This window comes from Helianthus annuus, chromosome 9, assembly GCF_002127325.2.
Source record: "Helianthus annuus cultivar XRQ/B chromosome 9, HanXRQr2.0-SUNRISE, whole genome shotgun sequence".
NCBI classification, from domain to species: domain Eukaryota; kingdom Viridiplantae; phylum Streptophyta; class Magnoliopsida; order Asterales; family Asteraceae; genus Helianthus; species Helianthus annuus.
Window position 1 is genome coordinate 72,703,730 of NC_035441.2, and position 72,089 is coordinate 72,775,818.

Consider the following 72,089-nt stretch of genomic DNA (forward strand, 5'->3'; position numbering starts at 1 on the left):
GTATGCTAGGTTATGCACTCACAAGTAATTAATCACGTCCTATTGTATGCACGTATAACAAATCAGTTCATGTTCGCAATGATACGCATGCAATTTAATGTTCACATAACAGTCAGTTTGCATATCGGCACAACACGTATTGTTTCACATCAAACCATCAGCTAGTGTACACGAATACCAATGTTAACATTCATCACTAAGCATGGCATGCCAAATAAATCAAACATACATTCCAACATTCAAAATATGTTCATAATTATATATCTTTCGATCCACCTTTATCTTTCGGTACATTAGTGATCTTTCGACAAGCAGTTATCACAGTTATCCTTCGGACCGAATGTTATGTTTCGAACCAATGCCATCTTTCGACCAACTGTCATCTTTCGGTCAACCTAATTATGTTTCGGTCAATGCTATCCTTCGGTCAATGCTATTATGGTTCGACTAACAAGCATCTTTCGACAACAACTATGTTTCGAGTAGCAAGTATCTTTCGATACATATCAGTTACGTTTGATCACAATCAGTTACGGATATCACGCAGTCAATTACAGAAACAGAAACCCTAATCATCTACAGCCATCATCATCATTAACAAGCACATTTCATCAGTTACATTACACAGAAGGCACACGATCATCTACGACAGTTACTATCATTCCCAGAAATCATTTAATGGTAACAGAATCAATCATCAACCAATCCGAATCGTCATCTATGTGTCATGTAAACATAATCATCATTCGGTTCAACTATCTAACATACATATCCGGTTATCATAACCGATCCATAAAATATTATCATTGAACATCATCAAAACAGATCCGATAGTCATACATATCCGATTAACATACAACAATATATTGCAAGACAATAGATTAATCATGAAATCAAAGCATCGTGAAATCAAAGCATCGTAAACAACACCACACACTAACCGGAAATCTGGATTACGGAATGAAATCCTTCGAACAGAGGATGGGTCTGCTATGCCGTCACACACACACAATAGAACTAGGGTTTTTGAAACTAACTGATGACTTACATGCATTCACGTATTTAAACGTATCACAGAAATGGGCCAAGCCCATTAGAAAGGCTGGGCCGAAAGATGTCGAAGGATAGGGTCCTTGGTCGAAGGATATGTTTCGAGATCCTTCGGACCGAAAGTTGATCCTTCGAATCGAAGGATATGTTTCGAGATCCTTCGAACTGTAAGTCATGTTTCGTGATCTAGACTAAATGTTTTAAATAATAATTCTAATATTATTTTCTACCACAGCAAGTAATCACATTTAGGCAAAACTACAATACGTTTCATTAAAATACATCGCGTACAATTTCAAGTCCACAATCCAAACAACTAAACAGTCAAGGTCAACGCGCATTTAATGCGAAAGTGAAAGTCAGAAACTCGAGTTGTCACATTATCCCCAACTTAAAAGAAATTTCGTCCCGAAATTTGGTACGCACTCACTGAGGAAGCTAGGCAAGTTACATCGTTCACTGGTTTTCCTGGGGTGTCACATCATCCCCCCGTTGATTTGGAATTTCGTCCCGAAATTCAGTAGTAGTAGCTTCAGCCTCAGAAGTGGATGCATTGGTTTCGAATAGCTGGGGGTACTTTTCTTTCATCTGATCTTCGCGTTCCCAGGTATACTCTGGGCCACGCTGGGAGTTCCAACGAACTCGAACAAGAGGGATTCTCTTGTGTTTGAGGACCTTAACATCCCGGTCCGTGATTTCAACTGGTTCCTCGACGAACTGCAACCGCTCGTCGATAGTGAGTTCCTTAAAAGGAACTATAAGGGTCTCATCTGATAGGCATTTCTTCAGATTCGACACGTGAAATACATTGTGAACTGCACCGAGTTCAGCTGGTAGGTTTAATCTGTAGGCTACTTTGCCAATCTTCTCAATGATTTCGAATGGTCCGACGTACCGCGGATTCAGTTTGCCTCGTTTACCAAATCGAACCACACCCTTCCAGGGTGAAACTTTCAATAAAACCCGGTCCCCGACCTCAAATTCCAATGGCTTTCTACGCTTGTCCGCGTAGGCTTTCTGACGGTCGCGTGCTGCCGCCATGCGTTGCCGTATCTGTGCTATCTTTTCTGTGGCGTCCACAACAATCTCTGGACCCGTAATTTGACTATCCCCCACCTCTGCCCAACAGAGAGGTGACCGGCATTTACGTCCGTACAATGCCTCAAATGGAGCGGCTTGAATGCTGGTGTGGTAACTGTTATTGTATGAAAACTCCACTAAAGGGAGGTGTTTTTCCCAGCCGTTGCCGAAATCGATGACACACGCTCGAAGCATGTCTTCTAGAGTTTGAATCGTGCGCTCAGACTGCCCATCCGTCTGAGGGTGATATGCTGTGCTCATGTCTAATCGTGAGCCGAAGGATTTGTGCATCGCTTGCCAAAGCTCTGACGTGAATCGTGCATCGCGATCCGAGATAATGGAAGTGGGCACTCCGTGCCTCGAAACAACCTCTTTAAGGTAGACGTCTGCTAGGGTAGAAAACTTATCCGTTTCTTTGATAGCCAAGAAGTGAGCAGACTTTGTGAGTCGATCAACGATTACCCAAATAGTGTCATTCCCACGCTGGGATCTTGGTAAGCCCGTAACGAAATCCATGGAAATTTCTTCCCATTTCCACTGCGGTATCTTGGGCTGCTGAAGTAGACCAGCTGGTTTCTGATATTCAACCTTGACTCTCGCACAGGTTAAGCATTTGCCAACATAGGTGGCGATGTGGGCCTTCATACTAGGCCACCAATAAGTAGTACTGATGTCGTGGTACATTTTATCCGACCCTGGATGTACCGAATAGCGAGACTTGTGAGCTTCATCCATTACAAGTTCGCGTAAACCGCCATAAAGTGGGACCCAAATACGCCCCGTTACATAGTAGGCGCCGTCTTCCTTTTGTTTCATGCGTTGCCTTGAGCCGCGTAAGGCTTCAGCTTTGACGTTTTCGGGTTTCAGAGCTTCCATCTGAGCAGCTCGTATCTGAGAGGGAAGACTAGACTGAATAGTAAGCTGTAGCGCTCGCACGCGCTTAGGTAGAGTGTCTTTCCGACTGAGGGCATCAGCCACAACATTGGCCTTGCCTGGATGATACTTGATGGCGCATTCATAGTCGTTTAGAAGTTCAACCCATCTCCGTTGACGCATATTCAAATCCTTTTGCTTAAGAATATGCTCGAGACTCCTGTGATCGGTGTAAATCGTGCACTTGGTACCGTACAGGTAGTGTCGCCATATCTTAAGCGCAAAAACAACAGCTCCCAGCTCTAAATCGTGCGTCGTATAATTCCGTTCATGAACCTTGAGTTGCCGAGAGGCGTATGCAATAACTTTATCCCGCTGCATCAATACGCAACCAAGCCCCTGTATCGATGCGTCACAATAAACCACGAAGTCATCCGTGCCCTCGGGCAGTGAGAGAATAGGTGCGCTGCAAAGCCTATCTTTTAAGTACTGAAAAGCGGTCTCTTGCGTATTACCCCATCTGTAAACGACACCTTTCTGTGTTAGCATAGTAAGTGGTTGCGCGATCTTTGAGAAGTCTTTAATAAATCGCCTGTAGTAACCCGCCAAACCCAAGAATTGGCGTATTTCAGTCGGTGTACGTGGTGCTGGCCAGTTTCTGATCGAATCAACCTTGGATGGATCAACATGAATCCCATCCTTGTTCACCACATGGCCTAAGAAGTGGACTTCACGAAGCCAGAAGTCGCATTTTGAAAACTTTGCGTACAGTTGCTCTTTTCGAAGAAGTTCCAAGATAAGGCGTAAGTGCTGCTCGTGCTCCTCCTGACTCTTGGAGTAAATCAAAATGTCGTCGATGAAGACGATAACAAACTTATCAAGATACGGTTTGCACACCCTATTCATAAGATCCATGAAGACTGCAGGCGCGTTCGTAAGCCCGAATGGCATGACAAGAAACTCGTAATGTCCGTAGCGAGTTCTGAAAGCGGTTTTGGAGACGTCCTCATCCCGGACTCTCAGCTGATGATACCCTGACCTTAAATCAATCTTAGAATAGTAACACGACCCTTGCAACTGGTCGAATAGGTCATCTATGCGCGGAAGAGGATAACGGTTCTTCACCGTCACCTTATTGAGTTCACGGTAGTCGATGCACATCCTGAACGTACCGTCTTTCTTCTTCACAAATAACACTGGAGCTCCCCAAGGCGAAGAGCTTGGACGAATAAAGCCCTTTTCCAAGAGCTCTTGTAGCTGCTTCGACAGTTCTTCCAGTTCGGTTGGAGCTAAACGATACGGTGCGCGGGCTATTGGTGCTGCTCCAGGAGCTAACTCGATCTGAAACTCGACTTGACGATAAGGAGGTAAACCAGGTAAATCTTCAGGAAACACTTGAGGAAAATCACGCACAACTGGTATATCCTCCAGCTTCCTTTCCTTTGCTGATGCGTCAGTGACAAGTGCCAGAATGGCAGTATGTCCTTTTCGTAAACATTTCTGCGCCTTTAAGTAAGAGATGATGCCAACCACAGCACCACTCTTGTCACCTTGTACTTTGAGAGGTTCCTGACTGGAGCGAGGAATACGAATAACTTTTTCTTTGCATAAGATCTCCGCATGATGTTGGGATAACCAATCCATACCGATGACGACGTCGAAACTACCCAAAACTATAGGTATGAGATCAATCGAGAAGGTCTGACCCGCTAGAACAATACTACAACCCTTGACTACCTGTGTGGCTTCTACACTTTTACCATTTGCTAGTTCTACGACGTGTTTGGTGTCTAGGGGTGTTGGTGTACGTTTTAATAATTTACTCATTTTCAATGACATATAGCTTGTATCAGCACCCGAATCAAATAAGACAGTAACATAAATATCGTCGAGAAGAAACTTACCCATAACCACATTGGGATCATTCACTACATCTCCTCGACCCAACACAAAAGCACGACCACGAGCTTCATTGCCGTTGTTGTTGTTGTTTCCCCCGTTGTTGTTGTTACCATTACCCTGATTGTTGTTATTTCCGTTGCCCTGGTTGTTGTTGTTGTTGTTGCGATTCTGGTTCAACTGAGGGCAATCGCGTTTGTAATGACCTTCAGCCCCACACTGGAAACATCCCCGATTTCCACGCTGTGGCTGCTGCTGCTGATTCTGTGGAGCTGGCGGTGGGAGTTGCTGGTTCTGGTTTACTGGTCGCGCGCTTCTACAATCTTTGGCCTCATGGCCCATCTTGTGGCATCTTTGACAGCGATCTTTCCGACACCTTCCACTGTGGTGTTTGTTGCACTTGTTGCACCACGGATGATTTCCCTGATAACCTCGTTGTCCCTGACTTCCCGATGATTGCTGACTCGGACTCTGGTAATCGTTGGTGCGACGTTGCTGAGTTTGGGACTGAACAGACACCGATCCCCTGCTGGAATCCCCATCCCATTTTCTCTTGTTGTCGCTGGGTGTAGCAGAAGTAGCAGCTGTAGTGGCAGCAGTAGCACTGATACGCTTTGGCAGTTTGTTCTGATCCACTGCCTGATCGGTGATGCGATGAGCGAGACGCTGGATTTCCTGGATGTTGTTGAGATTAGCCGAGGTAACGTGGCTCTGTATTTCTGGTGCCAAACCTTTGAGGTACAACTCAATACGCTTGTATGGAGGGTCCACCATAGTTGGACATAACACAGCCAACTCATTTGATCTCTTGGTGTAAGCTTCGATTTCCGAACCAACCATTTTCAAGTTATACAACTCGTCCTCCAACTTGTGAATGTCTTCTCTAGTGCAGTATTCCCTCTTGATCAGTTCTTTGAAATCATTCCAGGGTGTGGCGTTAGCAGCTGCCAACCCTAAGATCTGCACTTGTGCGTTCCACCAAGTGAGCGCAATCCCTTCAAGTGTGCCAGTGGCGAACTTCACCCTGCGAGCCTCAGGGCATTCACACATTTCGAAAACCGACTCGAGCTTTTCAAACCAGTGGAGGAGTCCAACTGCTCCCTCCGTGCCACTGAACGAGCTAGGACGACATTCCATGAAATTTTTGAAGGTGCACCCAGGTTGTTGCTGAGCGGGTTGACCTATTGTGTACGAATAGGGCAAAGTTAAGTACGAAAATTAATGTAGGATCTAAAGATCCTAGTGTCTATACTGCAGGGTTTACTACCTGCTTGGGCGGCTGCAACTGCCGCAGCAACGAGAGCCTCTAGCTGGGCTTGAGTCATGGTAATTCGTGCGGCCATTGATCTTCACATCAAAGGCAACATAAGTGAGAAAGGTTCGCGAATAGTGCGATGACAGAAGAGTGTAAGCACATAAGTATTCTCATGCAATGACAAGTTGTGAGCAAAGTAATGTAAGCATACTACGAGCAAAGTTCTATGCAAATTCTAGCATGTAGGCAATAAACATAAACCTTATTACCTAGGAAGTTGAGTCTTGCACGTGGAGCGAAGCGTCGTTGTGGATCGTTGAGAGCACTGTTCTGGTTATAGTCTGGTTTTAATAAAAACGTTTTTCCATATTAAAACCAAGTTCTCTATAACCAATGGCTCTGATACCAATCTGTCACACCCCCAAAATCCACACGCGGAGTATCACCGCTTGGGAGCGTGACTGACCAGGATCAAGCCACCAATCATATTGAACATGCAATTAATATCAAGTAAAATAAAAGTAAACCATCCATTCAACACGAAAGGTGTTCAAACAAAACCATAGTTTCAAAATGTAGCGGAAGCATAGTAAATAATCCAGTAGTAGTTAACAATTTTAAGTGTCATAATAGTTCAAAAGAAAAGCCACGATCCTTGTCCACAACGACCCGCTTCTCCAGTGCAAGCTCCAAGTACCTAACGATCTGCAAGGCATGTAACAGAATGATCAACAAACTAGTTGAGCGAGTTCACAGTTAATAGTTTAGTTTGGGTAATAATGCGTTCGTTCAATTAAGTCTCATATCGTATCAGTTCCATCGCGGCCTCACAGGCATGTGTGCGAAGATTAGGTTCATTAGTTCGCGACCATAGTCTTTACCGACCAGGGTGTGTGCGAAGGCAATCGATCAGTTCGCGACCATAGTCTTTACCGACCAGGGTGTGTGCGAAGGCAGTTGAGTAGTTCGTTCGCGACCATAGTCTTTACCAACCAGGGTGTGTGCGAAGGCAGTTCGACAAGTATCATTTAAGCATGCACAAATAATCATCCAACCCATTCCCACCCTGGGAACCCATGCCTTGGCTGTGTGAACTCACCTTGGTTTGCTCGGTATGCTAGGTTATGCACTCACAAGTAATTAATCACGTCCTATTGTATGCACGTATAACAAATCAGTTCATGTTCGCAATGATACGCATGCAATTTAATGTTCACATAACAGTCAGTTTGCATATCGGCACAACACGTATTGTTTCACATCAAACCATCAGCTAGTGTACACGAATACCAATGTTAACATTCATCACTAAGCATGGCATGCCAAATAAATCAAACATACATTCCAACATTCAAAATATGTTCATAATTATATATCTTTCGATCCACCTTTATCTTTCGGTACATTAGTGATCTTTCGACAAGCAGTTATCACAGTTATCCTTCGGACCGAATGTTATGTTTCGAACCAATGCCATCTTTCGACCAACTGTCATCTTTCGGTCAACCTAATTATGTTTCGGTCAATGCTATCCTTCGGTCAATGCTATTATGGTTCGACTAACAAGCATCTTTCGACAACAACTATGTTTCGAGTAGCAAGTATCTTTCGATACATATCAGTTACGTTTGATCACAATCAGTTACGGATATCACGCAGTCAATTACAGAAACAGAAACCCTAATCATCTACAGCCATCATCATCATTAACAAGCACATTTCATCAGTTACATTACACAGAAGGCACACGATCATCTACGACAGTTACTATCATTCCCAGAAATCATTTAATGGTAACAGAATCAATCATCAACCAATCCGAATCGTCATCTATGTGTCATGTAAACATAATCATCATTCGGTTCAACTATCTAACATACATATCCGGTTATCATAACCGATCCATAAAATATTATCATTGAACATCATCAAAACAGATCCGATAGTCATACATATCCGATTAACATACAACAATATATTGCAAGACAATAGATTAATCATGAAATCAAAGCATCGTGAAATCAAAGCATCGTAAACAACACCACACACTAACCGGAAATCTGGATTACGGAATGAAATCCTTCGAACAGAGGATGGGTCTGCTATGCCGTCACACACACACAATAGAACTAGGGTTTTTGAAACTAACTGATGACTTACATGCATTCACGTATTTAAACGTATCACAGAAATGGGCCAAGCCCATTAGAAAGGCTGGGCCGAAAGATGTCGAAGGATAGGGTCCTTGGTCGAAGGATATGTTTCGAGATCCTTCGGACCGAAAGTTGATCCTTCGAATCGAAGGATATGTTTCGAGATCCTTCGAACTGTAAGTCATGTTTCGTGATCTAGACTAAATGTTTTAAATAATAATTCTAATATTATTTTCTACCACAGCAAGTAATCACATTTAGGCAAAACTACAATACGTTTCATTAAAATACATCGCGTACAATTTCAAGTCCACAATCCAAACAACTAAACAGTCAAGGTCAACGCGCATTTAATGCGAAAGTGAAAGTCAGAAACTCGAGTTGTCACAGGCATTTCTTTATCTGGTTCGTTTGCATATATTATGAATGCTCTGCACCCTCGCCTCATGAGTTTGTGAGCCTTTAGCATTGTGCACATAACGGGATTACCCCCTTTTTCACCATAAATGGTAACGTGTTTTCCACTTGGAGATGTCAGTTTTATCTCCTTGCGGAAACACATCACTTCCGCGTGATGTCGGGATAACCAATCCATCCCGACAACTACTTGAAATTCTCCCATCGACATCGGGATCAAATCTATGGAATATTTTTTGTCGTCAATATCTATTTTACAATCTTGGCATACATCACACACAAAGAAACTTTTGTTGTCACCTATTTCTACCTCTAATGGCATAGGTAATTTTGTTAGTACAAAAGAAGGATGTCAAATAAATCCATGCGAAATAAAGGATTTATTCGCACCCGTATCAAATAACACATGTGCGGGAATTGAGTTTATAGCAAATATACCTGAAACCACATCGCGTTCCCTTTTCGCCTCTGCTGCTGTTAATTGAAAAGATCTAGCTTTTGCTTTTGGGGCTTCGCCTTTTGTGTCTTGCCTGTCTTTCTTTTCAATTAGTTCTGGGCATTCTGACTTTTTGTGACCCAGTCGATAACAATTGTAGCAGACCGTCACTTTCTCCGGGCATGATGTAGCCATATGTCCCGTCTTCCGACATATGGGACAAGGTTTATCCTTGAAGCGACACTCGCCCTTATGACCTTTTCCATAAATCTTGCAGCTAGGTGACCCGCCTTTTACATCAGATTTCTTCCCAGATTCATTCGTTCGTTCCTTCTTGGCAGGGCTTGGATTAACAACAAATGCCCTTCTTTCACCACGCTCCAACTGCTTTTTCAATTCGATTTCCCGTTCCAGAGCAACGTTTATGATCTCGGTAAGGGTCTCGTATTTCGAAGGAGTCATAAACACCCTATACTCGGCACTCAACATGTTATAGTAGTAGTATATCTTCTGTTCTTCATTCGTCACCAATTCATTGCAAAACTTCATCTTATCCATAAACGTCGCCGTAATCTTGTCTATGGTTTCGCCCTTGTGCCTAAGTTGCATGAACTCTTCATTGATTCTATTAATGACTGCCTTAGGACTATGATGTTTAAGAAACGGTGTCTTAAACTCCTCCCATGTCATAACCTTAGCCGCGTTGCTGCCAATCTCTCTCTTCTTGTTATCCCACCAGTCTTTCGCTTGACCCCTTAATTGACCTGTACCATAGGCTACGTAGTCATCTTCATCACAATGGGTCCTCTAGAATAATCCTACGATATCGCTTAGCCATCTCTGGTATACGATTGGGTCAACCTCCCCATTATAGACTGGCAGTTTGCACGCCATGAACTCCTTGTATGTACAAGGCTTTTGTTCTCCAGACTTTTCCTTTGTTAAATTGGCATTATCCTCCAATTTCTTGATTCTTTCCTCAACCACTTATGTCACACCCCAATTTCCACGTGTTTCACCGGTGGGCCCGGTGGGGGGATTACCGTGACGTAGTTGGCAACAATATAGTCAAACCACACAATATTTAAATGCACAGCAGAAGCATAAAGATTTATATATTTCAACCATCGAATGTAATATCCAAGTATCACAAGTAGTCGAAATAAATCCACAGGGGATCAGAATAAAAATAGAAATGATGTTCAACAGATAATGGCATCCCAAGCTTGCGAGACTCTAACGATGCTAAGGAGTGGCCAGCCTATTTCGTGTAGAACCTGCATTTAATCTTTTTGGGGAAAATATGTCAGTTTACACTGGTAAATACATTCAACCGACACTTTTGTAAAAAGGTTTAATAAAATTGATTTGAATGCACAAGGCACAAACTCTTTATAACTTGGGATAATTTATCAATTTAAATCTTGTAAAAGAATTACATGTTCACTATGCGTTCAGTCGCCCGGGTCGTGCCGGGTTTAAGGTTAATAGACACGCCACAAAGCATAAAGTCGTGGCGGGAAAACCAACGGTTATACCTTTATAAATATAGACACATTGTCGGGTGTACTCCTACACCCGCGTGTCGAGGTCGTGGCCATTTCATAAAATGATGCCAAGGATATCCGGGACATGGTCATTAAGCTCCCAAAGGCGTAAAGCCAACAAAACCAATTTTTAAACGGGTCACATTGATAATACCCAACTACTAATGAGTTGGGGTCAATTGCCCGACCAAGCGGTATTTTAAATACCGTAACCCAAGCCCGTATAACGGAAAGTAAGTTAAAAGTATTTACCTGAGCAAGTAATAACCTCAATAAACAAATGCAAGTATCTTTTACTGGTCTCCTATTCTTAAACGAAGGTTTATAACAACCTATTAGAATCCTAACGGGTCTTTAAATTAGCCTTAGCTTAGACCGGTCAGTTTCAAAGGATAGTTACGGTTTAATCGCGTGAAAGGCGAAAACCGGGAATGGAATGTGGTTTGGACCCAACAAGTTTGAAGACTTGTTTTATGTGGGTAATATAACCACACTCTGGATTTTGAAGTAAAAACGGTAAGGTTTGACCCGTTTCGGTTAGTTCATGTAAACTAGTTACATAAACCGAACCGTGCGCGCAAATGGCGTAACGGGTAACCGTAAGAGTCCTACACAGGTTTCCTAAGTTATTATGCTCTAAAGAGGTTGTGGTATCAGTAGGATACCTTCCATTACGCCCATAATGAGTTTAATCCCAATATACGCCCTGTAGGGGTATTTCGGTCTATTTAAAGATTATAAAAGAGGTTTCTGAGTTCTACAGGAAATCTGAGTTTTCCGAATAGTTTATAAAGTTCAAAATACTTTATTTATTATTTAAAATCAGTAGCAACTGGAATCGGGTCAAAATACCATGTAGAACTCAAGTTATGTCCGAAAAGGGTATATTCGGTATTTACCGAATCGATGCCATAACCACAGGTTATGAGCAGGTTAAAAATAATTAAAAATCTTTAAAAATCTCAAAATATTATTTTACATCAGTGTGTAAAAGGTTTGGTGTCGAAATTTGGGTTTAGATAGGCTTTATGCTAAATGTGCCGTTTAATTACTAAAGTTTCCGTAATTGCGCTATTTAGCATAACTCCTATTCTAGACCTCGGATTGACGTGAAATTATAGGGACATGCTTAGAAATCAGTAACTAAGGTTATTGTCCTTTCACATATCCAAAATTCTCGTTTTAAAGTAAAAAGGGCGTTATAGTCAACTTTTGAGCTTTTAACGGAAATGTGTGAAAGATTCGGACAAACAACGAACCGGTCACAGAGGGTTATACCATCATGTAACCTGGTCCTAAGAGAGTCCTAAGGCATATCTAAATCATACCATAACGGGTCAGAACTGAAGTCAAAGCAAAAGTCAAAGTTTTGCGACTTTCGGTTCCGAACCGGGTCAAAATAGTAAATGGTCGGATCAAACAAGCTTAGACTAGTTAATATACTTATTATCATGCTATATGAGTGTTAAAACAGGTTACACGCCATCTACATTACTGATTATGCATAAAATCGCAAATTAGCATTCTGTTGACTTTTTCTAATCAAGTTTGACTCGACATTCGGACTAGTTAGAGTGGGAATCAGAGGCTGCCCTTTTAGGGGTTTGATGCCCACATGATTACCAACATATAACTACCTTTGATTCGACAAATCACTGGACCATTTGTGATTTATTGTTAAGTCAATCGTTAATTATGACAGATTGACTTTTAAGCTATAACTATGCAAAAACTAAACCACAAAGGGTGGAGCATACTTACAAGAGTCCTATGCATGACCAGGGATGAGAAATGAAGGCACTTGAGCTCCAGAAATGATCAGAAGAGTTGTTTGAAGGTGTGAAGAACAATGGTGCACTAAATGGCCTTTTATAGTAAACTTCACACCTTAGATCATTGACAACTAAGGCTACAAGTGTTCTTGGATGATCACCAAGTGTCCCTGAGTGCTAGGGGACGTTTAGGGGGCGCCCATGCTCTCATAATTGCTTCATAAGTCGGTTAAAACAGCAAACATTGCTCCTGTCCGACTTTTCTGCATCTGGGGGGGCTGACGCGGCCCGCGTTAAGGATCATGCAACCTTTACGCGGGTCGCCTGAATCCATACGTCAGAGCCCATATCTTTACTGACAATGCAGCCCGCGTAAGATCCTTTGATTCTTTAACGCGGCCCGCCTGAGACTTGTTTTTCAAGATTTTCAATCTTTTTTAATTATTGCACTTGGCCTTTGGGTTTCGAAGGGGTAACTTTGCGTTTTGGGCCTCGTTTATTTACGAATAAGGGCCTCGGAACTTTTACCCAACTTATTAACCCTTGGTTAATTTATTATTTCCCGAAAAGTCATAACTTTCAATGTTGGACGCTTTTAACCCTTTTTAACGAATTCGATCATAACTTTCTCGTTTTAAAACGGAACTTCGCGAAATTTATATCGTACATTCTAGTGAGCGTAATTTACTGTTACAAAGTCTCGGGTTCGTCAAAGGGTCACTCAGAGGTATAACTTAAACATGTTGACACATTTAACCCCTGTAGTTTGTAATCTCTCACTTTCTTCCATATTTCGTTCCGTACGATCCATGATTTATTCGTTTGAAGGTACGAGCATCATTTAGGGTTACTATACAGTATATTTATCCCTCGTTGACATTTTGAACCCTCGGATTCACATACTTTAAAAGTTTGTCAACATTAGTCCTTATTTAATATTTAATACCACGTGTAAACTTATGACACGTGTCAATACATTATTGGACGCAAAAATTCGAGGTATTACAACTGATAGTACCGTATTTTGGATCTTATCGATGAAACCAGACAAACTATTTTCGATTGCCTTTCCAACCTCCTCGGCAATCACTTCTCTTGTTTGCTCGTTGACTCTCGGCACCGTATCATCGTTACCTTCATCCGCCATCTTTAATACTGAAATGTTTACGTTAACCGTTAAACAATTCATTTATAATATATATGATTTACTTGTTTTGGTTTAATCAAGTTCACAACTTGATTCGACCGTTCTTGTTTCATGCACTTCCCGTGTTTGAGTGAATCTACACACTCTTTTCGTGCATAGCCATTCATGTTTCATTTTTATATTCTCTAAATCTATTTAAAACAATTAACACTTACCGGATGCTTGATCAAGCTTGAACCGAACACACTGAGCGAAACAGATTGTCCAGAAGTTTCCATAACAACTAACATTACCATTTATTTAAAGCATCACGTCCCATACCATGACATAAAAAGTAATATAATTATTACAGACAAAATCTAGTCAAATTGTTCTGTTGTTTATTTGTTTCTAGACCTTTCCTAGACTCGATTTCACAGCCGGCAAAGCATTCAAACATCTTAAGCAACTGCCACATACGTTAAAGTAAAAGTCAATACACATAGTGTAAAGGTGAGCATACAAATTTGATATAGCATAATAGAGTTCGAAATCGTTTATGCATAACCAGCACATACACAGTGTGAAATGAAGCACGTAAGTTATCGACATGATCCTATCAATACCAATGACTGCGGGTTGACAGCACAAGGAAGTTCGTAATGCATGATCACCACTATGACCCATGTATTTAATTGTCCTTAACAACCCCTGAGTGAACAGGTGCTGAGTCCAAACTATAGTACTATCGTTGCTAAGGCAGGTAGACAGCAATCCATGTGTAAACATAACAAACAAGCATTCATTGAGTCACGTATAACATGCAGTAACGGTTAGCGTTTAAATAGTGTTTGTGTTGTGTGATTGATGTGATTTGAATATAGGTAACATATGTAACACCCAAAAGTGCTAAAAGCAAAACGAGTTCGAGTATACTCACAGCGATGATGGATTGAAGGGAGCACTTAGAGTGAGATTAGCCTGATCAGAATGATAGCATAATGATAAGCGATACGTAAATGGTGAGAGGTGTCAATGGATCGGATGGCACTCCGATCGGATGGCAATCCGATCGGGCAGCCGGTCGATCGGGTGACAATCCGCTCGGATGGTCATCCGATCGGGTGACCTTTCGAGTGGATTGTTTCTTCGTTTGGGAATGATGTGTTTGTGTATGATGGCTTGACTTTTGAAGTTTTTGTTGTAGTATTTTTAAAACATAGAAGTATCTCTACCTTTCAGGTCGATCGATCAAACGACCGTTCGATCGGGCGACAATCCGATTGGTTGGACACTTTAGTGAGAACAAGTTCACAGTAGTTTGTCACTCGATCGGATTGTAGTCCGATCGGATTGCAATCCATTTGTATTGAACATGTTTGAAAATTGTTTAAGGGTTGAAGTCTGAACATCACATAGTCGAGGGGTAATCCGATAGGGTGACAATCCGATTGGACAACAGTTCGTTCAATGTTCAAACCTCAAGATATTAACATAAAAGTGAAGTGTGAGACCCAAGGTGCAATCCGATCGGGTGGCTGTCCGGTCGGGTGGCAATCCGATCGGACGGCAATCCGTCCCAGATGACCTGGTCGTCTTCTTCCTTGGTTGTTTTGATAGTTTGAAGTTTTCTCGAGACGTCGTGACTATGTGCTAAGCAACAGAACCTTGCCAAGACCCTTGTGAACCGATCGAAAAGGAATCACCCAAACCCGACCCGTTCACTGGTTCGTGACGGTGGTTCATGTTTAACCCGAAATCAGAAACCTCGTAGATAGAATCCCGATCTTGAACCGACAAACACTAAGAATGAGTAGGAGATCAGAACAAGCTCTGATTCTATCGGTTTTGAGGGCATTGAGTGTAAAAGAGTTGAAAGAAAGTTAGAAACCATCTTTCAATCCTTCTACACCATGAATATGTTCGGATCTGTGCAAGATCTTTGTTTATTCGTGTGGAAATCATTCAGATCTAAGTTGTTCTTGGTGGATTGAAGCCAAAACATGAAGTTCATAAGAACACCATGATGACATCATCCTATAACACCTCAAATCTAGTGATTTCATGGTTAAAAGTTAAGATTCAAAAGATAGAAAGGTGTAGGAGTGTGTGTAGATCAAGAAAGTACAAGATTTAGGTTGAATACTTACAAGAATCGCGAGAAATCTGAAGAAAAGTGGGCAAGAAGCGTTGGTCGGATGAGAGGTGCAGAAAAAGGTAAGGTTGTGTTGTTGACAGGGGTATTTATAGGGTTTCCATAAAAGTAAAGGGGAGGAGAGGGCTGGTCGATCGGGTGGCAGCCCGATCGGGTGGCACCTCAATCGAATGGCACCTCGATCGGGTGACCGTCCGATCGGGCGGCAGCTCGATTGGCTGACCACTCGATTGGAGTGTTTTGTGTGATAAGTTTTGCGGTTTCGATTCGCGTGTTGAGCGTTGCGATGCGATAGAGTTTCCTATTCAAATTACTTTTAATCCCAACTACTATATCTAACATATAATCATCCTAAATAACTTGCGTTTTGCGTTTGCGATTCGATTGCGATTGAGTTTCGACTGCGTTTTGATTAATCACCACATTATTAAAAATGCACAAGTTAACACATAAGAGGCACATACACGTAATACAATATCTAGAACACATAATTCGAGTTACGAGTGCGATTGCGATAAAACAAGCGATAACTATCGATAAATAGCGATGAAACCTCGATTCTTAATAAATACACCACATAATACAACTAACGTAAATCATAAAATAGACTAACTACGAGTCAAAGAAGTCAAAACAGGAATTGAGCAAGGAGTGACAGATCGCAATTAGCAATCTTTTCTTCCTTTGACTTCAATCTTGACTTTGACTTTGACTTTCGAAACACGGGGTGTTACACTTGACTGCCCCAAAACCGGAAGAAACGTTGAAGATGTACTTGTTCGCAGCTCATTACAGGGTCAACGCACTTCTTATGGTAGAGCGGGGAGGAGTGCAAACACCAATCTATTATGTCAACAGGGTACTGGCGAATCCAGAAACCCAATACCCAACGTTGGAAAAATTGGTCTTGGCGTTAGTCCACACCCCTTGGCGTCTCAGGAGGTATTTTCAGGGCCACAAAGTTCAGGTCTTGACTAGTTACCCGCTACATAAAATTCTGAATAAGCCGGAGATTTCGGGAAGGCTAGCAAAGTGGGCCATCGAACTAGGAGCATTAGACGTCGAGTATCGAAAGAGAACAACCATTAAGGCTCAAGTATTGGCCGATTTTTCTAGCTGAAATCCTGGAAGGGGAACACATCCAAGGAATAACCTTAGAGGCCCCTGAATCTAGTGCTTTCAGGGAAACCTAAAAGCTCTATACAGATGGGTCGTCCAGTGGTAAGGGGTAGGAGTGGGCCTCATGTTAATTAGTCCGGAAGGTGTCAAGTTAATGTATGCCCTAAAATTCGAGTCCGACTGCTCGAACAACGAATCGGAACATGAGGCGCTATTAGCAAGTCAGCATATGGCACACGTTATGGGCGCCCCAAGGGTGGACGCATACGTGGACACATTGTTGGTTAACAACCAAATAAATGAAACATATGAAGCTCGAGATGAATCCATGGCAAAATATCTAGCCAAAGCGAGAAGTCTAATCGCCCTGTTTGATAGCGTGAGCCTGATGCATGCTCATAGAGGAAAGAACCAGATAGCTGACACGCTCAGCAAACTAGCCACATCAGGAATGGAACATGAGGTACGAGTCGAAACATTGCACACGCCATATACAACACTAGGAGAAGTATCTTCCATGAGTGTCGTGGAAGAATGTTTCATGACACCCCTTGTTTAGTACCTAACGAATGGGGAATTACCGGCGTCCAAGGGGGAATCAAGGAAAATAAGAACAAAGGCTTTGCAGTATGAATTCTGTTAAGGTTGCAGCTAGCTCAATAGCCTCCCTGAGTGTAGCAGGTTTGCTACCATTGACAACATCTTGGATCAGATCGGGTAGACCCTCGATATATTTCTTGATGACTCGATCTGAAGGTGTAACCACATTTGGGTAAATGAGGCTCAATTCTTCATACCAGTTGGTATAAGCATGACTCTCGCCACTGTCTTGTTTGAGATTATGAAATTCATTTTCAAGAGTCCTTATTCATTTCATGGGCAGAACTCCTTCATCACAAGACTTCTATGCTCCTCCCAAGTTAAAGCCATATCTATATCTTGTGTAATACACGTGGTCTTATGATATAGAGTGGTTCTTTTTTATAAATGTAAGTTAGTCATGTGAACTGACATATACATAAAGTTTTTTTTTTATATTTATATAATCATGGTAGGAGTTGGAGACAAAGTCCAAAATTCCTAAAAAGTGTTCAAAGTCATAAATCACCATAACGTCAACCATAAAACACACACAAAACCCACAAATAACATAATAAAAATTACTAAAACACCATATATGTTGGTTTTGTTTTGTATTTTGGATGATAATACTTTGATTATCTAATTATTAAAAGGGTAAATTACTTTTTGAGTCTTTGTGTTTTATGGGTTTTAACTAGTTGAGTCCAAAAGCAAAAAGTTTAACGACCTGAGTCCCCATAAGCATTTTCTTTAACCATTTGAGTCCAAATTTCTAACCCAGTTAGAATTTTGTTGTTAAGTTTTGTTAAATGACCAAATTACCCCTATAAAACACATAAAACACAGACCCCCTTTTTTCTCTGCTCTTCTTCTCCTTCAAGGTTAGAAACCCTAATTCTCAAATCCTTCTCTCTGCAATCTTATCTCCTCTATACACACACCTGCTGCCATCACTCTCGTTCTCTCCCACCGGCGCCGGTTAACTAGCAAGCCGACACCCAAACCCTCACCTTCATATACCACCTACCCCCTCCCCCCCTTCGATCTTTGTTACTCCAATACACACCCACCACTCACCTTCTTCCTGTATCTATAACAACCACACCACCCCCAATGAGTTCCCGACGGCGGCGGCAGACGGAGAGAAAGATCGAGATGAGAGGGGAAAATAAGAGAAACGAGATGCGGAGCCAGCGAGCGCCGTTTTCCGTACAATATTGAAGTTCTGGGTGATGAAAAGGTTCTTCAAAACGAATAACATTCATGGCGTCACCAAATTTTTCTTTCTTATTTCATTTTCCATGGTTTTTAGGGAATTTCTTAAATTTTATGTTTTGCTGATTAATGGTTTAGGTCTAGTTTTGACCCTATCGTTTAGTTCAGTGAAATTACTTGGGATCATAGGAGTGTGTTAATGCTGAAGATTAGCATAGCTATTGGAAAAAATAGGTTGGACGATACCTTTGAGATTAGGATATTAATATCCACCTTGAATTTTACATATTTCTAGTTCTTATCAGAGGTATGGAGACCCTGTCCAAGTCATGCTGTAACAGCCGTTTCTCATTTCAACGTTGTGTCTTTGAGTCAGTTTATCCAATGGCTTATTCGCTTTGAAGATGTATAAATTTTGACGCCATGAATGTTATTCGTTTTGAAGATATAAATTGGAATATTAGTGGGGCATTTATATATAACAAAACGAAAGGGACCACACATTGGAATATTGCCGGAGTAGGTTAACTTTCGATCTGCAACAACAGAGATTGAAATTGTGGGTGATGAAAAGGGGATTTAATTAGGTTAAAGAGAGAGTGCATGTTTGGCTAGGCTTTTCAAACCAACTTATTGGCTTATTGACTTATCAAAAAGCCAATAAGGAGTTTATAGTGTTTGGCAAATGGAAAAGTGCTTTTTAAAATGACTTTTTGATATGAAGGAAAATGACTTTTTGAGAAGTTAAGAGATTGTGACTTCTTGATTAGCTTATAGCTTTTCAAACAACAAATTACCAATATACCCCTTATTTTAGTCATTTTATATCAATAAACTAAGCCAAACACTTTTAAAAAATAACTTATTGACTTATTGGCTTTTCCCACCCCATAAACTAATCCAAACACTTTTTTTTTAAAAACTCCTTTTCAAAAAGTCTTTTTTCTCAAAAGTCCTTTTTAACTTTAAGCTTAGCCAAACATGCCTAGAGATTGAAATGGGGATTGAAGATGAAGGAAGTGTGAAATGAGGATTGAAATGGGGATTTAATTAGGTTAAAAAGAGAGAGAGAAAAATATTTTTTTTATTTTTTAATTATAAGGGTATTTTGGTCATTTAACAATAGTTAACCAAAAAATTCTAACAGTGTTAGAAATTTGGACTCAAATGGTTAAAGAAAATGTTTATAGGGACTTAGGTCGTTAAACCTTTTGCTTTTGGACTCAAGTAGTTAAAACCGATAAAACACAGGGACTCAAAAAGTAATTTACCCTTATTAAAATTATGTGTTTTATGTTAATTATCATGTTATGTTGTGTTTTATATTTATAGTTCTATGATGGTGTGTTTGAAGTTTTTTATGGACTGTAAGGATTTGAATATAGCGTTTTAGTAATCTTCACTCTTTTTGTGGGTTTTGGATGTGTTTTAAAGCTAAAATTATGGTATTTTATAACTTTGTACACTTTTTAGGAGATTCAGACTTTGTAGTCGAATCCCACCCGTTATACCCTATATAATTATATTGTTTTCATTATACAACTCCGTGTAATACGCAACTAAATTAATTAAAATTAAGGTAACCATTACATATTTTCTAATTATTTGTCGGTAAACAAGAAAAAAGAATCTAATATATTATTCAATTCAATTCTAAAACAATAATAAATAAATCCATAAAACGAAAAACAAGAAAGCCGAGCCTACAAAGTTGAGCAGAACCACCAATTAGCCACACATGGGTCCACATGTTAAACACCATGCTTACATGGCACAATCACACAATAGAAACAGATCTCATACCGTTCCTCTCTCTCGTCCACCAATTCTCTCTCTCTCTTCTCCCTGCCACGTGTCATCCTTATTTTCCCCACTCAAAGTTCTTGTCTCTGCTCGCTCTCCGTCACTCGGACCTACGAGAATTCATCACTCCGGATCCAGAGTTAGGGTTTGTGGATATCTTTTTTGTCAAGACTTTGTTGAATTTTCAGTTTTTCCGGTGAGTTTTCTGTTATGTTTTCTGGTAGATCTGTTAAGAGTGGTGTTTGTTTGTAGTTACAGGAGATTCATTATTAGTGGTGGATTGAATTTTTGAAGGGATGGCGGATTTGCCGATTTATGAGGTACAAATCTTTATCTTCATTCAGGGTGCAGTTAGTTTTAGTAGCTAAACATATTTTTATTATTGCTTAATGGGTTGTGTTCATGGGTCGAACCCAAACATGAGATTCACATGTTGACACGGACACTAACAATTTAACCTGAATAAGTTAGTTTGTTATTTTTGCCTATTAAGACCCTGTGTAATGAGGGATGACATTTCTAGAATAACGCGCAATGAGGAGGAAAAAAATGGAAAGTAATGAATGAAAGGGCATTGAGGAGCATTAACCATTACACATGTTTTGAAGGGGGCGTTATGATGCTGATGTGGCGTAAAAGGTCCCTTATGGGAATTAACCATTATGGATGGTCTAATACTCTAAGCTTAGAAAATTACAACCAAAAATATATGTGTATAAGACAATTATGTTTAAACTATAAAATCTGGTATCTTTAAATATTTTCTTTTGCATATGAGTACTCAAGTTTATAAATTTACAACCAATGTGTATAAAACAGTGACATTTAAACTATAAAATATGATACTCATTTCTATTTTATCTTTAAAATTTTGGCGTGAAACACGTTTTCTAAAGTTATAAACATAAACATGTCACCTCGTGAACCTGCCAGGTTGACCCGAACACAACCAGTTTGGTTTTAAGTGTTTGTTGGCTCGAACGTAAAAGTGACCCAAACGCGTTTAGATTAAACCCAAACCCTCGAATTCCGTATTACGTTTGCGTCGTGTAAAAAATTCACACTACGGCTAAGTTATTTAGTAGTTCTAATTAGCGAAGATGACTTGGTGGTTAGCCAGTAAGATTTCTTCTACCTTAGGCACAAGTATACTTTTTAGAAAGTTTTTGGGTCTTGTATAAGCTCATTGGTCAAATGAATGCTTGATATGCATTTATTTTCAATTTCCAAATGAAAAATGTTCCAAGAAAGTACAATCAGAAGTACAAAGGACCCTTGAAATGCTTGGTTTGTTGATTAAGAAATTCTTTTGTACCATTTATTATGGTACAAATATTCTTCATTTTTCTTTAGTATGTCATAATGTATATTGTGCCTATTCTGTCCACCTTTAATCCTGGTTATGAAAGGCACACACGAGGCCCTCAGGAATACGCATCAGGTACTTGCGGCGGTGCCTCATGTAATTCTTGGTCACTTGTGGAGTACTATATGTAAAAAACCAAATGGATGGAGAAATTATGAAATGTTACTTGATAATAAAGTTGATATGTAAGACAGACGCAACTTAGTGTGTAGAGTAAGGCTTCATGTACGTGATGTGCGCTACTCTGCTTTTGGGACCTAAACGCGACTGGCTCTTTTTTGAACCAAGATTGTAATGTAATTATAGTTTTTATGTAACATCTAAATTTTTGTATCCGTTGTAACAGCTTGAAGATATTATCTGGGATGATTTTGAACGTGGCGATGATCGTATAACGCCCCACCCTACTGAAGATCATGGTAGCGAAGACAAATGTGAGGGAGACAGCTGTAAGAAGCCTCGGCTTGAAGTAACACCTCTCCAGAGCAACGAGGGCAGCCACAATGCTTCTAGTAGTGTTTGTAACCAAGACAAAAAATCTAAGACATTGAATAAAGAACCAGACACGATGGAAAAAGACTCATGGTCTCATATTCCTGATCGTGTATTCACTGCTTCTGGTGATGCTGACTCAGCAAAAGACGCGCTTAGTGTTGTACAATCTGGTGATACTACTAAAGTATCAAATTATAGCTTCAAAGGTAGCAACACCGGGTCGGGTAGTGAATTATGCACAGATGAAGGAATGCTTAGAGATACTTCTGGTGCGGTTGATAGAAACTCCTACAATGATCTTAACTTATTCTCCAATGATGGCGGTGATAAAGGATCAAATGATCTGTTATATTTCGGCTGGCCTGACATTGGAAACCTTGAGGATGTGGACAGATTCTTGAGGTAAATCTCACTTCAAAAAAGTTAGAGCAAGTTCACTTTTTACATGTGAAGAAATTAAGTTATCGGTTTTTTCATTATTATCACAAACTAAATATTTACGTCCGGCTGAGAACGAACACTTAAGGGTGGTTGTTTGTTTAATTTTACCCCAACAACGAGCGAATTATAATGTTAATGTCTGTTTCGTTAAGTGAACGTGTTTCTCAGGCCCGGCTTAGAGGGCTGGGCAGGCCGGGCGACCGCCCAAGGCCCACTCCGGAGGGCCTGAAATTAATAAAAAAAGACTTTATATATATATATATATATATACACACACACACATTAATTTTTATTATGTATTTTAAGCTTTTTTAATACATTTTAATTTTTTTAAACATATATTTTTTTATTATATATTTTAAGCTTTTTATATGTATTTTTAAAAAAATATATTTTTTACAGCCTGATTTTCACTACTCGCCTGGGGCCCAAAGATTTTTTAGGATTCTCGTGGACGGCCCTGGTGTTTGTGTTTCTGTATGCTCGTTCGTTAGTATTCTAATGAATGGACATTATGAAGAAAGTGAATGTGTTCTTGTTCGTTCATTAATCGATTACCCAAGGCTTGGTTCTAAAATTTGATTGGGCTGATTACTGAGTTCATAAACAAACGCAGGTAAATGAACAAACATAAATAAATGTTCACAAATGTAATTGTAAGAATGGGACATGTTTGTTCGTTTTATTAAATAATTAAAAAAATAACATTGTTCATGTTCGTTTGTTTATCAAATTAATGAACTTCCTGCCGAACGGTTCACCAAGCGTTCTGCTTGTTTAAAGGACTAATTATTTATGTTTATTATCTATATCTGCAGCACTTGTGATTCGTCATACGGACTAGGCATCACGGCCAATGATGATGAATTGGTCTGGCTTACATCAGAAGATCCCGGTGGAGGATATGAAGAAGCATTGAAGACGGATATTAAGTTTCCATGTTCAGAGCCAAGCGCTTTAACAAATGTATCACAAGTTCACGAACCTCGAGAATCCGATAACACGATAGAAGGAACAAAAGAGCAGTCAAGACAACCGAATCACACAGATGGAACGAAAGCAGGCCATTGGTTAGAAAGTTATGGTTTGAAAAGCAATGACATTCATACATCTTCGAGTGATATATCTGATAAACCGTTCACCCCTATACACAACTGGCAGCAAACTAAATACTCAACACATGGTTCTGTTGGTTACATGCAGAGTAGCGTGTATGTGCATCCAGGGTATGATCATGTTCCAATGCATTCTACAGGTGGCTCGAACCGTTCAATGGAGAGTTCTAGTCAGCCTTTGTTTATTGGAAACCATAACCCATCAGGTATGATGCTCCTGGCTTCAGGAAATGATGCGGTTCCATCCCAAAAACAATTTCAAATGTCGAAAAACAAGATCGAATGCCAAAGTGATATGGAAGGAGCTTCAGCAGCATTAGATGTTCCAGAAGGTTCTTCCATTAGTTCCGAGTTGGATGAAATCTCAACTACTTTTCTCCAGCTCCAACAGGTTATGCTTCCGGTAGGATGACTTTGCATTTATACCATCATGATATTCTTTATTAATTATGGCGCACAATTTGTATAAGTTCAACAGTTTAGGGATTATTATTTGCAAAAAAAATAGTTTATTTACTTTTTCGTGAAAGTTAAGAAAGTATATTGGTATTTTTATGATATTAACACTTTTATTTTTCAAGATAAATTTTGAGGTTTTTAAAACGTGCACTTTTCAGTTGGATGTGAGGACTAGGTTGTGCATAAGGGATAGTCTGTACCGTTTGGCCAGAAGTGCAGAACAACGGCATAATTATGCAGGCATAAGTGACAGCACTCGTGGAGGAACTTTCGGCCCCTTAATGACCGAGGGGACTAGCAAGTATGTTGTTTTTTGTCTAATCTCAATACTCAAAGGGATTGTTCAAAGGGGTAATTAAGTAACAACAATTCTCTTTTTCATGAATTCTTAATGTTGTGTTTCAGGTACACTGGCCTTATGGTTATGGAAACTGATACGAATCCAATTGATCGAACAATAGCACATTTGTTGTTTCATAGGCCTTCAGACTCATCTAACATGCCTACTCCTTCACCTCTCAAACAATTTACAAAGGTAGGAAGCATTAAATTAAATCCTCTTACATTGGTGTTAACATGGTAATTTCAACCCATTTACTTGTGAGGTATTATTTTTCTGTTATGCGGGTGGTGTTTTTGTGGAGGGGATGGGATCAAAACTTAGAATTTTAATTCTTTTATAAATTATATTAAATAATACGAAAAAATGAAAAATAAATGTAAAATGTGGTGATCGTTTTTAGTCTTTATTACGGGTTTTGAAAGATGGGTGTTTTCTGATGTTGCAGTTGACTGAGCATTTTCTTAGCACTCCCTATTGTGGATGCTCTGAATGAGTTCATATGGCTTATGTTTTATCTCTAACGGGTCAAATGGTTCACATCAAACATATTAGCTAAAAAATAAAATGGGTCAAAAGTGGCTTAATTTCTCTTTTGTAATGCATTTAATTTCCTAAGTCCCTGTCCAATTTCTGTTATGGTAACCAACTTGAAAGTAACAATTAAAGTTGGTTACTTATAACAGAAACTGACCCAAAATTGGTTACCTTTTTTATGCAATAAACGCTTTTCGTATTAATATATTATTTGTAACCATATTCAATGCATTAACTATTCATAAAAAAATGGTCAAATAAATGGAGAAAAAGTGTCTGTTGGCCAGTCCAACCCGTGTTAAATTTACATGTCACAACCTGAATCCATTTTGACCCGTTACCAAACCTCCCCACCCTACCCATTTTGCGTCCACTAGTCTGGTTAAGTTGAATTCTATAAACAGTAATCTAAATGTTGTCACATGTGTAATCTACCAGGTTGATGGATCTATGGCGGGCCCACCAATGGTGGCCGAGAAACCATCTTGTCAACAAACTACTAATGAATCAAGTACTAGAAAAAACTAATGTGTCGCTAGCCCGTTAGGTAGTCATGCTAGGTTTTAAAGTGACTTCATATCATGTGCAGATATACTCTGTAAAATTATCAAAGTGGGTGGGTCCAATATGGACTCAAAAGATCGTAAAAAAACTAATGTGCCTAATCTTCTTCATGTCAACGTCGAAGTCCTTGTAGTTGTTGTATCTAGCTCTCATGGTGGCCCAGTTTTGACCTGCAACTCATCCATATATGTTCATATGGTGTTGTGTTTCATGCTTGTATACTTTGGAATTGCTGTTTTTATTTGTTCGGGTTTTCCCGGTTAATGTAAACTATATTTCATAGGTGATCAACTAGTATATACCATATAAGAAAGGGAATATCTTATGTAATATGTAAATGAGAACTTGAACTGTCTATATTCACTGTCAGCTCATTTTAAAATAGCATTGATCTATTTATAATAAGGGTGTTCACCATTCGGTTTAAAGACGTAAAATTGCTCAAACGGTCATTGGTTTGGCTTCACGGACCGTTTTGTACTTTTTTTATTTACCTTGTTTCTAATGGAATCGAGGTTATCAATCCTGATTTTTTATTTACCTTGTTTCTCCAAGTGGCCTAGTGGTGGAGTGACTTGGGTTCTCCAATGGAGACCCAAGTTCAATTCCCATTAGTGCCACTTTGGTGGCCACCGACACCCGCTTTAAAGCCGGACTGAGGACACTCGAGGTCTCGGGTTCGAAACATGTTTCTTACCCCTCTTTGATGGCTATGGGTATTTGCCGCCAGGGATCCTTGTCGGGTGGTGAACTGGGAAGGGAGATCCCTTCCGCGGTCAGGGGTACCGTGCAACTACCTTTTTTTGTTTCTAATGAAATGCAAGATAACACAAGTATTGGACCCAGCAGATAAGAAAACAAGGGTGTCAACTAGGGATGTGCATTTGTTATTGGGTACCGATCTCGTACCGTACCGATCATTTTCAGTACCGGTACCTATTTTTCAGTTTTTTGGGACCGGTACCCGTTTCGTATGGTGCCGGGATTTTGATTGATTTACAAGTATTTTACAGGTACCGTACCGCACCGGTTATTTTCGATACCGGTACCCATGATTGCCGTTATTGGTACCGGTCCGGTACCATGTTTATCCCTAGAGTCAAACTTGAATTCACTTCTTAGTTGGTTTGAAACAAGGGGATGGAGTGTTTATTGGCTACTCATGCATCTCATTTGGGAATACCTCAATGAAAAAAGAAAGCCATGCAATGGAAGTGCTTGCATTTTTCGCTTAGCTATTTTAACCACACTACAACTCAAACCGGTAACTGCCTATATGGAAGTTTACAACCAAACCGACCCATTACTAAGGCAGCCCAACTTCTTAACCATGACCCGATCGTCAGAGTCGTCCCTAAAGATTTAAGTACCTTGGCCGAGCCGGAAAAAAAAGGCCCTTTGGCCTAATATACAAACATTTTTTATTAAACGACGATTAACGTTATAACAATAAACATAGTAAAATATAGTATTAGAATATTATAACTACATGCCGTAATAGCCAACCGATGATTTGTGAAGCTTTCCTAGCATTCTCGATAGCAAACTGTTTGATCACCACTTCACATTTATACCCTAAATTACTAGTTTTGTCCTTTGTCTATACTCTTTTATAGTCATCTTCCATTAAAATTTTGTGTGTGCACATGGAAGGATTGATGCCTTTGATATCTATGAGCCTCCATGCGATTGCGTTTTTATGCTTTTTCAAAATTTTTATTAATTTTTCTTCTTCAAAAAGTGTTAGTTTAGAAGAAATGATGACGGGGAGCTTACCATGTTCGTCCAAGAATGCGTATTCTATACCTTTTGGTAGTTCCTTGAGTTCGAGTGGCGGTGGGTCTTCAAGAGACCACATATTTTCTTCTTTATTAAGATCGATGGCCTAAAAGGTTTGTTCTATGGTGTCTTCCCCTTCGACGAATTGTTCTTCTATTTCTTCCGTATCGGGTGGCTCTGCTTCATCTTCAATTAGGGGGTCGTCATTGCAAATTGGCTATTTCATTGATTGGTCGAGATTGACGTACCTTTTGTCGGCTGATCGGAGTGTCGCGCTCCGGTCAAAGATAAAATTTATAGTCCCAAATTACCCTTAACAAATAGTTAGTGGTAGCAAGGGGTCGAACCACGAAGAGTATGTGGTTTGCGAGTGGATTTGATTGAATTGAAATATGTGTTACAACTTATGAAGCTAGCTATCTTATTTTTATGTATTTTTGTTTGATTGAAAAGATTGGAATAAAATTACTAAAGTGATTGAATGGCTTAACTACTAATGGTTAACAAATTGCAAGAAGTGAAATTGATTGTTTGAACAATAATAAGAAAACAAGGCTCACACCCGGTTTCAACAAATGCAAGACTTAGGGTTACTATGTGTTTTAATTCGCTTTACTTGAAATAATTCATTAACGGGTCACAATCACAAAGCTTAGGTGCCAATCGCTATCAACGTCATAGACAACGGACCACGATGCACTTTATTACTTTGGACTCGCAAATCCTACCAAAAGACAAGGCATAAATACGTGTATTCATTTCACAAAGTCAAATTTGACAATTTGCAAATTCAATACAAACGTAGGACAATTGTCTAAGATTCAAATGTAATTCAAGTTGTCACAAAACAATCATCAAGACATAATAAACCCTAATTCTTACAAAAGTCTACACCGGGATGAAACCTCCAAGAAATTAGCCGCTCATGGAAGGACGAACGCTATCACCGGAAATTAAGAACTCGAAGTTGAACATCTTGAAACCTTGAGGATGGTGGATGATGAGGTTTAGGGTTTAGGGTAGGTGATGATGATGAACGGATGAATGGATTGATGGAGCTAGGGTTTGGGATCAAAATGAGATGTTGATTCGGGTTGTAGGTGTGATGGTTATTGGATTGGTAGTCAATGGTATATGAGAATAGGCTCCAAGATGAGTTTCAAACCTCCAAAGAAAGTGTAACTCCGAAAATTGATGACCAAAAACGTTTTTGATTCGTTCCCATACCAATTAAACAACAAAATCGCGTCGCCAACATTGAGAGGCCGTCGCCGACGGCCTGAAGCCCCGTCGGCGACGGTTGATGGTTATTTAAATTTTGCCGACGGTTTATTTCGCTGCTTACGGACTTTCTGGGCGACGGAGGATTACATAAGCCGTCAGTGACGGCCCATATGGGCGTCGGCGACAGTGCCCCCAAGTCAGATTCTTCTTTTTTCGCGTTCCTTGCTCTCGGTTGACCCGTTTCGCGTCCCGGTGGTCCAGTTTTCACTCCGGTGACCCGTAAAGCTCCCGAAAAGCTCCTTAAACCCTGCTAGACCTGCAAAACAAGTATCTAATCAAAAGTAGGCTATTTGAAATTAAAACTTGTGTAAAAACATCAAATTAAACAATTACAAGCACCGAGTTTCGACCACGTATCACATCCCCACACTTGTCTTTTGCTTGCCCTCAAGCAACTCTGTTTTTCACTTTCACGTGGGTCGAACAACGAATACACTCCCCATTCCCGAGACGAAAGTTAAGGTCCAATGTCATGCTAAAGTTCAAACTCTTTACAATTTTCAACATATTTAATGGTGACGTGATTTCACATACAAAAATGGTTACCCAAGATTAACCCGCCCGTGAAACCAACAATTCATGCACATCCCTCACAATGTTCTCTCCACTCGGCTTGTAAATTGGCTAGTGTTTATAATGTATTAGCACTTCAAAGAATATTCACTCAAAACCGATTAGAACACATACCCGCATAAGCTTGCAACTCAATCATTCTCCACCATCGATCACAAATACTAAGCACAAGTCATAAGGTCTTTGTAAGGGTTGTAACAGGGCTAGGCTAAGGGTAGGAAATAGGATAATTTAAAGTGGCTAAGGCGATGAAAATTCGATTTTTTATTACAAACCACTAACTTAAACAAAACTAAATATAAACATCAACTATGGGGCAATAACCTTTCGCCCTTTTATTCAACAACTACTAACACATCTTTTTGTTCTTTTCTCAATGGTTTTCACTTCTTTTTCATAACATTTTCTGATTTCTCTTTTTTTTTTTTAATGCAAACAATCAAAAACAACTATACAAATACGACTCCTATAATCTAATTTCCATCACACGGATTTAAAAGAAAAAGGTTTAAGGTTATGGGCTATAGGGTGATCAAACGAAAGGATTAGGCTCAAGATTAGCTACTAGGGGATAATTTTTGGGTAAGGATATAAAAATGGTGTAAAATGGAAAAGGTTTACCTAATGCCTTAATCATTCTCGTGCTTGTATTCGGTCTATGGTCTCAAACGTATCAAAAGTTGCAAGTTCTACAATACATGACTAATGGTCCACTCAAACAAAGAAACATAGGTATGTAATCTATGATATAAAAGTGGCTCAAAACCTCACATATCTAAAAGGGTATGGTGTGTGACATGCATAAAATACTAGTTTCTTAGGCGGATTATTCCCAAATAACTACCCGCTAAATACCCGTCATGCTATTAATTTGAACTTGACCATGACAAAAGACCAAATGGGTTGTGACATCCCTCGTTGACTTAGTTACTTTTGCTTTTAAGATCGCTTTTGAAACAAGATATTTTTGATTTTTTTTTTTTGAAATTTTCCCCCATCCCCACACTTGAGGTAAACATTGTCCTCAATGTGTAGTGTTTAAATGAACGGGTCAAAAATCTAAAACTTTTACTACTCCCCCATCCCCACACTTGAGGTAAACATTGTCCTCAATGTGTAGGAACTAGAGTTTTTAAAGCACACAAGGGATGTGACACGACTAACTTCCCCAAAATTTCACCCCTGAAGAATAATATACAATTTACAATCCACTTATTTGCTAACTAAAAATCAAAAGTAAAAAGAAACGTATGCACCTGATTTTTGAGCTCATTCCTCGTGTGCTCTTCTTTTCTTCAAGAAAGCGGTTGCCCCACGAACACAATGTACCTACAAATCTTAACCCTTGTGTAGAAGCATGCTTCTCACAACCATCAAAATTTGTTAGTTACCTAGTTCTACCACTTTTATGAAAATATTACCAAGCCATAAGTTATTTCACTTTGATTTATGTGGAAAATAATTTACAACAATAACAAACCTAACTCACTTTCGTAGGAATCACGGTTGCATTTAGCTTATGTAACAAGCCCTTTTAAACCCCCTAATAGCTTAGGAGGACGAGTAGGTCTCGTGAGGGTTATATAGGGAACACACCCACAACGTTCATTTAACTAGGCAAAAATAAATAATAACGAAATAGAAATAAAGCAAATAAAATATACAACAACAACACAAAACATACCTTGCCTTTACCGCTGATATCGCTCGTTGGGGTTAACTGGCGGGTTTGGCTGGTATTGATAACTAGTGAGGTCCTCAAACATCTCCCTATAGTTATCGAGTGGACTCTGCTCTCCTTAAGGTGGTGGTTGGTAAGGAATCGGGATGAAGCTGGAGCCTACTGCCTCGGGCTAGTGAGGGGTTGGATCGGATGGGCCTCGTGGATGGGGGTGGTTGGGGTAATCGGTCCACCCCGAGTGTTCGGCATAAGGGAGACCGGCTTGATAGTCTCTTTGATGTCGCTCCTGATCGTGGAGCACCTTGGCATTATTAATAGCCATTTGCTTAGAGACACATAAAGCTCTCCATCGGCTTTGCTCCAATTCTCTTTGTTCATTTTGACGCCTCGCCTCTTCTTCCTCCCATGCCCGTCTTCAGGCCCTATCTTCCTCTTGCAACTGTAATAAACGTTCCATTTGTGACCTTTGTAACGCTTGTTGCAATTGATGTTCCTCCATTTGTTTCTCCATCCTCTCACGATGAGCTGCTTGGAGAGCCCACTGTTCTTGCATTTGGCCCCCAAGCATCTCTTCCCAAGCCTTCCTGCTCGCCTCGTATTCTCTCCCTTCGCCAATACATGCCGACACATTATCATAAACCGCTTGTTGCCCGCGGTTCCAATTCCGGTACGTCGGCCCCTGTCTTTGATTCACAAAGTCTGCTACATCGGCAGAAATCTCCCGATGTTTCCTCCTGTATCTCTGTCTTGGTCCTCGCGGACCGGGAGGCTCCGTCTCATCCTCCATATCAACCATCTCCTCATCTTCATCTTCCTCTTCATCACCCTCTCTCGGTTCAGTGTATCTGTAACTGTTTCCTTGTTCATTCTCGACTGTGTGAAGATGACCAAAAACCTTAACCGTTATCTTCCAATGTCACCTCATGGAGGTGAAGTTGAATTGATCGACGGGTTTAGACATCCACAGCGACTCCTGAGGCAATGCATTTTGCTGCAAAATCATTGCGCTAATCAATCTCACATAGGGGATCATCTTCCATTTGAATGATTCCCTTGTATCCCACGTATTGAGCGAGTTCATGTGTAGTGAGTAAGTAAAACCTTTGTATGTATAAAAACCCTGGTATGTAGCAGATAAGGAAATAAAGAGATCACCAATGGTTTGCAAGGCCATTGATATGTGTGATGTGCAGTAGGAAGACTCAAACCTAGTATATTTTGCGTTGGGCACAAAGTCACCCCGAGGCCCGTTCTGCTGGGCCTGGGGCTGGGCTCGCTACACCCAGATCGATCTACCGCTACTGTCCCTCGGTCCTACTCTGAGGATTAATGGCCTTCAGTTCACGCCTACCCACTCACATGATCTAAGTAGTAACCCTCCTTACGCTAATCATACCATGTGTAAAGTACTCGTAATCATAGTAACCTGTATTTCACCCCCGCAGTTTAAAAAACTGAAAACAGTTAAGAGAAAAGGGGGACATGAACTCACCGAAGTGCGTCTCTAAAAGGTACCTCCCAGAAAATCTGCTGTGCGACGACCTACACGCACTAACTTCTATTAGACGGACGGCTGTGCCTTAGCTTAAGGTTTAAGTTCTGGGGAAATAGTTAGACAACTATTTTGTGCTTACACTTCGTAATTATTTTATAAATATATTCCTTCCCAAGGATGGGGGTTTTAATACATGTGCGTTCGTATAACTTTGAAATATATTATTAAGTCTGACTTAATAAAATATATTTTATTCCATTTATCCAAAATACTTTACTTCCAAAATATAAATATTTTTCCCAAAAATATTATATTTTATTCCATATAATTTTCCCAAAATAATATCCTTGACAAAATACACACTTATGAGTATTTTCTGAAAATATGTAAGTTACGTTGTAAGGTTCGGGTGGTAATAATAATATCGGTGTAACTTAAATAATTATTGTAAAGGCGTTCGTATTATTTTGGAGCCGTTAATATTTAGTAATATTATTTTTGTCCTAAAAATAATATTTACGTAGTTCACAAAATAATCGTAAAAAACTCACAAGTGTTGTTATGTAAAATATATACTAAATATATATTTATCAAGTTTTATTTTGTGTAAATCCCACCTCCGACTTTTGGAAGTTTTGTAATAAAAATCGTGGCGAAAGTTATTTGGGAAAACAAGTTAAAAATATATCCATAATTGTAAGCAAGCACAGTAATTATGCAGTAATCAAATATTAATTAAATCGTACGGATACCTGGTTTGGTGAGGGTTGTCACATTCTCCCCCCGTTAGAAAAATTTCGTCCCGAAATTTTAAGTTCTGCTTCTAGTTGCAGGGTTCTTGGGAAATAAGTGGGGGTATTTTTCTTTCATTCGGTCCTCACGCTCCCAGGTGTATTCAGGACCATGTCTTGCATTCCATCGAACCTTGACGAGCTTGACACTGCTCTGGCGGGTTTTGTTGATCTTCCAATCTGTAACCTCAACCGGTTCCTCCACAAAATGGAGCGTGTCGTCAACATGAATCTCGTCTGCGGGAATGACAACAGTATCTTATGTTGGACTTTTCTTCAAGTTTGATATATGAAATGTATCGTGAACACCGTTCAGCTCGGCAGGTAAGTCCAATATGTAAGCTACTAACCCAATTCTTTCTAGAATCTTGAATGGACCAATATATCGCGGGTTCAACTTTCCACGCTTCCCGAAGCGTGCCACACCCTTCCAGGGTGATACTTTCAGCAAAACCATATCACCTACCTCAAATTCTAGAGGTTTCCTTCTTCGGTCCGCATAACATTTTTGTCAATCACGAGCCGCCTTGATGCAATCTCGGATCTGTGCGATTTTGTCTGTGGTTTCCTGTACCACATCAGGACCAACCAATTGTCTATCACCTGCATCAGACCAACAAAGCGGTGACCTGCACTTGCGGCCATATAGAGCTTCAAATGGCGCGGCACCAATACTGGTGTGGTAGCTGTTGTTGTATGAAAATTCGACCAAAGGTAAATGTTTATCCCAACTACCGCCCAAATCCATAACACATGCTCTCAGCATATCCTCCAATGTTTGTATCGTTCGTTCGCTTTGTCCGTCGGTCTGTGGGTGAAATGCGGTGCTCATATTCAATTTCAAGCCAAAAGCTTCTTGGAAGGATTGCCAAATCCTTGATACGAACCTTCCGTCTCTATCAGAGATGATTGAGAGAGGCACTCCATGGCGCGTAACAATTTCTCTCATGTAAATTTCAGCTAGTTTGCTCGTGTTATCCTTCTCTCTGATAGGTAAGAAGTGTGCTGATTTTGTTAGTCAGTCCACTATTACCCAAATAGTGTCATGACCTCTTAGTGTTCTTGGCAACTTCGTTATAAAATCCATTGAAATTTATTCCCATTTCCACTTGGGAATCTCAGGTTGTTGCAGAAGTCCCGAAGGCTTCTGGTATTCAGCTTTAACCTTAGCACACGTTAAACACTTGCTCACGTAAACAGCAACGTCGCCTTTCATCCTAGGCCACCAATAGTAATCTTTAAGGTCTTGGTACATCTTATCCGCTCCTGGATGGATAGAGTACCGTGATTTGTGTGCCTCATCAAAAATAACCTTTCTTAAACCACCAAACAGAGGAACCCAAATCCTTTTCATAAAACATAACGTTCCTTCCTCGTTTGGCACTAATTGCTTCTCCATCCCACGGAGATATTCTTCTTCAAGGTTTCTTTCCTTAAGAGCTTCTTTCTGCATGGCGCGAATGCGCAAGGAAAGATCCGTCTGAATAATCATCTCTAAAGCCCTAACCCTTATGGGCTTGATTCTTTCCTTTCGACTTAGGGCATCGGCGACCACATTCGCCTTCCTTGGATGGTACTTAATCTCGCAGTCTTAGTCGTTCAACAACTCGACCCAACGCCTTTGTCTCATATTCAGCTCTTTCTGGTCGAATATGTGTTGTAGGCTCTTATGATCTGTGAAGATTGTACATTTCGTACCATATAGGTAGTGTCTCCAGATCTTTAAAGCAAATACCACTGCGCCGAGTTCCAAATCATGTGTGGTATAATTCTTTTCATGCACTTTCAATTGGCGTGATGCGTAAGCAATAACTTTCTGGCGTTGCATCAACACACAACCCAATCCTTGGCGCGAGGCGTCACAGTATACCACAAAATTGTTAGTACCTTCCGGTAGTGCTAAGATTGGCGTATTACAAAGCTTATCTTTCAATAGCTGGAACGCTTCTTCCTGTTTGATTCCCCAATCAAACTTCTTATCTTTCTGTGTGAGGAGCGTCAATGGTTGAGCGATCTTCGAAAAATCCTCAATGAACCTTCGATAGTAGCCAGCCAAACCCAAGAATTGTCGAATCTCGGTTGGCGTCTTTGGGGTCTCCCAATTCTTGATCGCTTCGATCTTGGTGGGATCCACATGAATTCCATCTCCATTTACCACATGTCCAAGGAATTGAACTTCACGTAGCCAAAACTCGCACTTAGAGAATTTGGCATACAATTGTTCTTTCTTCAGCAACTCTAAAATAGCTCTTAAGTGTTGTTCGTGCTCAGCCTTTGTCTTTGAATAAATCAAAATGTCGTCGATGAACACAATCACGAACTTATCCAAGTACGGCTTACAAACTCTGTTCATTAGATCCATGAAAACTGCAGGCGCGTTTGTCAACCCAAACGGCATAACTAGGAACTCGTAGTGTCCATAACGAGTTCTGAAGGCTGTCTTCGGGATACTTTCCTCTTGTATCCTTAGCTGATGGTATCCAGATCGACAATCGATCTTAGAGTAAAAGCTTGAACCTTGGAGCTGATCGAATAAATCATCGATTCTTGGCAGAGGGTATCTATTCTTGATCGTCAGCTTATTCAACTCCCGGTAGTCGATGCACATACGGAAACTACCGTCTTTCTTCTTGACAAACAGGACCGGAGCTCCCCAAGGTGAGAAGCTTGGTCTGATGAATCCCTTGTGTAACAACTCTTGAAGTTGTGTCGACAATTCCTGCATCTCTGACGGTGCAAGTCTATAAGGTGCCCTAGCTACAGGTGCGGCGCCTGGAACTAAGTCAATGTGAAATTCCACTTGCCTTTGGGGTGGCAATCCTGGCAAGTCCTCTGGGAAGACTTCCGGATATTCCCTCACGATAGGGATGTCTTCGATTTTCGGCTCAGCCGCTTTCTTATCCACGATGTGTGCCAGGAAAGCAGCACATCCCTTTTGTAAACACTTTCGCGCCTTCAGGCAGCTGATGATTCTTAAAGGTGTATCACGTTTCTCTCCATGAACCACAATTGCTTCACCATCTTCGGTTGGGATACGAATGACCTTTTCGTGACAAACAATTTCTGCCTTGTTGCTTGATAACCAATCCATTCCTACTACCACGTCGAAGCTCCCCAGCTGGACTGGTAGTAGATCCAAAGCAAACTCACGCTCTCCCAACTCGATTACACAACCTCTGACAACTTCATTAGCTTCTACTAACTTTCCATTCGCCAATTCAATTGAGTAGGGGATATCTAGTTTACTAGCGGCTAGACCAAGCATATTCTTAAACTCTAACGATACGAAGCTATAATCGGCACCAGTATCAAATAAAACGGATGCAAAGCGTTGGTTTACAGGGAACGTACCAGTAACAACATTAGGATCCTGGCACGCTTCCCTTGCTTCGATATTAAACACTCTTCCACGGGCTTGGTTCAATTCTGGGATGTTCCTCTTATAGTGCCCAATGTCGCCACAGTTAAAACAACCTGGTCTTTGCCCGTTTCCACCTCCATTCCCAGCTTGATTGTTGTTTTGGTTTCGATTCACATTACCAGCTTGATTCACATTGTTGCCTCGATTCCCATTTCCTCCATTGTTCCCTTGTGGGCGATTCCCAATACCACCACGATTATTATTTCTGTTCTCAAATCCTCCTTGGCCTCCCCGGCCAACAGTGGCCCAACATGAATCCTTCGAGTGGCCAGCCTTCCCACATGCTTCACATACTTTTGAACCACACCGGCCAGAATGGTGACGCTGGCAGGTGTTGCACTTGGGATGGGTACCCATATACCCCTTTCCTTTCCTTCCAGTACCAGTTGCAGTTTGGACCGGCGCGCTCGGTTCTCCTTTCTTAACAACCCCACTAGTGCTTTGTTTGAAGTTCGAGAACTTTCGTTTGTTACCCCCGGATGACTCGACATGAGTCTCCTTCTTCTTTGACTCATCATCAGAAAACTTGTTTAGGCGGATAGCCTCCTCAGTGAGAGCTACGCTCAGATCGATCGCCTCAGTGATTGTTGCCGGCTTTGAAGAAGTCACCATACTTATGAGTTGAGGAGCTAAACCCCAAATGAAACGCTCGATGCGTTTGAACTCTGGTGTGACCATATAAGGTACCACATGACAGGTCGTGAAACCTTTGAATATATTCCGCAATTTTCGAACCTTCCATCTTCAGATGCCAAAACTCAGTTTCCAACCTTTGAATTTCAGCGCGAGAGCAATACTTTCTAAGCATGAGCTCTTTCAGCTCGTTCCATGTCATTGCATAGGCTGCGGCTTCACCAAGTGTTTGGACTTATAAATTCCACCATGACAGGGCTCCGTCCAAGAATAGCCCAGAAATGTAGGTAACTTGCTGGTCTGGAGCGCACTTGCTCATTCGGAGAACAGATTCTGTCTTCTCGGCCCATCGAACAAAAGCAACAGTACCTCCGGTGCCATCAAAGTTGACAGGCTTGCAGTCTAGGAACTGCTTGTAGGTGCACCCTGCACATACATTAGAATATACAAATGGCATTAGCAAACTTGCTAGAGATATCCGATTGTATCATGGTATGCCTTAATGACTTAGTATTACCGTGAGGCGGACTATTGTTGCCGGTATTGCTAGAATTACTTCCGCTAGTTCCTCCTCGAGAGGCTGCGTATTGCGCAATGGCGGCAGCGATGACCTGCTGAAGTTCTGCCTCATTAGTGGGCATGCGTATCTGACGTCTCGGTGGCATCTTCTAAAAGATGGTTCACGTTGGTCAGGTCATAGTAGGTAAAGTGTACGTATATAACAATAGTAGTAATACATAACATCTCATGTTAAAACAAACCAAACACATAACATCCCATGTTATAAATAAATCAATCACACAACATCCCATGTTATAAATAAATCAACCACATAACATCTCATGTTATAGAACATAAATAATCAATCAAACATCACATGTGATGAGAATACTGCGATTGCATTGCCATAAATCGAGACCACGATGTAAAGTTTACAAGTACATAACTGTAACATACAACATCAACGACTAAGGGCTACATCACCCCAGTCCAAAATATCAAATCAATGTCAACAATATCCCATATACATAACAACAAAAGTCATGATCAATATGCAGTCTCCAAAAAGCTGTGCAGTCTGTGCAATCGCCGTCTTCTCAACAAAAGTCCACCCGTGCTATACAAAATAGCCCTACGCTGATGGCGGTGGAGGAAGGGGAAAATGAGAATAGAACAAACGCCACATGTGAAGCCAATCCTCCTCCATGGCTCGGTGAGAACGCAACAAGAAAGCTATCTGCTACTCCTGAGTCCAAAAACGTGCAGCAGAATCTGGTGATAATGATCGAGGGGGTGTGAAATCGCAGGGTGAGGAGGGCACTGGCATGGGGGTCGCTGAGCTCTCTCGAGCTCCTGCACGCGACGAGTAAGTGCCTCCTGCTGGATCATGAATGACCTGAGAATGTCCTCTACAGAATAACCCATGTGAAAAGGATGATAGGGATCGGATGGTGGCATGATGGGTGGTGATGTCCAGAGAAAAGGCTCACTAGCTGGAGTAAAAGATGGCACAGTAAACGGTGAAGCAGGGGGAACAACAGTATGATGAGGGATCTGCGATGCAAACTGATCTCCTCCAGTCAGAAAAGGTGCATGGCCGAAAGGCTGACGAGAAGAGCCCTCTCCAGGACGCGGCGGCGGGATCTCCTGGAGAAATGTAATAGGCAGGTCTGTGCGGTGAGCATCAGCAGTGTGGGTGGGGAACAAGGGTGCATCAAAAGGAGCTGAAGCTGGTGCTGGAACAGGTGTAACTGGTACTACAAAAGGTGGAAAATCATCATCGTCCTCTATCCACCCATTTCGGGTGTGCGCGTACTGAGGGTCGACATGAGTCGCAAAGAGTGCATGGTCGGGCTCTAGAGGCACTGGGTCAGGAAAAGGAGCAACAAAATCAGGCTTAGCGGGTATATCAGCAATGTGAGGGGCAACAACCTGAGCATCAACAGCTTGCTCATCCTCCAATAGTGGAGCAACAATAGGATGATCATCGATAGGTACATCAGCAATCAAAGGATCAACAATGGTTACATCAGCATGAATAGGGTCATGCTCGAACACGGGGTCTGGAGCAACTACTGGCTCGGGGGCTACAGCAGGCTCCGGGTCGTCAAACTCCATCTCGAAATCTGTGGGGTCAGCAAACGCAGGATCAACTAGGTCCTCCATGGGCTGATCTAGGTGAATAAACTCAATGTCCTGGTCTGGATCGAACCCGGGTGGGAAGACGGGGTCGGAATCCTCATCAATGTCACGATCAATAGCAAAACTCGGGGCAGGGGCAGGTGCAGCAGATGACGCCTTATCGGGGTCTGAATCATGTGAGTAGTGCTGTGCGCCCTGCGCGTGTGATGGTGCCGATGCCACAGACTCGAAAGAGTCTGGGATAGGTGAATGGGCAGGTGACTCCCCAGCAGGAGCATCTGCGAGAAGCAAGAGATCATCGGCAGCTATAAGGGCCTTGCCCTCAACGCCATCCTCCAGTGGCTCCTCGTCAAACAAATTGACATCGTCGTCAACGACTACGTCTAGAGGCATATCAATAACAGGGTACATGGCAAGGGGTATGGGAGCAGGGATCACCACAAGCGGCAAATCCCCAGCGATGGGGCCATCAGCGGGCTCAACCACGGCATCGGGTAGTGCAAACGGCTGGAAATCGTTGTCGTCTGTACTGGTGGTGTCCGAAGTGTACACCTCTCGCTCTGATGACACTCTGTCGTCCGATACTATGGGCATAGGGTCAGTGGTGTCTGACTCTCCTGTGCCGGATGAAGGCATATCGTCTGTAACACAAACACACATATGAAGGCAAATCGCCGGTTTATTCAGGATTTCTCGAAGATCGCTCAACCCCTTACCTCCTTGACTCAGAAGAACGTTGCTTACTCTTGGGGAACGAAACAAGAGGACGCCTTCCAGCTTTTAAAACAGAAATTATGCAGCGCACCGATCTTGTCTTTACCGGAGGGTACCGAAGATTTTGTGGTTTATTGTGATGCATCAATTCAGGGTCTCGGTTGCGTGTTGATGCAGCGCGAGAAGGTGATAGCATATGCTTCGCGATAGTTGGAGGTTCACAAGAAAAACTATACGACTCACGACTTGGAGTTAGGGGCTGTGGTATTTGCGTTGAAGATCTGGAGGCATTATCTGTACGGTACCAAATGCACCATCTACACCGATCACAGATGTGACAACCCGAGATTTCCACACATCACTAACTTCGGAATCCTGTTTGACAAATTGGGTTACGTGGTATCTGTGCAGCTTATCTGACTGATTAATGATCGTGTGTAATGTTGGATTATTAATTGTGTTGTGTTGCTTATAGTTTAACTAGAGTTTAATATTGTTATTACATAGTTTAATTTGTGATTGGGGTCAACACATGCATGAGGCATATAAATTGAGTATTCTCCTTGCATGCAAAGAAACTAAAGAAACTAATAGATATCATAGTTGTCGGCCATTAACTCAATGTTGCATAAAATAATTGTTGGCCATTTTCAAACTGATTACAACCCATGTGCTTTGATTGAATCTTTGTTTGGTCCAAGATAGTTAATCATAGTGGCGGCCAATGGAATTATATTTGCAATGGTTGTTGTCGGCCACATGATAACAGCTTGCATGTGCTATTCTACATATAATTCTTGTCACAACTCACTTCGACAAAAAAAGGGCCTTTCGCCATCATCTTGAGTTTCGCCAGTAATGGGCTCGGCCCAAGAGGAGTACGCATAGGGTTTTAAGTATGTGGTTTATTAACACACACAAACCCTAATCACTTTCCTTCTCCTCTAAACTCATCGGCAATCCTTTGGCCATCTTCTTCGACCTCCTGGTTAGTACCAACATGTTGCTTAGTTTGATTATTATGCTCATTTACCTGCAATCTATGTTGGACTTAATTACGAATGTTGTATGACTTAGAATGATGATATGCAAGTATGTGTTATTGATATCCTAACCTATATGAATTGAACTGTGTAATGGGTTCAAATATTGTCAAGGGATGAGAGGTGATTTTTGTGAATATATACATATATACTGAAGATCGGATATTAAAGGATGCCAAATAGACTTAATCTTGCTAATTAATTATTACCACAAACCATAATTTATTATGTATTTGGCTGTTAATAAATGTTGAAGTGATGGATGGTTTGTGAATTCGAGGTCTGTGAAGGTGGTAGTCAAGGATAATAAATGTTGCATGTGTAATAACTTTTGATTAGAATGCATGATGCAATATTTAGTGCACAAAGAATAATGATGATGATGATGTTTGCATGTTAACAGTGGGCTGAATATTCTGGTGTGATTTAATAACTAAACCTGATGATTCGATGATGATTTGATTTAGTTTTGATAGCATACTGATACTCGATGAATTATTAAATCGCCATAGGGGGGTATCATGTTGTTTGATCCGTAATAGATATTGTTTTAACGAAGATTGTTGTGTGCGATAATTATGGAAGATAACCAATAGATTGTGTACCTGATTGAACATGATTTAAGGAATGTGTAACTGAAAAAGGTGAAACCGCATACACTCATGAATCGCACACTAAGTCCCGAGTCGCACAGCCCTTTAGACCTGGTACAGCTGGGCCACACACATATGCATACGCCTTATGATTGGGCCGAATTGTATATTAGGGCCCGTAATGAAATCGCACGCACTTGGATGTCTAGTGCTCTGAACCATCATGAGGCTGGATGTTCAGGGATCTGTGTGTCTACTATTGTGTGAACCGAACTTCTTGATCAGCACTAATGGAGGACCTACATTACATGGTAGCTGTTGAATGCATGAATGTTTGTACCAAACCTAACTGTTATGTGATTTGTGAAACATGAACTTGCATATGACGCAGATACTTGCTATATAATATGGATTGCTGTATGATTTCCTGTTACGGCTTGTACAACGATGTGTGTTTTGCTTGTATGCAACTTGTGAAACGTGTATGACGAATACGTGATTTATGTGTACATGAAACTGATTTTTAATTGGTAACCACGGTAGGGTTTGGTTGACCAACTTGGAACGGGTAACTTAACATACCGAGCAATCTAAGGTGAGTTCACTGCACTTTTCTAAGCATGCGTCCCGGTGGTTTGGGACATCTGGTAAACGTTTCTAAAGGGAACACTGGGTAAACTGTTTATTTGGGATGTTGGTTATTGAACACAGTATAAATCATGTAAGACCCCATACATCTACCGTGTTGCTGAAGAAGCAACGAGGTATTTAGTTGATAGCGCTATTAGGTTTGGCACCCTCACACCGGGCCGAAAGGACGGGCGTGAACTAATTACCTGGACCTCATGACCAATGCCTAATTAGAGGCATTGGGGTTGGGCATTCACATCGTGTATAGATATAAGACCCCTTACATCTATCCAAGGTTGTTTGATACCTTGACATCATGACCAATGCCTAAATGGAGGCATTGGGGTTGGGCATTCACATCTAGTCGCCACATACGGTAATCGAGTAATAACAACATCAAAACAAAACGTTGAACTGTCTTAAACATACATCTGGTAACTGAACACGTTAACAAAACTTTGAACTCACCAGCGTTGTCTGACACACTTGTCTGCATTCTTGCAGGTCGTTAGAATTCGTGACATGGACTTGCTATCTGGGAGTGCTGGAGTGGTCATGGATCGAGGTTCTTGGATTAACATATAGTTGATACATTGCTTTTGAACATTTATTATGAAACAATTGTTAAACGATTTACTATATGCTTCCGCTACACAACTCTTTGAAATAATCTTATGATTGACATTTACTATTGGTAATTAATGACATGTTTTGTTTAAATACTATGCGTGGTTCAATGTGATTGGTGGCTCGAATCCTGGTACGTCACACATCCCGCAGGGTTCCCGCATGTGGTATTTTGGGGGTGTGACAGTTTGGTATCAGAGCCACTGGTTATAGAGAACTTGGTTTTAAAACGTTTTTATAAAACCAGACTATAACCGAACAGTTTTGACAACAAAGAATATGACCATGACACTCAGCTCCAGATTGCAAGGTTCGTCTTTCGTATACTCATTGTACTACGTAACTAGTGGATACTTACATATGATATTGCATGCTGGTGCACGTTAAACACGATAGTATGAACTTACGTATCCCTTGCACGTGTTATATGACTGATAGGGTGGTATTTCCCTAAACATTCGTGACTTATGTTATGTAATGCTCTTTGTATGCTATTCGAGTTTGGGGGAAACATTCGACATGAGTTAGGAGGAACTGAGATGAGCATGCAAATCACAATATTATTGTGGGTGCACACATAATAATAATGTGGGGTGCATGCGAGTCCCAGTGAGGCTTAACAAGTGAAGAAGGGGTTCCGCTCTGTTAATTGATGTTATGTTAGAACTCAGCAGTCTATAGGAGTCATAGTAGTGATTGTCTCCTACCTGAATATGATCTTTTCACCCCTTTCTGAATCCTTACGGATCTTGATACTAACGAGTATCACCTGATCACGCATCCGAACGCCTAGCGAATTGTGTAGAATGTTAGGTGCTAGTACGAACGTCCCTGAGTTGGATGGCTCAGCGTCAAACGAGTAGACTATACTTTTCTCACTTATCTTTGTTTGCTGGAACTTAGCACGTTAACGCCTTAGATCCCGAAGTGCGATCACTTCTGCAGCACTCTCACGACATACCGTCCATTACTCAGTCAACTTGCAAGAACGATGGACAAGAGGGTAAACGTAGTACCTTACCGACTTCAGCATTTGAACGACCCTAGTTACCGGCATCGAGCAACAGCGATTTGACTCTAATCGAATCCTCAACCCCAGACAGCGACTCTTGGGAGTTGACTTTTACGAACCAATCGGGACAAAATCGACGACGATTGACTGTAGAGCGGACTGTGTAACCGCCCGCACTATGAGTAGTGCCTTAGAACATGGCGCGGAGTGTGAAAAGATGGACCTTGATGGTGAAAGGATGCGGGACACCGTTACAGGCAACAATATTAGAGGCAACAGTCGTGGCAACATCAAGGTACTCGTGATCGTAGCTTACAGTATGGAAACGAAGGCGACCTCGACAAGGATCGACAACCAAGGAACGGCGGCAGAACTGGAAATTCTCGTGACGAAAACAACACTAGAAATGAAGCTCGTGGGAGGACATTTAGTATTGTCAAAGGCTATACTGGGCGTAATAGCAACACGATAGCTTGGACGGGTAGCTATTCGCTTCGTCTCTGTTCTGTTTAACCCTGATGCTTCTTGAAACCGAACCTGTTGTGGAGTCGGCTGATGCAAGTCAATTGAAGCCCTATATGTTCGCTGGGATGCAAGCTCGACCTTGGGGGAACAGGTGTTCGACATCGACCTTCCTTCCACTACCCCTGATGGTTACAATGCAGTAGTTAGTGTGGATTGGTTATTCAAAAATCGCGCACACATACCTTGTGAGGAGGAAATTTTGTGTGGAGAATCGTTCGAAAACAACAGAGTGTCGCAAAGGTTAGCGCCATATCAGCTATGAAGGCCTAGCAGTGTCTACGGAGGGATCGCCCTGCTATGCTAGCAACCGTTACTGATGTTGAGGCTAAGGAAAAGAGGATCAAGGATCCATCAATTGTTCGTAATTCCTCTCAGTGCGCTACCCGAGGAGCTTTCAGATTTACTTCCACCACCGCTAGGCAGAATCTTAGTTTGATCTCACGAAAGGAGCAGCCATGATTGCTCGTGCTACATACCGTCTTGCACCAGGAGGGTTGCAAGGACTATCTACAGGAACTGTTGGACATGAGTTTTATTAGACTTAGTTTTGTTCGCTGTAGGGAGCCCCAGCTATATTCGGGAAGATAAAGCCTTTTCGTATGTGTACTGATTGTCGAAAACTCAGCAAGGTGACAGTCAAGAACTGTTCGCTTCGACCATGTAGTAACACCCTGTTGACCAGTTGCGAGGGACGAGCTTCCATTCGAGGGTTGTTTAACGAAACGAGCTATTATCCGATGGAAGTCCAAGGGGGGAATGTTCTTGGAACGACATAGTGGACGCAATGCGGCCAGTGCGACTTTGTACACCATAACCACTGAATTAATCAGCACACCACCAGCTTTATGGATCCTATGGATCGACCGTGTTTATGGATGACGTTTTGGACCATTTCCAAGAGGAAGGAACATCATGGGCGGCATTTGTATCTCATTTTAGAGCTCCTGAGGGAGGGGCCACTCCGCGCGAAGTCTTGTTAAAGGTAATTTCTGGATTCGAGAGATACCTTTTTGGTCATATGATCAACGAAGTGGGAATACACGTGGATCTCGCTAAGGACCCATTTCGTTAGATATTGTTCGGCACCAAAGATCCCTTCGAGGATGCAGCAATTTCTTGGTCACACTAGACTCTATCGCAGATTCACCACATGATTTTCGAAGGTCACGCAACTTAAATCTCTTTAGCACAGTAGGGTGTTGTGTTCGTGAAAGACAAAACAGGAGGACGTCTTTTCAGCTTTCGAATCCCAGCTCTGCAATGTCTACACACCGACGCAACACGAGAAAGTGATGACTTACGTAATGGACTTACAGGAAGAACTGCACAAGTCACGACCTGAGGTGGAAGCCGTAGTCTTTGGATTTAAATGGGAGGCATTACTTGGACGGTACCAAATATACCACTTAGACCGATCACAAGGGCCTCCCGTGTACCCTTGTTTCAAAAGAGCTAAACACGTGATGGTAACGTTGGGTGGAACTTTTGAATGAATACGACCGCGAAAATTGGACGTGCACGAGCTTTGCAGCCCGCTATCGACTCTAACTTACCTGATCAGACTTGCCTTGCTCAAACTGAAGAACCGAAGGAAGAGAGTTCTCAAGATTAACCCATGCGGGGCATAGGGAAGCAACTTTTTGTAGGTCGGACGATATTTGCTACTTCATGGAACGAATATGGACCTCCCTATACAACAACCTTTGGGAACTGGTACAGGCAAAGCACTCGGGTTTCGATATCCCATTCATTTGAGTTTTGATAGGATGAATTAAAACCTGAAGACCATGTACGGATGACCGGGCCTGAAGGCCCACATAGCAACGCATGAGATCGATGTTTGACTTGTGGGAAAGTCAACGTGGGATATTGGCAACCAGAAACACCCATTTGGAACTGAGAACAGAATTGCCATGGAATCTGTCACTAGTCTGCCTACAACCCGAAACAGAAACAATATCACCTGGGTGATCGATGATTGTCTCACGTAACCAGCACACTTTCTTGCAACCAAGGAAACTGACGAGCCTTCACAATTGTGAATATTCCTCAGAGAGAGGCTGCCTTTAGGCACGAGGTGTGAGCTCTTGTTACATTTGATTTTGAGCTATACCTGATTTATGACCGGCATTACTTATCACTGTAGGACAACCGGATAGAGTAGCGAACCATCCTAACACATGATGACATGCTGCGAGCATATGCGTGATTGACTCTAGTAAACAGTTGGGAAGGACCCCTATCTTTCGCAGCCGTTATCGTATTAGTATGCGTATAGCTCTGCTCGAGGCATTGCATGGATGATGATGCCAATCTCCTCGTGGACTGAGGTGGATTACAACCTAATCACGGGCTCAGGATTTGCACTCGAAACACTTGGAAAGATTAGATTGGCGGCAATGCGTGGCCGTCGGGAAAGTTGATAAGCTTAGGGAAACGGGGAGTTCGTTGTAGACGATCGTATCATGTTGAAAGTCTCACTCTGGGAGGGTGTGGTACGCTTGGAAAGCGTGGCAAGCTTAGTTTACGATGCATTGGGAACATTCGGATTTCTGGAACGAATCGGTGACATGGCTCACAAACTCGAGTTAATTGACGAATTGGATAACGTGCACGATATCATTTATGTCTCGAATCTAGGGCAATGTTGTCCAATGAAACGTTTGTGATACCCTTATTAGAGTCTGAGGTTAATGACAAGTTGCAGTTGCTGAGGAATCTACTGAGATCATGGACTAGGACATCAAGATTCGTTAGCATAACTGAATTTCAATCGCGGGAGTTCGTTGGAACTCAAGATATGGACCGGAGTTCACGTGTGAACGTAAGGATCTGATAAAGCTCTAATATCCTCAATTGTTCAGGTGGTTGAACTAACTTTTATTGTCATTGGCGAATTTCGGGACGAAATTCTCTTTCAAGTTGGGGATGATGTGGTACCCGCATAAAATCAACAGTCATCCGGAGTTAACGCCTTACTGTTTCGAATTACTTGTCAAATTTCGGGACGAAATTTCTTTCAAGTTGGGGATGATGTGACAACCCGAGATTTCCACACATCACTAACTTCGGAATCCTGCTTGACAAATTGGGTTACGTGGTGTCTGTGCAGCTTATCTGACTGATTAATGACCGTGTGTAATGTTGGATTATTAATTGTGTTGTGTTGCTTATAGTTTAACTAGAGTTTAATATTGTTATTACATAGTTTAATTTGTGATTGGGGTCAACACATGCATGAGGCATATAAATTGAGTATTCTCCTTGCATGCAAAGAAACTAAAGAAACTAATAGATATCATAGTTGTCGGCCATTAACTCAATGTTGCATAAAATAATTGTTGGCCATTTTCAAACTGATTACAACCCATGTGCTTTGATTGAATCTTTGTTTGGTCCAAGATAGTTAATCATAGTGGCGGCCAATGGAATTATATTTGCAATGGTTGTTGTCGGCCACATGATAACAGCTTGCATGTGCTATTCTACATATAATTCTTGTCACAACTCACTTCGACAAAAAAAGGGCCTTTCGCCATCATCTTGAGTTTCGCCAGTAATGGGCTCGGCCCAAGAGGAGTACGCATAGGGTTTAAAGTATGTGGTTTATTAACACACGCAAACCCTAATCACTTTCCTTCTCCTCTGAACTCATAGGCAATCCTTTGGCCATCTTCTTCGACCTCCTGGTTAGTACCAACATGTTGCTTAGTTTGATTATTATGCTCATTTACCTGCAATCTATGTGCGACTTAATTACGAATGTTGTATGACTTAGAATGATGATATGCAAGTATGTGTTATTGATATCCTAACCTATATGAATTGAATTGTGTAATGGGTTCAAATATTGTCAAGGGATGAGAGGTGATTTTTGTGAATATATACATATATACTGAAGATCGGATATTAAAGGATGCCAAATAGACTTAATCTTGCTAATTAATTATTACCACAAACCATAATTTATTATGTATTTGGCTGTTAATAAATGTTGAAGTGATGGATGGTTTGTGAATTCGAGGTCTGTGAAGGTGGTAGTCAAGGATAATAAATGTTGCATGTGTAATAACTTTTGATTAGAATGCATGATGCAATATTTAGTGCACAAAGAATAATGATGATGATGATGTTTGCATGTTAACAGTGGGCTGAATATTCTGGTGTGATTTAATAACTAAACCTGATGATTCGATGATGATTTGATTTAGTTTTGATAGCATACTGATACTCGATGAATTATTAAATCGCCATAGGGGGGTATCATGTTGTTTGATCCGTAATAGATATTGTTTTAACGAAGATTGTTGTGTGCGATAATTATGGAAGATAACCAATAGATTGTGTACCTGATTGAACATGATTTAAGGAATGTGTAACTGAAAAAGGTGAAACCGCATACACTCATGAATCGCACACTAAGTCCCGAGTCGCACAGCCCTTTAGACCTGGTACAGCTGGGCCACACACATATGCATACGCCTTATGATTGGGCCGAATTGTATATTAGGGCCCGTAATGAAATCGCACGCACTTGGATGTCTAGTGCTCTGAACCATCATGAGGCTGGATGTTCAGGGATCTGTGTGTCTACTATTGTGTGAACCGAACTTCTTGATCAGCACTAATGGAGGACCTACATTACATGGTAGCTGTTGAATGCATGAATGTTTGTACCAAACCTAACTGTTATGTGATTTGTGAAACATGAACTTGCATATGACGCAGATACTTGCTATATAATATGGATTGCTGTATGATTTCCTGTTACGGCTTGTACAACGATGTGTGTTTTGCTTGTATGCAACTTGTGAAACGTGTATGACGAATACGTGATTTATGTGTACATGAAACTGATTTTTAATTGGTAACCACGGTAGGGTTTGGTTGACCAACTTGGAACGGGTAACTTAACATACCGAGCAATCTAAGGTGAGTTCACTGCACTTTTCTAAGCATGCGTCCCGGTGGTTTGGGACATCTGGTAAACGTTTCTAAAGGGAACACTGGGTAAACTGTTTATTTGGGATGTTGGTTATTGAACACAGTATAAATCATGTAAGACCCCATACATCTACCGTGTTGCTGAAGAAGCAACGAGGTATTTAGTTGATAGCGCTATTAGGTTTGGCACCCTCACACCGGGCCGAAAGGACGGGCGTGAACTAATTACCTGGACCTCATGACCAATGCCTAATTAGAGGCATTGGGGTTGGGCATTCACATCGTGTATAGATATAAGACCCCTTACATCTATCCAAGGTTGTTTGATACCTTGACATCATGACCAATGCCTAAATGGAGGCATTGGGGTTGGGCATTCACATCTAGTCGCCACATACGGTAATCGAGTAATAACAACATCAAAACAAAACGTTGAACTGTCTTAAACATACATCTGGTAACTGAACACCTTAACAAAACTTTGAACTCACCAGCGTCGTCTGACACACTTGTCTGGATGCTTGCAGGTCGTTAGAATTCGTGACATGGACTTGCTATCTGGGAGTGCTGGAGTGGTCATGGATCGAGGTTCTTGGATTAACATATAGTTGATACATTGCTTTTGAACATTTATTATGAAACAATTGTTAAACGATTTACTATATGCTTCCGCTACACAACTCTTTGAAATAATCTTATGATTGACATTTACTATTGGTAATTAATGACATGTTTTGTTTAAATACTATGCGTGGTTCAATGTGATTGGTGGCTCGAATCCTGGTACGTCACACATCCCGCGGGGTTCCCGCATGTGGTATTTTGGGGGTGTGACAACAGAAGCCTTCAATACATCTTCGACCAGAAAGAGTTGAATATGCGGCAACGAAGTTGGATAGAGCTTTCGAACGATTATGAGTGTGCTATCAAGTATCATCCTGGTAAAGCTAATGTAGTAGCTGCTGCACTTAGCCGAAAGGAGACGAAGCCTAAACGGGTTCGCGCATTGCCACTCACTATCCATTCTAACCTTCCTGACAAGATTCGTACGACACAGACTGAGGCATTAAAGGAAGAAAACATTGAAGCTGAGGGTTTGCGAGGTATGAAAAAGCAGCTCGAGCAGAGATCTGATGGCATATATTATATTCTGGAAAGAGTCTGGATTCCTCTGTTTGGAGATCTCAGAGAGCTTGTAATGGATGAAGCGCACAAGTCACGATAGTCTATTCATCCAGGATCGGATAAAATGTATCAGGATCTTAAAGTTTTGTATTGGTGGCCGAATATGAAAGCTCTAATCGCCACGTACGTGAGTAAATGTTTGACTTGTGCTAAAGTCAAAGCAGAACATCAGAAGCCCTCGGGTCTACTTCAACAGCCGGAGATACCCACGTGGAAGTGGGAGCAGATCGCCATGGATTTCGTCACCGGGTTACCGAGGACTCAGGCTGGAAACAATACTATCTGGGTGATTGTTGACCGTCTCACGAAGTCAACGCATTTTCTAGCAATCAAGGAAACAGATAAGTTTTCGCAGTTGGCAGCAATTTATCTTAAGGAGGTGGTTTCTAGGCACGGGGTGCCAACTTCTATCATTTCAGATCGAGATCCACGTTTTACTTCGGAACTATGGCAGTCGATGCATAAATCGTTTGGTTCACAGCTCGATATGAGTACCGCTTACCATCCACAAACAGATGGTCAGAACGAGCGCATCATTCAGACACTTGAAGACATGCTGCGGGCGTGTGTAATTGATTTTGGGAAAGGATAGGAGAGGCACTTACCGTTAATAGAGTTCTCCTACAACAATAGCTACCACACTAGCATCCATGCGGCTCCATTTGAAGCATTGTACGGGCGGAAATGCCGTTCCCCTCTCTATTGGGCCGAAGTGGGTGACAGTCAGATCACAGGCCCTGAGCTTGTACTTGAAACGTCATAAACGATTGTTTAGATCAGGAACCGTATGGCTGCAGCGCAAGATCGCCAGAAAAGCTACGCTGACAAGCGTAGGAAACCCTTGGAATTTGAAGTTAATAACCGTGTTATGTTGAAAGTCTCACCCTGGAAGGGTGTAGTGCGTTTTGAGAAACGTGGCAAGTTAAATCCTCGCTATGTAGGGCCATTCAAAACTCTAGAGCGAATTGGTAAAGTGGCCTACCGGTTGGAGTTACCTGCTGAGTTGGGAAACGTCCATGATGTGTTCCATGTGTCACAGTTAAAGAAGTGTTTGTCCGACGAAACACTGGTCGTACCATTTCAAGAACTGAAGATCGACGACAAGTTACAGCTTGTCGAAGAACCAATTGAGATTATGGACCAGGAGATTACAGTCGTATTCTGATTGTAAGAGTTCGTTGGAACTCAAGGCGTGGACCGGAGTTCACGTGGGAGCGCGAGGATCAGATGAAGCTCAAGTATCCTCAACTTTTTCCTGTTGACTAATCTAATTCGGGTAATACTGGTGAATTTCAGGACGAAATTCCTCTTCAAGTTGGGGATGATGTGGCACCTAAGGAAAATCTTCAACAATTTTGATTTCTCACTTCACTCTTTTGTGCTCACTTTTCAAATTTCGGGACGAAATTCCTTTCAAGTTGGGGATGATGTGACAACCCGTATTTTCAATACTTCTCTAGTTCCTTCGATGCTTGGCGTGTGAGTACTGAATGAACTTATTTAAATAATTACTTGATTTTAATTGTGTACGATATATATATATACATACATATAAATGATTGGATGCGTGGTCATATTTGGTGAATATGAAAGTTTGGAGCCGTAATTGTTAGACGTTTTGGGTTTATGTGTAACAATAGTGGACCGCACCACCTCAATTTGGAGCCACCCACTTGGGCCTATGGCCGCACCCTCTCACACAAAATCGGCCCATAAGTGTTAAGCCCAAACCAATACATAAATGTTTATGGCTGAGCCTTTTTCCTAAGGATTTGTTTACGTGAAGTTGTATAGGATTACATGTAACCCTCATGATCTCTAAATCACAAAATAACTAACTCACAAAACCCTACTATCCCCTTTGTACGTGCGGCAGCCCCCCAAACATAATCTTGCTCCATCAAGTCACTGGTTAGTAAATCTTGATTATTAAAGTTATTGTTAATTGTTAGTCGACGACGATGTTCATGCATAATCTTAGTTGTTAAAGTTATTGCTATGTGTTATAACCATCTGGTCGTTTCATGAGTTCTGGTTGAGTAATGATGTGTGAGCCGATTGGCTATTGAATGTTAATGTTAGACTTTTTCAGTGTTAATAATATTGGTTATTCGATGATTGGAACATGTGTAATAATGATTAGGCGCTAAATAAAGACATGGTTTGGTTTATTTGGAATGAAAATCTTGAATGTGTGATACTTGACCTGCGCCCTAACGGAGCGATTAATTGATGATGGTTTGGCTAATGTATGTTGGTGTAATATGTGAGTTGGATGATTTGGAGTAGCTACATATGGAACTGGTAACATAGGTGTGTTAATAATTTTTGTATTGCATAACCAGGTGGATTGAATAAAGTTGCTAGGTATATGTCGGTCAAGTGGATAGATATATGATGGTGGCAATTTCATGTCATAATTTAGTGGCTGCACATGTTTTAGAGGATCCCAAGATAAGTGGCAATTGCATGTCATAATTTATTCCTTGAATTAAATTATTTAATGTATATGAGGTTAGCAATAAAAGGGCCTCATCATGTGACACTAAGTGGGCGGCGCATAGGTGTTTGAAGGGGTCCCCACATGTTTTGCTTATATACAGCTTCAAACCTGAAGGTAATTAAATGCATGATCTAGTTGAATATATAAGATCAGAACTTTGTTTTTAATTCTGTAATGAGATACAACTTGGGTTTGGGTGATTCATGTCAGTATAAACGTAGGCATATGGGCCGAGTATATATGTAACAAGCATGGTATATTGTGACACATCAATATTTCTTAAATATGGACCGAATATATGTATAACAGTGGGGGGGGGTATGAATTTTAGGTGTTTGTTTAAATAATGGATGATTAGGAGAGTTCTACAAATTGTTGTATGTGTTCGAATTGTGCTAGTCGTTTAATTTGTTATACTTGTCCATCTTGTTCGCGTGCAACTTAACCGTTAAATATTGTTTATTTATTGGGTCTCCAATATGTTATAATGCTTTTAAACTATAACGAAACCCATTTAACTCAATTGAATTTAATGAGTGATCACATTTAAATGCTTGGTTGTTTGGATACGTGTTAGGGTATTGCGTAACCTTATACTCACATACGTATTTACATTCATCATACCTTAGGTCGTGTGTAACGGACCTAGCAGTAATTCACATTAGAAATACAATATCAAACCGAGCAAACCAAGGTGAGTTCACTGCACTTTTCTAAGCATGCGTCCCGGTGGTTTGGGACATCTGGTAAACGTTTCTAAAAGGAATACTGGGTAAACTGTTTATTTGGGATGTTGGTTATTGAACACAGTATAAATCATGTAAGACCCCATACATCTACCGTGTTGCTGAAGAAGCAACGAGGTATTTAGTTGATAGCGCTATTAGGTTTGGCACCCTCACACCGGGCCGAAAGGACGGGCGTGAACTAATTACCTGGACTTCATGACCAATGCCTAGTTAGAGGCATTGGGGTTGGGCATTCTCATCGTGTACATATAAGACCCCTTACATCTATTCAAGGTTGTTTGATACCTTGACCTCATGACCAATGCCTAAATGGAGGCATTGGGGTTGGGCATTCACATCTAGTCGCCACATACGGTAATCGAGTAATAACAACATCGAAACAAAACATTGAATTGTCTTAAACACACATCTGGTAACTAAGCACGTTAACAAAACTTTGAACTCACCAGCGTCGTCTGACACACTTGTCTGCATGCTTGCAGGTCGTTAGAATTCGTGACATGGACTTGCTATCTGGGAGTGCTGGAGTGGTCATGGATCGAGGCTCATGGATTAACATATATGTGATACATTGGTTTTGAACATTTATTATGAAACAATTGTTAAACGATTTACTATATGCTTCCGCTACACAACTCTTTTGATTTAATCTTATGATTGACACTTATTATTGGTAACTAAAGACATGTTTTATTTAAATAGTTATCATTGGTTCAATGTGATTGGTGGCTCGAACTCTGATGCGTCACACATTCCGCGGTGTTCCCGCTTGTGGTATTTTGGGGGTGTGACAAACTGGGTCCTCCATGGGCTGATCTAGGTGAATAAACTCAATGTCCTGGTCTGGATCGAACCCGGGTGGGAAGACGGGGTCGGAATCCTCATCAATGTCATGATCAATAGCAAAACTCGGGGCAGGGGCAGGTGCAGCAGATGACGCCTTATCGGGGTCTGAATCATGTGAGTAGTGATGTGCGCCCTGCGCGTGTGATGGTGCCGATGCCACAGACTCGAAAGAGTCTGGGATAGGTGAATGGGCAGGTGACTCCCCAGCAGGAGCATCTGCGAGAAGCAAGAGATCATCGGCAGCTATAAGGGCCTTGCCCTCAACGCCATCCTCCAGTGGCTCCTCGTCAAACAAATTGACATCGTCGTCAACGACTACGTCTAGAGGCATATCAATAACAGGGTACATGGCAAGGGGTATGGGAGCAGGGATCACCACAAGCGGCAAATCCCCAGCGATGGGGCCATCAGCAGGCTCAACCACGGCATCGGGTAGTGCAAACGGCTGGAAATCGTTGTCGTCTGTACTGGTGGTGTCCGAAGTGTACACCTCTCGCTCTGATGACACTCTGTCGTCCGATACTATGGGCATAGGGTCAGTGGTGTCTGACTCTCCTGTACCGGATGAAGGCATATCGTCTGTAACACAAACACACATATGCACAAATAATCAATCACATAGTCAGATAAGCACATTAGTCACCAATAAGCAATCAGATAGTTCTCCTAGTCCCACTAGCCTCCCAGCCTCTCAGACTGAATCTCCTAGTCTCTCAAACTACCTTCCCAGCATCTTGGACTATTCTTCCTAGTCCCACTAGCCTACTTCCTCAGCCTCTCAGACCGAGCCTCAGCCTCCCAGACCGAGCCTCAGCCTCCCAGACTGAGCCATACTAATAAATAAAATGTGCTCAACTTTTGTTTGTAAAAACGTTTTGGATCTGGACTTAAGTGGTATGCAATGTAAAAAAAAATGTTTTCGTGAGAGCCCTAGTGATCATAGTCTAGACTCGAGAAGGAATCCTAGTTCGCTATGATCTGAGCTCTGATACCAAGCTGTCACACCCTGGCTTTGCGGAAGCGTGGGTTAATTTGGTGTGACTTCTTAATACCATAGCTTAATCATAACCAAGCTATATGAATGTAAAACCATGCAGATCATCCCTTGAATTAAGTTTTAAAATAAAAGTAACACAACATTGTCTCGAAACGTTGACACATGCAACAGAAATTACAACCTAATAACATAGAAACATTGTTTGAAGGACACAACCACAAACTTAAAATAAACGCCGTTTAAGAATTGCGACTCGTCCAGGTAAAAGTCGCAATCCCTAAACGTGGATGATCCCATACTCTAACGCAGCGTAGCATACCGTGTCAGAATCCTTAGTTCCCTGAAATACATATAAGTTGGAAAAATCAACAAAAATGTTGAGCGAGTTCATGTGTAGTGAGTAAGTAAAACCTTTGTATGTATAAAAACCCTAGTATGTAGCAGATAAGGAAATAAAGAGATCACCAATGGTTTGCAAGGCCATTGATATGTGTGATGTGCAGTAGGAAGACTCAAACCTAGCATATTTTGCGTTGGGCACAAAGTCACCCCAAGGTCCGTTCTGCTGGGCCTGGGGCTGGGCTCGCTACACCCAGATAGATCTACCGCTACTGTCCCTCGATCCTACTCTGATGATTAATGGCCTTCAGTTCACGCCTACCCACTCACATGATCTAAGTAGTAACCCTCCTTACGCTAATCATACCATGTGTAAAGTACTCGTAATCATAGTAACATGTATTTCACCCCCTTAGTTTAGAAAACTGAAAACAGTTAAGAGAAAAGGGGGACATGAACTCACTGAAGTGCGTCTCTAAAAGGTACCTCCCAGAAAATCTGCTGTGCGACGACCTACACGTACTAACTTCTATTAGACGGACGGTCGTGCCTTAGCTTAAGGTTTAAGTTCTGGGGAAATAGTTAGACAACTATTTCGTGTTTACACTTCGTAATTATTTTATAAATATATTCCTTCCCAAGGATGGGGGTTTTAATACATGTGCGTTCGTATAACTTTGAAATATATTATTAAGTCTCACTTAATAAAATATATTTTATTCCATTTATCCAAAATACTTTACTTCCAAAATATAAATATTTTTCCCAAAAATATTATATTTTATTCCATATAATTTTTCCAAAATAATATCCTTGACAAAATACACACTTATGAGTATTTTCTGAAAATACGTAAGTTACGTTGTAAGGTCCGGGTGGTAATAATAATACCGGTGTAACTTAAATAATTATTGTAAAGGCGTTCGTATTATTTTGGAGCCGTTAATATTTAGTAATATTATTTTTATCCTAAAAATAATATTTACGTAGTTCACAAAATAATCGTAAAAATCTCACAAGTGTTGTTATGTAAAAAATATACTAAATATATATTTATCAAGTTTTATTTTGTGAAAATCCCACCTCCGACTTTTGGAAGTTTTGTAATAAAAATCGTGGCGAAAGTTATTTGGGAAAACAAGTTAAAAATATATCCATAATTGTAAGCAAGCACAGTAATTATGCAGTAATCAAATATTAATTAAATCGTACGGATACCTGGTTTGGTGAGGGTTGTCACACAACAGCAGTTGCCACAGCCGCTTCAATAGGAACAGCGTCGGCACCTCCAGCTGCAAGTTCTGTAATCGCGAGCTCTGTCACTACGCTCTTGGTTACTGCTCCGGTTGCCACACCGCTACCTACTTTTGACAATGCTTTCCTTTTGCGAAACGCTGACCTGTTACGGCAGCTACAACAGCAGCAGCAGCGAGAAGAAATACTGCAGAGTCTCCACACGAATTTGTTCAGCAGTGTCTATCCAGGGAACAATCCAGTCTCCGTCGGAGCTTTTACCTCTGGATCTATGGTAAGATCTACAATCTCTGCTCCCATAACATGTGTTGCATAATTCTCCTCGTTTACGAATGCTCCGATGAATAACGGTCTCAATGACCTGTTTCGCCAGGGATCTATGGGTCTGAACCCTCAGGATCAGGAGTTGATCATGCCATATCATCCCACATCTATGACTTCTCAGTCAAAGTTCACGATGCGGATTGTTAATGCCCCACTCCCGGCTAAGTTAAAGATGCCCCCCACACTGAAATTCTATGATGGTACGTCCGACCCGGACGACCACATGTTCGCATTCGCCGGAGCTGCTAAGGTCGAACAATGGCCCTTGCCGGCTTGGTGTCACATGTTCGCTCAAACTCTCACCGGATCAGCAAGAGTATGGTTTGATGGGTTGCCAGAAGGATCGATTGATCACTTTGAGGATTTCCGGCGTATATTTTTGCAAAACTTCTGCCAGCAGCGCCGTTGCAAGAAAGATATTACCGAGGTTCACCACATCAAGCGCCGCGACGGAGAATCCGTAGACGATTTTATAGATCGCTTTAATCGGGAAAGCATGCAGATAAGTGGAGCGGTCGACCAGCTCCGAGTCTCCGGATTTTGTCATGGAGTACGGAACAATCAGTTAGTGGAAAAGCTCCATGAAGATCTCCCAAAAACCATGGAGGTACTTATGGAGCGAGCTCGAGTCTTTGTTCAGGGAAAGAGTGCCTGCGGTCAGCCGAACGAAACAGCAGCAAGACGCGTTAAGGCTCGAACCATATCATGAAGACGGAACGCGTCACCACCGAAAGATAGAAACAATAACTGTGTCACACCCCCAAAATCCACCCGCGGAGTACTACCGCTTGGAGGCGTGACATGACCAGGATCAAGCCATCAATCATATCAAACATAGCATTTAGTAATAGAAGTAGATAATGTAATTCATCACTACACAATTGATGTTCAAAACCAAACTTTGTTTAAGTAGCGGAAGCATGTAAGTAAACCCAACATAAATAATAATGTATGAAATGTCATAAGTGTTTTATTAAGCATTCATGATCCATGCCCACAACGACCTGCTCCTCCTTGTGCAAGCTCCATCAGTACCTAAGGTCCTGCAAGGCATGCAGCAGAGAGTCAACAACTAGTTGAGCGAGTTCACAGAAAGAAAGTTCACTAACAATTCATATATGCATTTAGTGGGGGCTTCCCATGTTTGTATGTATTACTAGTGGGGATTTCCCACGTTTATCTTTACTAATGGGGGCTTCCCATATTTGTACTTACTAGACTATTTGCAACCATGTGTTCTTCTAAATCCGAGAACAGGAATACATACTAGGTCACGTAGGATTTACGTGAGTGCCCTTCCCCGAGGACAGTGGTACGTGTGGGGTTTACGTAGGATTTACGTAAGTGTCCTTCCGACCCGGAAGACAGCAGTAGGTATTAGTTTACGTAGGTTTTACGTAAGTGTCCTCCCGACCCGGGAGACAATGGTAGATACTAGTTTACGTAGGTTTTACGTAAGTGTCCTGGCTAACCTGAGGACGATGGTCTATAGTCTAGCGATTGCGTAAATACGAGTAATTATCCATTTCCAATATTCCAACCCAATTCCCAACCCGGGAATCCCATGCCTTGGCTGTGTGAACTCACCTTGGTTTGCTCGGCAGATACACAAAAGGTTCTTGAACTAAGGGTGATCAATCAAGTCCTAACAGGGTTATCACACAAGTCAGGTTTTAACTCAAGTAATGCACATAGGTTTCACACAAGTTAACATGTTTCACGCACGTAAATCATGGCAACACTTTAACAGTCAAATAATATATTCAACTTGTGCGATCAAAAAAAAAATAAGCCCGAAGGTAATCGGCCCAACATGTTGTGTGTGATCCACAACATGTTGTGCGATCCAACAAATCCCGGCCCAACTATAATTAAGCCCAACATAAGAGAAGTCCAAACATAAAATACTCGGCCCATGCAAAGGCCTTGTGCGATCCGGATTGGATTGTACGATTGGAGATTGGGCTGCTCGGCCCAGTAGTGTAACATAATTCCATAACAGTGTGTGGCCCAACCCCTTGTGCGATCGGCACTAACTTGTGCGATCCACGGGGTGTTGTGCGATCATGCAAAGCTAAGCAGTACCATGTGTATAATCTGTTGCACCATTCTTGTGCGACTGGTACTCGTGCGATTCATCCCTTGTGCGATCTGGGTGAATCTTGTACGATCTCACATGTTTGTGCGATTGACTTGTATAATTGGAACTCTATGAAATCAGTTATGAGATCCCGTAAATTAGCAAATCGGTTACAAGCTTTTAACAGTTTCCAAACTTACAATTCATCAATTAACACAATCAACGATTCTATCCAAACTAATGATCGATCAAACCAAACCATTACTAGCAATTCATAAGAACCCTAGACCTAATCATAACATGAACACCAAACACAATCATTAACATACTTCCGTTTTATATCATATCACAGCCGATTACTAGGTGTTCGGTTCTAACTCTAGGTCATGCAATCCAAATCGTATGAACATTATCAAGTATACATGTGATCCGATTATCACGAACACTATCTTTCAACAACATAATCAATCTTGATAATCATACGGCCGATTAAAATCATTCGGTATACATACATCAAGAACAATCCGACTTGCATGAACATTAGCAATTACACATATGAATCATAACATCAATCAATCATGAACACAATCATAAACACACTAACCGATTGGAAGTAGGTGATCCGTACAACGAACAAGAAAGTCTTCGAGGTGATGGCCGTCGGGTTTGAGCGAGAGAGGGAGAGAGAGGAAAGCTAGGGTGTGAGGTGAATGTAACAAATGAGAGAACAAACCCCAACGATGGGTGTTTACACGTTTAAGAGGAGTGGGCCGACCCTTACTTGGGCTGCCCCTAATCCGAGTACAAATGGTACGGCCCCCAAGTGGGCTTGTGCGGTCATGTGTAGTGTTGTGCGATTTGGGCCATTCATATACATACATACATTTACACAACACACGTAACAAATATATCATTCATTAAATCAAATAATATAGCTCACATAAGCACGTAACGTTACACAAGAATGAGTTCGAAATACAGGTTGTCACAAACTGGAACAGGAGTCATGGTCCGTACCAGAAGGCAGATCGAAGCAATTTACGAACCGGAAACATGCGTTTTAACACCTTCTCCGAGCTAACAAAGTCGCTAAGTGAAATCCTTAGTACGGAAACCACCCGGGTTTCCTACACCGTCAAAGCAGCGACCTACCTCAGATAAGCACTCCAAGAAATATTGTGAGTATCACCGAGACAAGGGGCATACAACTGATGAATGTTGGGCATTAAAACAAGAAATCGAGAAGGCCGTACGATCCGGAAAACTCTCTCATCTCGTAAAAGAGGTAAAGGATGGGAAGAAGTCCGCAACAGCGATTGATAATCCAAACACCAAGGCCGGAATTAATATGATTCGGTCTACTGAACCAAGAGGGGTAAAACGATCAAACCAAGATATGGCAGCATGGATGCACCAACCAACATACTTTCCTCCGATTGATCCAGAAGATGCTCGAGACGGACCAATCACAATATCAGCCGTAGTCGCAGGACACTTGGTCCGACGGATCTACGTGGAAGGAGGAAGCGCCTTTGAGATAATGTATTTACAGTGTTTCCAACAGCTAAACCCCCAAAGGAAGAAGAGGTTGATCGAAGTATCCACTCCTTTGATAAGTTTTTCGGGAGAGGTAGTTCGACCGATAGGGCAGATTACCCTTCCGACCACGTTCAAAGACGGCGACAAGAACAGAACCGTACAACTAACCTTTCTGTTTGTCCGTACCCACTCCTCACATAACATAATACTTGGACGAACTGGATTACGGGCTCTCGGAGCAATCAGTTCAACGATACACGGTGCCATTAAATTCCCCACCGAAGCTGGAGTCGCCACTATACTTTCAGAATCAAATTCGTTCGTAGCTGAAGTAAGACACGCAGCAGAAACAAGCTCCAAAAAGTCTGAAGTACCCACAGAACTCTGGTTGATTAACCCGGATTATCCCGAACAGCAAGTGGCTATCGGCGCCCAGCTCCCAAAACGAACGAAGAAGCTCCTGTGGGAATTATTGAGTAACTCGATTGATGTTTTTGCATGGAAGCACTCCGATGTGCAAGGGGTTCCCAGGTCCATGGCACAGCACCACTTGAATGTAAAGGAATCGATAAAGCCGATAGCACAGAGAAAAAGGCACATGGCACCGGACCGAGCCAAGGCAATTGCAAAAGATGTGAAGAGTCACCTAGACGCCGGGATCATTCGAGAAGTCTGGTATCAAACATGGGTGTCGAATCCAGTTATGGTGCGAAAAAAGGACAACTCGTGGCGAATGTGCATCGACTTCACCGATCTAAACGACGCGTGCCCAAAGGATTGTTTTCCATTACCGGAAATCGACGAGAAGATCGATTCTGTCGCCACATTCAGGTTGAAATGGTTTCTAGATGCTTACAAGGGATATCACCAGATACAAATGGCAGTCGAAGACGAGGACAAGACAGCCTTTGTCACCAACGAAGGAGTTTATTGGTTCACTAAGATGCCGTTCAGATTAAAAAACGCTGGTGCTACGTACCAGCGTTTAATGAGCAAAGCCTTCAAAGACCAGATCGAACGGAACTTAGAAGTGTATGTCAATGATATAGTAATCAAAAGTCACGACGAAGCCACTATGCTGAAAGACATACTCGAAACCTTCACCCGACTCCGAAGCATTAACATGAAGCTAAACCCCAAAAAGTATACATTCGGAGTAGAAGAAGGAAAGTTCTTGGGAGTCATGGTCGGGTCAAGAGGCATGCGAGCCAACCCAGACAAGATCGATGCTGTTCTTACAATGAAGGCTCCAACGTCGGTCAAAGAGATTCAGTCCTTAAATGGACGATTAGCCGCCCTCCATCGATTCCTGTCAAAAGCAGCAGACAGGTCTCTCCCATTCATGGACGTACTCAGAAAAAGCTTCAGGTCGGAGTTCAAATGGACCGAAGAAGCCGCACGAGCCTTTGAAGAACTTTAAATTTATCTCGGCAATTTGCTGACACTCACCGTACCGGAGAAGGACGAGGTATTAACAGTCTATCTAGCTGCATCATGTGGTGCTATCAGTGCAGTGCTCGTTGCTCACCGAACCGGAGCGCAAATCCCCATTTACTACGTAAGCCGAACATTGAAAGATTATGAAACAAGGTATTCAAACTTGGAAAATTAGCCTTGGCACTAGTTCATGCTTCAAGAAGGCTTCGTCAGTATTTTCAGGCCCACCCAATTGAGGTACGAACGGATCAAAGAATCCAGCATATCCTCCGACGACCCGAAGTGTCAGGGCATATGGCGAAATGGGCAATCGAGCTGGGTGCATTCAATATTACTTTCAGAACTAAGGGACCCTTGAAAGGGCAAGTGATAGCCGATTTCCTAGTAGAAATGCCAGAAGAAAAAATAATGGAAGAAACCGAGAAAGCTCCAGACAAACCTTGGACTCTGTATACAGACAGAGCTTCAAGCTCGAGGGGTCTGGAGCAGGTTTGATTCTCACCGATCCAGATGGTACGGATATGACATACGCACTCCGGTTAGAATTCAAAAGCTCCAATAATGAAGCCAAATATGAGGCTTTATTAGCCGGTCTATGCCTAGCATTGAAAGTCGGAGCAAGAAATGTTGTTTCCCATGTAGATTCATTGCTCGTAGCAAATCAGGTGAACGGAGATTATGAAGCAAGGGAGGCTAACATGATTGAATATCTCGAGCAAGTAAAGCAAATCATGGCATCGTTCGAGTCATGCAAAGTTGAACACGTCCCCATAGCAAAAACAAAAAGGCCGATGCCCTGAGCAAGCTAGCGTCCGTGTCGTTCAGTCACCTGGCCAAGGAAGTAAGGGTAGAAGTGTTAACCGCACCCTCAATTGCTATTCCCCATGTTATGCAAGTAGAAGCTCCGTCTCAGACATGGATGACACCTATAATCAACTATCTAGTGCACGATGTCTTACCAGTCGATAAAGCGGAAGCAAGAAAGATTCAAATCAACTCGCTTCAATATCAGATGCAGGAAGGGAGCCTGTACCGAAAGACTTTCCTCGGGCCTCTGTTAATATGTCTGGATCCCGAACAAGCTAGCTATATCATCAGAGAAATTCATTATGGTATTTGCGGTATTCATGCCAGACCCAAGATGATTGTGACGAAGGTAAAGAATGCAGGGTATTATTGGCTCGGGATGCACGAAAGTGCAGTTAAAGAACTCCAGCGATGTGATGAGTGCCAAAAGCACGCACCAATAAGCCTTCGAGCTAAGAATGAAATGATCCCAGTAACTGCAGCATGGCCTTTCCAAAAGTGGGGCGTCGACATAGTCGGCCCCTTTCCACGATCAAGCGGAAGCGCTCAGTATTTGCTAGTTGCAGTAGACTATTTCACCAAATGGGTGGAGGCTCGACCATTCACAGTTATCTCCGGTTATAATGTAACGAGGTTCTTCTGGGAGCAAATTGTGTGCCGTTTCGGCCTGCCACTTTACATTATCAGCGACAATGCAAAACAGTTCGCGGAAAACCCGTTCAAACGCTGGTGTGAAAGTTTGAAGATAAAGCAAGTCTTTTCCTCAGTTGCCCACCCCCAGGGGAATGGGCAGGTCGAACAGATAAACCGACGGATCGTGGACGGAATAAAAAGAAGACTGGGATACGAAGGCAAAGGTTGGGCTGATGAATTACCGAACGTTCTATGGGCTCATCGAACGTTACACAAAACTAGCAATGAGGAGACACCATTCAGCCTTACGTACGGTACCGAGGCTGTAATCCCTGCAGAGATTGGGCTCCCGAACCAAAGGTGCAAAAACAGGGAGGAAAACGAGCAAGAGCTTCGATCTAATCTCGATCTGCTAGAAGAACGTCGGAACATCGCGGCAATCAAAGAGGCCCGATACAAAAAGAAGATCGAGAAGTATTACAACGCCCGCACCAAGCTTTACGAGTTCAAAGTTGGAGACTTTGTGCTCCGAAGCAATGATGCAAGCCGTATCGAAGCCCCTGGGAAGTTGACCCCGAAATGGGAAGGACCGTACCGAGTCAAAGAAGCAAGCGAAAAAGGCTCGTACGTGTTGGAGAAAATTGATGGAACCCCCGTACCCAGGACTTGGAACGGGGTGCATTTGAAAAAATGTTTTATGTGAACGGCCTGCTACGGCCAAAAAATATCGCTGTTTTTTGTCTTTACTTTTCTTTTATAATTCCCATGTAAAATCGGGAGCGTAATACCCCGAAAGCATCTCCAATTTCCTTTGTAAACCGGGAGGGTAATGCCCCGGAGTCATGATTAAGAAATATAATGAATAAAGCGATCTATATCTTTATAAATACAAAAACGCAGCATACATACACATGTATACATAAGTTCGAACAAAAATAAATTGTGCACAAACGGGCCTCGACCCATGCCTCACGCCGATCGAGAGGGCTTAAATAGTTCAAAAAATCATAAAAATCTATTAAGCAAAGGACATGCACTTGATGCGGTCCGGTCATAGAAAAATTTGCCAGACATAAAAAGTTGGCAAGAACTTTGCCTAGGTTCGACCGCTTAGGCAGCCGAGCAGTAATCTGGCTAAACAGCGAAGAGTTTGGACACAAACTCAGAAGCTAAAAAAGCCAAGCACAAACATGTTTGACTAAGAAATATACGGCTTGATATAAAAGCTAAGTGAAACATAATTCAGTTTAAAAAACATAAGCAAAAAAGATCAAATTATTCGGTGCATGCCACAGCAAAAAGGGAAATATTGTATGGTTACAGAGATAAACATCAAATCAAACTTCATTGTCATCTTCTCCCACAATAGGGAGTTTGCTCCTCTGCTGAATAACAGACAAGGGCTTGTCCACCAAATCTGCGACTTTCCCAAGAACGGAAATGTGGAGATCATCAAAGGCTTTTATTGCAGCGTCTAATGCGTCTTGAGCTCCCACGTCATAGCCAGGGACTTCCTCAACAGAACGGACCGAGTCATGGGCCGCTTTGAAGCCCTGCTTAATCCCTTATCACTACCAACTATCACCGCAGCTTGCGTCGGAACCACATTCACTACTGTGCCGCAAGAACCGAACCAGAACCCCCTTGGCCGACTGAACCTCCTTGAACGGCTGGACCCCCCTGGTTACCCGGAGCCTCGGGCTCCCGAATCTGGTAGAGGTTCTCATGCACAATGCTCAGATACGGCGGATCACCTTTCGGTGTCTTAGTGGCCCGGATATCGAGCTCCTTGGAATCGAAAGACTTCAGCCTCAAAGCCTCCTTTAACCCCATAGCTGCACAGGAAAACAAACGATAAATAATATCTATAGTCCGACATAATGAAAAACATGTAAAACGAACAAAATAATCAACACGAATTCAAGAGGCACCGCGTAACTGACCCTCTTTGTTCCACTTGAGGGTAGGATACCACTCCGGTTCGGCCCAGATCGTACTAATCCACCCCATGACAAGGATGTGTTCCAGATACTTCTGTATGCGTCCGGCTTCTTTAATCAAATTTGCGTACAAATCTCTGTTAAATTCGAAGTCTTTAGGAAGAGGGGGTGGAAGGCGCGACTTCTTCGATCTCCACGTCATAAACTCCGGAACGCACCGATCATCAACCAAGAAGAAGTGGTCTTTCCAGTACTTTAAGCTGGTAGTAATCCATGTATAACAGCAAGAAGTTTTGTCTCTAACTTCGAAGGTGTACCAGCTACCGGACCGATTCAATCTGTAGAAGGCCCGGAACACATCCAAATCCGGGTCGGATCCCAAACCACGACAAGCTAACTCAAAATGACACACCTTGGCAAGGCCGAAAGGGTTCATTTGAGTAAGATGAACCTCGTGAAATAAAAGAACTTCGATCAAGAACTTCATCAGAGGAAGACGATAGTTGCAGTAATCGAAGAGGCGAGTGTAAATCCCAATCTTTCCCGGCACGAAAGGGTAAATAGGTCTCTCCTTTTCGGGGAGAGCGGGGTGTAACGAGGTGGGGATTGCGTAACTATCTATATACCACTGTAACCCTTTCCTATTTAAAACATTAAAGCAACCCGACAAATTACTCTTATTCGCCATTTTACAAAGGACACTAACCTGTTCAAACAAGTCGTTTCGCCTCAGAGAAGAAGAAGATGAAATGAAAAAGGTAAGAAGTAAAAAAGCTATTCTTTTACCCCCTTTTATAGGGATGTTTGCACTGTTGGACTATGTATGCCCAAGACACATATTAAATTGATGTGGCTAGTACGTTATGATCCAAGTCGGGTCATACCCAATAACAAGCCAGACAAACACCTATAATATTTATTTATGATATGATCAAACAAATAAATATTAACACTTAGAATATTTAGAAATTGGTTTTCTAAATAATTGCACTTGACAAACTAATAAATTATATGGATAATTTATTTTGAGAGGATATTTTATTTGTTATTTAATGGGTTAAATAACATAGTAAAAGGTTCCATAAGTCTTGTAAACATGAGATGTTATATTTTATAAAAGGTTATAAAATAAACAAGACTTAAATTTATAAAAGAAATTTTGAATTTTTTTTTTATAAAAATAACATGTGGGCCGCCCCCCATGTTCTTCCCAAGACCAATTTTTTGGTCCAATCATAGGGCATGCATTTTGCATATATAGATGATCCTTGATTGGCCAATTTGGGTGGCAACTTTCTCTCTCATTCTTTTAAGGAGAAGTTGTTGCAAGACTTGAATTATGATTTAAAAAATTTTCAAAATAATTTCAAGTGCAAGAACACAAAACTCTCTCAAAATTTTTGGCCAAAGTGGTGTTGATCAAGAGGGATTTTTCAAGTGTGTTTCAAGTGTACAAATCCTAGCAACATAAGGTGTTCGTTGGAAGCTTGGGGTATGCAAGCTTGAAATCTTCTCCTTTGAAGATTTCCATTCAAGAATATCATCTTCTTCATATCTCCTTGCTCTTGGAATGGTAGTATTCTAAAACACCCTATGGTTGTATTTTGATAGCATGCATGTCATATATGGATCCGGTTATTGGGTTATGCATTTAAAAGAGTTTTAAATCTTGTAAAGTAACATGTTTTAAACCTCCTTTCCGCTGCGTTTTAATTTTATTCGGATAAAATGACTTTGATAAACATGTGGAAAACCCAACAATGGCATCTAGAGCCGCTTATATGAGTGCTTGCTTCATCGGATTTAAAATTTTCGGGTTTCCGGGTTTGGAGAAACCCAATGGCCGAAATTTTATCCATGGATTTCCTTTTGTTTTTTCAAGATTTATTTCCTACATGCATAAAGGAATCTTGAAAAAATTATGTCATATGGATGATTTGTTTTGTTTGGACAAAACCCACATTTTTCGGTTTTTTCATTCTTGGCCGAAAAATGTAGGATGTAAAAGGAAACCATTTTGCTCTTGAATTTTATATATATTTGGATATATATTTTGGTATTCATAACCTAGCCATGACCTTGTGTGAATATGTTTGTGTTTGTGATTTTATTTAATTATTCAATGGGTTGTAATAATTATTAATTTTGTCTTCCATTTGTAAAAATATGTAATTTATTTATTTTCATTTGGTATGTAAATAAATAGATTAGGTGCATTTTATTTTACTAGAAAAAATGTATTAGGATACCCTTTATAAAACAAGATGCACACAAAATGTGTGGTTTTGGGTTTTGCCAATTTCGGGCATAAAGGACTTCATAGTTCTTAACGGGATTTTAGCCCGATAACCAAAACACATTTTTGAAGTCCAAAGGAGTTTGGAGCTGATTATAAAAGACATTTGGAAGCTCAAAGAATGTGAAGAAATCACAACACAAGGTGAAAACTTGAAGCATTTGGATGCGGGATCAAGTGGGAGTTCAATGACACATTTTTTTGTGTCTATATTCACCCCTTAGGAAGGACCTTTTGACACACTTGTTTCGGCTAACAAGTGTGGTCAAAATAATTGGCTATGGTTATGCACCTTTTGATATATGTGTTATGCTTGTATGGTTATTTTATTTATGGTTGTTTGGATGATATTTGGATATGCATGCTTAACAACAAATAATCCGTAACAAGCTTAAAATTGGTTCTTTAAAAATCATTAAAATTGGTTAATAATAGGTTTTATTAAAAATTAATGATTTTATAATAAAATTGGTTTTATTAAAAGAACCTTGAAAATTGGTTTTCACTAAAGTACCATTGATTTGAATGCATGCAAATATATGGTACATAAAATTTTTCTAAACTACAATTTTGAAAAATAAAAATCCCTTTTATAAAACAAGTCAAATGTGACAACCCGTACTCTCATCATCGAGAGAAGGGTGTTTTAGCAAAAATCATTATCATTATATTATTATTATTATTATTGTTTGCACACGACCAAAATAATAACACGCGACGAAGGATTTACTTATTTATTTATTTACCATTATATATTTACGTGTTAAGATAAGCGGGTTGGTCAGTTAGACGAGACACCCGAAATATTACGAATCCATACGCACGGGCCCCAAGCCCAACCCAACACCCTAAACCTAAACCCACTCTATTTATACCCTCTTATACACAGTTTCATAATAACCTTCAGCCGCACCCCTTCATAATTTACGTTCTTATTTTGGGTGTGCATGGCATCCTCACCTAGACAAACACACATCTCACCTATACCCTCTCGATCTCTCACTCTCCCTCTCTACAACCGGTGGTCGGTGAACCGGTGGAGCCGGTAGGTGTGTTTCTCCAACACGCACACACACCCCAAGCACACCCTCACCCCATCCACAGCCACAGTAACTTTATCGAGAGAGAGAGAAGGCGGCACTGGTCAGATGAAGCCGTCGAAGGAAACCGACGGCGGCGGCGCTACGATTCAGTTAGACACAGGCGACGGGCTCACACACGGTCATAATTGTTTGTGGTTCGGGCCTTGTTTAGACTCGGTTCCGGTACAAGTTTTGGTCTCGGTTCAGATACGGTTGGACCAGATTCTGATTGGGTTTGAATTCTGGTCGATGAAGATGGTGGTGGAGGTGCAGCACCATTACCGGCAGAGGAGACGGTGGCGCTTGGTTCCGGGTCAAAGTTATTCACGATTCAAACCAGGTCAGATTCAGTTTGGTTCGAGTTTGTAAGCATGGGTCGAGAATCTCGGTTCAGATTCGGGTTTGCGGGTCAGCCATGGTTCGGGTCACGGCTTCGGTTCCACAATTGATCTCGGTTCAGTTTTAGTTTTGGGAGTGGCTCGAGTCAAGAAGTTAACAACCGTTCGGTCGAGTCTGGTTTCGGTGCGGGTTACAGGTTCAAATCTCAGGCCAAGAAGGGAGCAGCGACATTACACACACACACCTAGTTGTCTCACAAAGCTCTCGGTTAGTCGATGTCTTTCTAAAAATTGCTTTACACTTTGTGATTATTGACCTTGTAGATGGTTGTTGATTTTTCTTTTAGTGAAGATAAACAGTTAGTTTAAAATACATGGGGGTTACTTAATTAGATTTGGGCTGTAATAGAAACTGTTGTAGGGTATTTGATGCAGAAGCCAAATTGAAACATGTTGATGTTATGGGTAACAGGTAGTTGATTCGTTGATATTTGAGTTGAGCTGCGATAATTGAAATTGTTTGAGTTTGGAATATGAATGTTGTAAAGAGAGCAGGGTGATAGAATTTTTGAAAGCTGCTATTTACTTGATTTGTTATAACCACGTGCATAATTAGTAATTTAAGATCTTGATTAATGACACAGATTATATTAAACAATAGTAATCATATATAATCTGATTATTATGTAACAAATTATGTAACACCCTCAAATCTACTAGTCAAATAATCATAATTATATAATCTGATTGTTATGATCATTTGCCACATATATCAGGGACATGATGATATTTACCAAATGCCATTATTTTGCTAACTATATTAAATAATGTACTTGATTGTTTTAAAACATGTGCGTAATTATATTAATGTTAGATAACATCAAGGAATTCCTGTTTGATTTAATTGAGTCGCACACTCAGTAGAGTCGCACGCCAAGTACATGACACCAATGCACAATGTACAACACCCTTTTAGCATGACCACACACTACCTAGTGGCCGCACACTTGGTAGTGTGCCGCACAATTGCACACTTATGATATGGGCCATGTGACAAGTGGGCTGCACCTTCACTGGGCCTGATACCATGATTGGGCCGTACACATAAAATGGGTCGCACCATTAACTGTCTATTTATGAGCCTTGCCAAATATCTGTGATTAACTATTATAACACACGAGTTATGTGATCATAATTATAAATGTAAATACATGCTAGTATAATGTACAAAAGTTAATACTTATACACTACTTGATGACTACATGTTAGATGCGTGTAATTAATTACATGATTACTTATTTACAGCCCTAACAAATGATAACCATAATAGGATATGGTTGACCAACTTAGGACAAATGCTTTATCTACCGAGCAAAGCAAAGGTGAGTTCACACAGCCAAGGCATGGGGTTCCCAGGGTGGGAATGGGTTTTGGTTTATTTATTCGTACTTACTCAGATGATAGAATTTAATGATATGGTCCTCAGGGTGAGGAAGGGTAATGATGAGATACGACCTAGACTAGTATACCAATTGAACTGATCTTCGCACACACGCCAGGGGTTGGCCGCGATATTATGACTGATCTTCGCACACATGCCTTGGAAAGGCCGCGAACTATATACTAAAACTTCGCACACATGCCAGGGTGGCCGCGATACAAATATACATAGTCTAGAATACTTGGGAATTTTCCCTAGTCATCGCACACATGCCTAGAAGGCCGCGATATGAACTAATACGATACATGACTTAACGAACGAACACAAGGCTTACTTTACTATTACTATTACTGAACATGTTTACTGTGAACTCACTCAACTAGTTGTTGACTCTCTGCTGCATGCCTTGTAGGACCTTAGGTACATATGGAGCTTGCACAAGGAGGAGCAGGTCGTTGTGGGCACGGATCGTGAATGTTTCGTTAAACACTTTATGACATGTCATACTTTATTACGTTGGGGTTTTATTTATACGCTTCCGCTAAACAGTGATAACATACTTATATTTTGAACACCTTTCAAATGATTGGTGGCTTGATCCTGGTCATGTCAC

The 72,089-nt window shown here is 41.4% G+C and overlaps 1 protein-coding gene across 6 annotated transcripts; it reads left to right on the plus strand.

Annotated features, from left to right (window-relative positions):
* Positions 1-20,383: 20,383 nt before the first annotated feature.
* On the plus strand, positions 20,384-26,216 carry LOC110877920 (protein LNK1). Of its 6 annotated transcripts, none has more exons than XM_022126148.2 (7): positions 20,384-20,627; positions 20,735-20,802; positions 22,195-22,745; positions 23,603-24,290; positions 24,517-24,659; positions 24,764-24,893; positions 25,674-26,216. In XM_022126148.2, the coding sequence occupies exons 2-7, from the start codon at positions 20,779-20,781 to the stop codon at positions 25,761-25,763; spliced, it is 1,626 nt and encodes a 541-aa protein (XP_021981840.1). In that variant the 5' UTR covers positions 20,384-20,627; positions 20,735-20,778; the 3' UTR covers positions 25,764-26,216. The 6 variants fall into 6 exon arrangements, with proteins under 6 accessions (XP_021981840.1, XP_035833276.1, XP_021981839.1 ...); XM_035977383.1 differs by having other exon boundaries at positions 20,384-20,621; XM_022126147.2 differs by having other exon boundaries at positions 20,391-20,627; positions 20,741-20,802; positions 23,603-24,302.
* Positions 26,217-72,089: the final 45,873 nt, after the last annotated feature.

Bases quoted from the DNA above. Each gene is read 5' to 3' on its own strand.
- LOC110877920 (XM_022126147.2), top strand. From the start codon at position 20,779: ATGGCGGATTTGCCGATTTATGAG. The intron at 20,803-22,194 runs GTACAAATCTTT...CCGTTGTAACAG, and splicing joins CGGATTTGCCGATTTATGAG to CTTGAAGATATTATCTGGGA. The intron at 24,894-25,673 runs GTAGGAAGCATT...GTAATCTACCAG, and splicing joins CTCTCAAACAATTTACAAAG to GTTGATGGATCTATGGCGGG.